The 72,089-nt window shown below is 40.3% G+C and overlaps 1 protein-coding gene across 1 annotated transcript; it reads right to left on the bottom strand.

The window, feature by feature from the left end:
• Nucleotides 1-41,869: 41,869 nt before the first annotated feature.
• Nucleotides 41,870-44,456, bottom strand: LOC118807014 (galactose-specific lectin nattectin-like). The gene is made up of 7 exons (XM_036568781.1): nt 44,347-44,456; nt 44,139-44,203; nt 43,391-43,429; nt 43,142-43,230; nt 42,909-43,043; nt 42,679-42,790; nt 41,870-41,980 (listed from the first exon to the last, which is right to left on the bottom strand). The coding sequence occupies exons 2-7, from the start codon at nt 44,185-44,187 to the stop codon at nt 41,916-41,918; spliced, it is 489 nt and encodes a 162-aa protein (XP_036424674.1). The 5' UTR covers nt 44,188-44,203; nt 44,347-44,456; the 3' UTR covers nt 41,870-41,915.
• Nucleotides 44,457-72,089: the final 27,633 nt, after the last annotated feature.

The raw sequence follows: 72,089 nt of genomic DNA, 5'->3' as shown, positions 1-72,089 counted from the left end.
GGACTGCAATGCTGTGCTAAGTTAATTTTACACCATAAAATGATTGCAAAAACACTTTCTTGCAGTAATTCATGTAAAAGTATTATTTAAATAAAATGTACATGCTCAGGCTAACAGAAACAACTACATATACACATATTTTTAAAGGAGCAATATGTAATACTGACAGAAAGCATTTAAAATGGATGCTGCAGATTTGTCTGCCCCATCCCCTCCTCCCCAGACTTAAAGCTCACTTGGGTTGCCAAATTGAGAACACTGAACCTACACAAACAAGTGCAACATTAAACTTTGGCAATGGAAAGCGATGATGAGTCCTACACTGTAAGTATGAACCAGCACACAAGGATTTTTTCTTATATCTCTGTTGGCTTGTTGCATGGCTGGCTATGTATAGTAGCTAAAGCTAAGCCTATTATCCCAAAAACAAAAGCCCACTGCTTTAAAAATATTCGCTGCTTTGAAGAATCTGAAGCCTTATTTGTCAGATTTTTTCCCTATTCCACCTTAAATGATGCTGCAGTTACATTCTGGTGACTAAGCCCATTCGCCAGCCTCTTGTTTGAGTTTTCCGGTTCCAGCTTAAATGTTGCTGCAGTTACATTCTGGTGGCTGAGGTAGCTGGGGAATAGGAAACTAACTTCAGCCTTCTGAGTATAATGGGTTTTCTCGAATGTTAAAATAACTTAAAATGTCCACCTCTTCTAGTAACCGCGATAAATTGGTTAAGGTTAGCTAACCTTAGTTGAAGCTCAGTGCTTACCTGTTCAGAAGAAAATTAGCCAACTCACTATTTGTCTTAAAGTTCTTCTGGTCTCTAAGCTGTTTCCATGTTTCAAATGCATCACCAGTATTTACTTGCATTTTACTACATCTCTGGTCATGGAGCTTTTAAGAGGGATGCCAAAGCTTTTCAGGTCAGGATCCAATCTGTTTGCTTGCTTCCACGGCTGCAGCATGCTGTGTTTGCCTGCTGATTTGTTACATATCTGGCAACCCACGGTGCCATAATGGTAGTGGGAAATGGGCAGGATCACAGGCCAAAACGCACAACTTTCTGCTTCAGAATTGAAATTTCAAAAGGAGAACATGTTGGCTGTAGCATTGTTGTTGAAGAAGCCAGTATTTTAACTTAGCATGTTTCCCTAATTTGGATGACACATCATGGTCATTTTATGATTTAGTACAGTAAATATATTACATATTGTTCATTTAAAATACATTTTAGACAGAAAGTTCGGAAAAATGCTTATTATCATTATTTACTTTAATAAACAAATAAATAATAAAAATAAATATCAATACTTGCGACAAGATGCACAGGTATGGCCTTAATGGATAGCTTTCATTTGAACTTAAGATAGAGAAAGACAAAATGATGGCTGTATAAAAGGCAATTAACATGCACAACAAACAAAAGGGAACCTATACTCTCCCCAATCCACCCAATCCTCCCCCTGCCCCACCGCACCCCCACGAGGCCCCTCAAAGTCTATCTGCATGTAACTGTTGTGGAAGCTTTGAGTTTATAGCACTAATAAGGACAAACATGTGCCATGATATCTGAACCTTGTCTAATCTTTACAGTCCAACTGGACATCATTTCTGTATTTAGCAGTCATTAAAGTGAAATGACAAATTGATGCCAGCTGGTACAGCTCACAGTGGCCAATACTGACCACTGTAATATGACACAGATCGGGATGTTACAGCTAGATTATAATTGGTTAACACCCACAAACAACGAGATGTATAAAGCTAGCAAGCTCTATATAACAAGAAACAGCTCACAAAGCAGAGCTATTTTTAGGCCAGAACCTCTGTTTACATTCTTTTCCTGGCCTTTTAATTCTCATTCATTCTGTTGACTTGATAAGCCCCCTAGGACCCCAGCCCTTGCAACAGACAGATGCGGCAGCTTCCCAGGGATGTAGCGGAAGAAGGATAAGGTGGCATTATGCACTGATTTCAAAGCTAAAGCATTTCCACCACTGGTAATGCATTTACAAAACTCTCCTAAGGGGCCCAGGGGACGCCAAAGCTCAGCAATTACACACTAAATCAGCTGATGTAGCATTGTTTATAGTCTTTGTGGCTGCTTTCTTGAACACATAGTAGTCCTAGTTTTGGTCCCAAGGGATTTTCAGAGGTAAATAGTCAGTAACAGGGCAGTCTGTGGCAGGAACAGCCTTAAGCCACCGGTAAATGTTAAACACGATTTCACTGCATTGTTTGTCATTTTCTGAAAGGAACAGATTTGTGAAACAGTGAAATCTATAAAACAAATACTTTTCTTTCTAAAACTTCATTGCATTGGCTTCTTCTTTTGCCCAAGAGGAAACACTAGACCTCTAGTTCTCAGTGCTGACAGCCTTCATTAGATCATCAATAAAAAAATAAAATTAAATTAATAGCCTATAATCATGTATACATAAAAAAAATGTCCTCAGACAAGATACCATATGTTTTTAGCCTGGATAATCTACATTATGTTGTTTTCATCCCAGCCTTGTTGACCCTGGTGAATGCCAATGCCGACAACATGAGTGACTCTAGTCTGGCAAACTTAAGGCAAGCGATTTAACCCTTTAACGCAAGGCATTACAGGAGAAATGAAACTATTTTGGTCCTGTTAATTACATTTCAGATTTTGGATAAATATCTTCTCCTGAACTGTAATAACAAAAATATAACTAATGCAATATCAGAATTTAAGAGAAATACAGGGTGTTTGAGTGTGTTTTACTTTGCTTTGTCAGCATGCATCCACTCACGTCTAACTGTATGTTCTAAAATGTACCAGTTTTAATGAAGGCTTAGCTCTGTTGACACTAAACACAACCATATTGCATCACATCTCCCAAATATGTATACTTATATACTACTGTATATAAGTCAGGGGTCAGCAACATGTGGTTCTTCTACTGCCCTGTTGCTGCTCCACAAGCGAATTTGATTTTTAGGTAAAAATAAAATAATCCTCTTTTGCAGTAAAATAAAGCTCTGCTGGTTGTTCTAACATAGTTTTAACAATAAATGGTCTGAAATGCTATAGTGAATGTAGCCTATAACGGCTATATATATATATATATATATATATATATATATATATATATATATATATATATATATATATATATATATATATATATATATTCACCAAAATTTACCCCTTTTGGCGCACAGACTGCTAGTCACACGGCAAAACTTGTGCCTAGCTAGTGGCTAACAAAAAGGCAAAGAGTGAGATTTAAGATGAACATCGATAATTTGGAGACAAATGGAATTGTTTGCATTTATAATCGCTCCAGCTGGTTTCCGTTTAAGATAAGTTTAATCTGCAATGAGAAACTATCAAACACTAAAAAATCTTGAAGCTAGAGTCAGCTCCTCATTCGAATTCGTCTGTTCCAGCTAAAATGGCACAGCTGCCTCAGGCACAATTTAAGGTGGAACGGGAAAATTCGAACAAGACACTGGTGAAGGAGAAGCTGACTTCAGCCTCGTAAAAAGTCAAAATGTTGAAAGAAATTGTACAAGAAACTGTTCTACTACTGTGAAAAGGTTTCTTGCCAGAGATGCGAGAAATGCGATAATAGCTGAGCTAAAGCTTAAAGCAGAGCAAAGTAAATCTGCGTTTTCACTCATGTCCTAAGTAATAACATCATCACTCCCTCAAATGATTCCTGCTTTTTCGCTGGGTAGTGCAGTTCTGAGACCAATTCTTAAAACTGTTTCTCAAAATCACCTTTTCTGTTGATTGAGAACCAAATATCTCAGTTACTAGAATTCATGAAATCTGACATTAATTTCTAACTATATTCTGAAGGATATTACAGAAGGATGTCTTTACATGTTGCTAATAGCAGGTTTTATGCTGAAATTATCTTGTTTAAATTTTCTTGTTTAATGGGATTTCAAAATATGCAACTATATGCATATTTAGCTAGATAAAATTTAATTTGCACATCTAAATAGTTTTTTTTTGAACTTCAAATACAAATGTAAGAAGATCAGTAATCAACTGGCACAATTAATTTAGGGTACCTACTGTTTGAAAAAAAACCCTTTTCATTTGCAGTGTCTTGCCTAACATCCTAATAGCAAGCGATGGGAGCGAGCAACACCGACAAAACCAAAACAGTCCTGTTGTAATCAGTGACACTGTCTGCACCAGCTACAAGTATCAGAGCGCTCTGCCATTCCTCTTCAGAATGGATGAGGAGAAATTCATCAACAAAGAACTGTGGTTATTTCAGGTTATTTCATTGCTATTCTTAGGACCCATAGCCATTCCCTGCGGCCAGCTGTAAGATCCGTCAGTGGAGCTGGATTATAATTGACTTTGGTTGTTTATGACTTTTCCGACCTAATGCCTCCAGCCTGCATGCTCTCTCTCCTGGCTCCTCCTGTCCGTTTTCACACATTTGACCCATAATTAGATATCGTCCTCTTAGAATTAAAAGGTTCTATCTGCATTCTGAGCAATTTTGAGACATTGAGCTTCAAAGATTTTGCAATCCAAATAGCAGAACTGACATGTAGAACACGTCTCTTTAATATATGAAGATGACAGACACCATAAACGTATTCTAAATGTACAATATCAAAATTTGTCGTTTTTTTTTTTGGAACAGGTCAAATGCAGATAGAACCTTCTAATCCTAAGAACTCACTTTCTGCTTGGAATTATAAGGTTCTATCTGGCAAAACATGAAAAGAAGCAACGATTTTCAAGGAACACAAACAGTTTATAATCAATTTGTTTTAAAACAAAATAACTGTAACTGAGTAATTTAATGCTTTCTCTGACTTTTTATGCCATTTATTTTTATTATTTATTTGTTTAGACGTTTCTTGTTTTATGACTTTTTTTTTCTTTTTTTTAAAAAATTATTAATTGATAGATTAAGTATAAAGGTCAGTGCTGAATATTTTGTCCAGTGCATCGGTCAATTTTAGGTAGGGATCATTAGTTTAAGTTTCCTTTAGGTTTCACAGCAACAGCTACTGTAATAAACTGTGCCAGCAAGTAAGTATAGCAGGTCAGTTTAAAGGCAGTGTGAGGTTTTGTTTTATATCAGAAATGTGACTCTAATGCACCAAAATGTCTTATTTTGGGTGAAAAAAGAAAAGAAAAGATGGATGAATGAATGAATGAAAATGTTTGTTAATGTTGTATTTAAGACCTCATCAATTCAAATGTTCGCCATTTAATGACATTTAGGGCCTAATAATTCTAAAATTTAAGACAACAAGACTTTTTAAAGAACTGTAAGAAAGATTTTCTGCAATGTTTTGATGTTTCATAAAGTTTTATGTATTTTTCCTGCAGTCACTGAGCAGTGTGGCGACATGACAAAGAAGCACAACCTGATTGGTCCTTGTGTGTATTCGAACCTTATAGAACTAAGTTAGAGTTTGACTTTGCGGATAGAACCTTTTTGTTTTTTAGATAAAGAGTCCAAAAATGCTTATAACTTTAAAAAACACCTCAAATAATGTTAAGCAGCTGTCACAGAATAAGAAAATGTGAATAACTCAATTTTGACAAAAATGTCAGACAGAACCTTATATAATATAATAATTCCTAGGAGACAATATTGTAATTTCAATGTCCATCCGTTAAGCACTTCAACATTAGGCCTACAACATCTGACGCACTGACTATCATCTGGCCTCCTGTCTGAAGGATCTCCTGCCACAGAATTGTAATTAGTTTTGTTGAAACTGGAGGTCAGCACAGTAAAAGCACACTGCAGATAATCCATCTTATCTCCTCAGAGGGACCTCATGAGGATTTGGGGTTTAACTTTTTCTGGTCGAGGACCTTCAGGGCAACGATTAGAGGGCTCCGCAAACAAAAGCAACTTCTTTAATCCTCGACATGATAGCTGAGTCGCTCCTGTAGAGATGACAGGGGACGGTGGGAGTTTGAGTGAAAGTACCACAGAAGTGTGTTCAAGGAGACATAATACAAGGTGGACTTAACAACTCAATCAATAGCCAGCTCTGCTGTGCTTTGCTTCAACATATGTGAGTTGGGGGAATTAAATTTTGCTTGAGCGCTGATTGAATTTTACAGCCCGAGCTTTCGGAAAAGAGGTGAATTGTAATTACCTCAATACTGGAGCAAGCCGAGTGTAAAGGAGCGACGGGGAAGAGAATGAGAATGAATAGCAGGGCGGTCCGGTACTTCGTCACTTTCCAGTGCGTCCTGTGGAGAGGGAAGGACGATAAAATACGGAATTGAGGCTGTGATCCGTGCTGACCTGCATGCCAGGGGAACGCTCACCTCACAATTTAGCTGCCTCCCGAGCTGAAACAGTGTAGAAAAGGAGGACAGGACAGGGTGACGGCTTAGATTGAAGCATGTGGACATTTTGGTGCAAAATAAGAGGGGGGGTGGGCATGTCCCCTCCACTTTTTGAAATAGTGCAACACAAATTTTGGGTGTCTCAGGCATGATTGTCACAAAAATGTACATATGCTTTATTACTGATTACCTTTTTTGTGACTTTTCCATAACGTCTCCCTGTCCATCCGTCATCTATATTTGGAAGGCTGGTTTGTCAGCAAAGGTCTGCCACCTGAGCTACACCATTCAGTTACTACTTTTTGGGGAGCATTTCAAAAAAACTTTATATACATATATATTTTTGTCTGCATGGTCTACTTGCATGCTTACATTTGCACCAATTGAATATTTATATTTTGTTGTAGAAACTTCCAGCATTTAAGCGTAAGCCATTAGATCAAATTGTCTTTAACCTTCTATTGCACAATGTTGCCGCAGGGTAACAAACCCATTTTCCTCATTTTACAATTACATCATGCATATTAAATGACAATCAAATGTATAAATATTAAGAGAGGAGTTTGAATAACCCAATAAACACATGATCACTTGTACTTGGTCACACTATCTCCTAGTAAACATTTTTTAAACCTCTTTTTGGCATAGTGCAGCTTGTGAATGATATATCCACAACCCCATTTCCAAAAAAGTTGAGACGCTGTGAAAAATGTAAACAAAAACAAAATTCAATGATGTGCAAATCATTTAAACCCTATATTTAAATGAAAAGAGTACAAAAACAATAAATCAAATGTTGAAACTGAGAAATGTTATTGTCTTTTTGAAAAATATATGCCCATTTTGAATTTGATGCCAACAACACATTCCAAAAAAGTTGGGACGGGGGCATGTTTACCACCTCTTCTTTTAACAACACTCTGTAAGCATTTTGGAACTGAAGAGACACTGCTGTAGTTTTGAAAGTGAAATGTTTCCCATTCTTGTTTGAAATAGGATTTTAGCTGCTCAACAGTTCGGGGTCTCCGTTGTCATGTTTTTCATTTTATAATGTGGGAAATGTTTTCAGTGGTGACAGGTCTGGACAGCAGGCAGACCAGTTTAGCGCCCAGACTCTTTTAATACAGAGTAATGCTGTTGTAATACATGCAGAATGGTTTGGCACTGTCTTGCTGTAATAAGCAAGGCTTTTCCTGAAAAAGATGCAGTCTGGGTGGCAGCAAATGTTGCCCAAACATGTATATGTCATTCACCATTAATGGTGCCTTCACAGATGTGCCAGTCAGCCATACCATTTGCACTAATGCACCCCTATAACATCATGAATACTGGCATTTGAACTCTGCACTGATAACAAGCAGAGTGGTCTTTAGCCCAGAGGACAGTGTCCATAATTTCCAAAAAGAAATTCAAATGTTGATTCATCGGACCACAAACCACTTTTCCACCTCACCTCAGTTCATTTTAAATGAGCTCAGGCCCAGAGAAGGTGGCAGCATTTCTGGATCCCATTTATATATGCTTTCTTCTTTGCATTTAAGAGTTTTAATTAGCATGTGTGGATGCAGCGCCAAACTGTTTTTACAGACAGTGTTTTTCAGAAGTTTTTCTAAAACCATGCAGTGATTTCCACTACAGAATCACGTCCGTTTTTAATGCAGTGCCGTCTGAAGGCCCAAAGATCATGGCCAGCTGTTACGTGCCTGCGATGCATGTTTTATTTTTGTTCTTTTCTTTTTCTCTCTTTGTCTCTCTCCCCTTTCACCCAACCAGATTACTGTACAGGTATGCGTGCAATGGACCAATGTGGACGTCGCGAATGCTTGGCTGTGCTCTTCTCTCCACCAATCAAGATGGCTGCTGTCTGCTGAGGGGCAGGTCTTGGCAGATAAAAGGACTCACCTGAAAGGAGTCATGTGTGGGAGCATTTAGTGTGCATTAGACTTGTGGTGTTGGCAGTAATGTCAAGCTGTAAAAATGTAGCCAGTAATGATAGTTTCCTGTGCTTCCTCTCTAGCTCTCTCTCAATATTCTCTCCCCCAGTGCGATGTGTGGACAGGCAATTTGGGCGCGCCTTTACATACACAGTAGTTGTTGGATTGTTTAGACACATCAGGTGAGGGGCGATTTCCACCCGCTGTATTTTGGTGAGGATTAGACTTGGCTAGGCAGATTACATTTTGGTTTGTTTGTTTAATCTCTTTGGCACCATCCTCCGTCCACCTTTGCGGTTGGTTGGGTCCCATTAGTCAATGTTCTTGCATAACCAATGGTTAGTCAACTCCTTTTCTTTTAACCTATACTCATTGTCAGCTCAGCTTATTGTATCATGCCTCTTTCCTGTAAATATTATTTTTGTATCATACACTTTTGCAAGTGGGAAGCAAAGTAAAGCATTGACTGAAAACGCAACTACTGTGTTGTGTCCTTCCCTTCCATCTCCCATCACATGCCATGTTATTTCCTCTCCACCCCTAGCTACATCTGAGGGGAACGTAGCACCAGCAAACACTGATTTTTGGCCATGTCCCTTGCATACAGAGATTTCTTCAGATTCTCTGAACCTTTTAATGAATCTTTTAATATTATGTACTGTAGATGATGAAAAGCAAAAGTGCTATTTTATGTTGAGAAACGTTATTCTTGAATTGTTGCAATATTTGATCGTGCAGTCTTTCACAGAGTGGTGAACCCCTCCTCATCTTTACTTCTGAAAGACTCAGCATCTCTGGAATCCTCCTTTTAATACTCAATCATGTTACTGACCTGTTGCCAATCAACCATCAGCATTACACAACTTTACCAGCCTTTTGTTGCCCCATCTCAACTTTTTTGGAATGTGTTGTTGGCATCAAATTCAAAACATGAATATATATTTTTCAAAAAACAATAAAATGTATCAGTTCCAACATTTGATCTGTTGTCTTTGAAGCATTTTCAATGAAACATAGGGTTTAAATGATTTGCCCATCATTGCATTGTTTGTATTTAGATTTTTCACAGCGTCCCAACTTTTTTGAAAATGGGGTTGTGTTTCTGTACTGGAGAGTTACTTTCAGAAAAAAAAACGAAATTATCATCTTTTATATATTCAAAAATATGATTCACATCTGATGCAACGTGAAGTTCATATTTGTCACATTAAGTATCACATGAATGATTTTCATGTTAAGAAATTGCTAAAATGTGGTCATTATCTACAAGCAACATTGTGTGAATGAATACAGCCACATGAGAGAACACTGCACATATCGTTTAGTTTTTTAATTTAATTTTTTTTACTTAGAATTATTTGTGTTTTATTTTGGAATTTTGAATGACATAGTATTTAAAGTGTATGCAATATTAACAACTGAAAGCCCATTGTAGTCGATTCTGTTATCATACAGTATGTTTGATTTTTTGTTCAGAAAATTAAAGCCAATTTTGCTTACTTGACTCAATTGTGTCGAATGTTACTTGTGTTTACACAAAATATTGCATCATGTTTTCATTGAAAGTAACATGAAATACCACTGTAGTATTTTTGGTATTGAAAGATAAACAAATTATTCAATTTCATTCCAAATATTTACATAATCTGGTTCATTTTATGCAAACAAAGTGAACCAAACTTTTTTTTTCTTATTGCCATCATTACAACAGAGTGTTTAGGTTATAAAGAAACATATGCAATCAGGCGTGTCTACATTTGTGACTGGATCTGCTATTGAAGCATTTTCGTGGCCTGTCTACTAGAGAATAAATGTTCACTTCTCTGGGGATCTACAGTGAGCATGTGCCGTTGAATAAGGAACTTACCCTCAGACCCAGGGGTTCTGCATGGTCTCCCCTGTCCCAGCATGGTGCCCTTGAAAAAGAGAACGGACTGCTCAATGAGCCTAAAGTGATTAAATAAAGCTTGAAAAAGACGTAATGACTACCATAATGCCTATTAATAAACATTACACCATTAGAATTTATAAAAAATACATTTGCATTTGCCTTATAGCCACTCAACTAATATAGCATCAAACACACTCAATGACATCTGATCAGACAACTGTACAAAAGTACAAACCCAACCTCACACGTTTCATCATAATTGCACTCTGAATCACATTAGCATACTTAAGGCTGCACTGACACCAGTGTTGTGGAGCATCTAAGCAATTGAGTTACGGAACAGTAAAGATGTCAGCCTTATGATGGACAGGCACTGCAGACACCAAATTGAAAATTCATCATAATGGGTACTATGTACATGAATTTAGATACTGCAATGGGATTCTAGACTACCTGACAGATAAACCTAAGAATATCTGGGAGGTTCACCTCCCACATAATAATTACCAATTGTGGAGTCCCTCAGGGTTCTGTTCTGAGCCCTCTTCTGTTCTTTGTTTTCACCATCGTCCACATTACCATTGGCATGGGGCTGCAAAAATTGTGAAAAACAGTAATGTTTAATAGTTAACCATTTTGACCCCTAAAAAGCTTCTATATTAACATGTTATGGAATAATGGTGTCCATTAGGCCTGGGAAACATGCTCAAATACAAATTCAGAAAAAGAGGTCATTGCTGTGGTGTTTCATTTTAGCCTTGAAATGGTAAGCTTCTGCTTTTGGTGTTTTTAACTAACTACAGTTACAGCACTGGTCTGCAGCAGGAAGGTGCTTTTACAAATTGGTAAACTGTTAGCAATTATATTGCTCCTGATTGTATTTCTGCATAATAAATAGCCATTTATGTGTTTCAAACTGCTGCATATCCAAGATAAAAAGAAAGTTTTCCCCCCATCTTAAACATCAAACAATGAAAAAGTTCCACATAAAAAAATTTCAACTGAAGGTTCCACTGCCATCAGTACTGCAACAGCGAGTGCATTAGAAGCCAGTCAACACTCGCCTCCGCTAGGAGTGGAGCACTAATGGGAATACCACATGGTATTTTGCACAGTCCTGATATCCAATCAAGACAAATCAGGTCAAGGGAGAGAAGATGACCTGCTTGATGATCAGTGTGCATTCAACAATCTCTCACTGACTATTAATAAAACCAACAGGCTGATGATCCTCACAATTTCCCCTAGCAGGTCTGCAGCTGTGAGGGTCACCATCTGGGGATCTATAAATGGTGAACCTCATTAGTGAAGGAGCTGTGAACTGGCTTTGGCCCTGCAGTCTGGCTTAGCAACTGCACCATAGCAGAATGCAAAGTAACCTGTAACTAATTATGTCACACCCACAGTCAAGCTACATGCTAAATATTCAACACGTAAATGCACACCAAGCAGGAGATATAATGAAAAAAAAAAAAAATCAAGCTATGCACTTTAAAAACCTCATGTATTTAAAACATGGGACATTACTAAGTTTCAACAATCTTAGGCTATTTCAGGGTTCATAAATTGTGTATCACCCTCCATACACTCTGATTCTGGGCAGGTTAATTATCTAGATGCTTGCTTTTTAGCAATGCTGCCTTCTTTTCGGGAGACCTGCGTTCAGTTTTATAGAAATCTGCAGAAAAACCACACCTCCAAAGTTCAGTCTTAGAAGTTGGTTGTATTTTCTGCTTCTCACAATTCAAGTAATCTCAAACATATTCAATGATGTTGAGGTCTGGACTCTGTGGTGGTCAGTCCATTTTTTTTCTGAGAACACCAGTAGCTTCTTTGACTGATTTGTCAGTTTTTGTGTTTATATCCATTTCCTTTTATTGGCTAATAATAATGAAAAAATTGCCCCCACCCAGCAGTCCCACTGTGTCCACATATCTACATAGTTTTGGGAAGCTTTGGTGTTTTTCACTTTTCACATTTTTTTCCCCTTCCTTATGTAACTGGACTGTCTTACATCTAATATAATAAGAAATGCCCTCTGAAAAAAAGTTTTTGCACTGAATGGCTATTTCAACTGGAAATTAAAGGTGGTGTTATAGGCCTTTACTACACTCAAATTATGTTAGGTTTAAATTAAATTCATTTTGTAGTTGCAGTTAAGCAATTCGTAATCTGGGACCGCTGCAGTCCCCGCCCCCCCCCAGAACCCTCACTTACTGTGTCCCTGACCTAGTCTACCAATTACAAGCATTTTCAACTCTCAGAATGGAAGCTGTGAAGTATAATCATGAGCCCATGCAGTCTTGCCATTACATTATGTTGCTGGCATCTGGCAAATAATTGTGGGGTATCTGGCCAGTACAGGACAGTTTCTATCCCCAAATCATCAGGCTCTTATTCCCTCACACTCTTACTTTAAACTGCCTTCATTTATTGAACGTGGATGTCAAAGAGCCATTTGCAATACCTATTGTCTATTGACCTTCAGTGTTTAATGTCTGTATGACATGTTGAATTGTTAATGCACAGTATCCTCCCCAGTACTGCACTTTGTTTGTCTCTGTATTACCCCCAATATTGTCCATTTATTGCCTGCCAGCTCTTTACAGTGTCTGTTACAGCTTGATTATCGTCCAGATCTCATGAAACACCATAAGCAGGGGATCCTCTATTAAATTTATGTCATGCACAGGTACATGAAGTGGATGATGACTTGAGGAATGATTACAAGTGACATGTTTACTCACTGCCATCCTGCAACTTCATTTCTGTTTATGTTTATGGTACGCTATCAGATCCCATGTTGCTAGGATAATATTCTAGTCAATCAAAATAGAGCATTTAGTTAGTTCATGTCCCTGGCATATTAAATCACAATACAGCATATCATTTAAAAGACAATTTATTTTGTTTTCCTGTAAAGCTACATCAAAATTTAACAGTTGTGTAGGTTTCAGTTCAACTTTGAGAAGGATGAACCAACTGACGCTTCATATTCATACTCACAATTTGCGTTACACAAAGTTCTAATTTAATCAGTGGCGAGCTGTGACTATAGGAGTTAGGCCTTCAATTCGGGCCATAAATGTCAAAACTCTGTAAAAACATGAGGGGAAAAAGCTAACTTCTTCTAGTGTCCCTATAGGACTCTAGTTTGTTAGCGATAAGCTAATGGAGATTCGCATAAATATTTTCTGACAAAGCCATAGATAGGTTTTTATTCAAATTTTCCATTCCACCTTAAAAACGGTGCAGCACTTACATTTGGATGCACCAGAATGTAACCTGCTGCAGCATTTAAGGTGGAATGGAAAATTCACATCATAATGTCACAGCTGCACCTTATAAGGTAGGATGGAGAATTTGAAAAAGGCAGTTCTAGATTCAACTCAGACATCTGAAGCTTTTAAAAGCCATTACATGTTTTACTTTAAGCTTGTGACAGACAAATTAGCACAGTAACTCTTTCAGTAGTGAGTTCTGGTGTAAAGCTGCTGCCACTGCTTTCCGTCTCTACCATCCCACTGTTTAGGCTGCTCATATTTAATAGGCCTAGAATGATGTCTTGCAAAACTGGTCCCACCCACTGGTAATCAGAAATGTGACTAGTTGATTCTTGTCACATCATAATTAGGTTGATAGATAATTTAATGCATGAGGACTTCTCAGCTCTTGAAGTTCTAACCAATAGGACAGTATACAGAGTTATATCTACCTAGATATAGAGAAGAACTCCTGATTGGTCAGTTTTCCACTCAGCATTTCTAGAACTCTTTTGTTTCCATCCCTTACTTAACAATGAAGTAAAAGTATTAGCGTAATACTTGCAGAGTAGAAGGCCCTGAGGGTTCCCCTTCTGAGTATAAGCCTTCCTTTTCTTCATTAACATTTACACATACAGATCTCTGATCTCACCCTGCCATTCCACCTCAGAAGGTATAGAAGAAACTCATCCATGAACTGGAGAAAAGGAGAGATCTCTGTGACTCTTCCCTTAAAAATTAGAAGGATGTTGACAGAAAAGAAACCAATTGCAGAGAAACTGTGAGAGTTCGAGATATGCATCACTGATGGATAAGGATGCTTAGTTTGTTAGCTAGGACAATGTTTACATTTTGATTCGATGTGCACACTTGATGTTTCCAGTGCAGACACCCTGAAGGCTTTACATTCGAACACTTGCTTGCTGTTAGGACACAGTGTAACACAGATCAGTGTAGTTGTTAGGCAAGGAGTTAAGAGAGAAGCGCAATGATTAGGCTAGAATTGCACTTTATCTGCCTAAACCTCTGGGGTAGATGAACATGCCTGCGCATCAAATTTGATGTTTCTATACATGTTTCTCTTTACGAGAATACAGCACAGAAATATGGTCCAAACATTTCCTGAATCTGTAGAGTCGCCTTTTCCATTCCATCTTATCACAAGATCATACGTGACTTACATCTGGAGTTTTGAGGCTACAAAGAGGGACTGAGATACAGATCATCTGCTTCTTACTGTGAAATTGATGGATTCGTGAGTCTATCTATGTTTCGTGTGAAACTGAGCAATGGATACTCAGGAAATCACTCAAGAAGGACTTACCCCTCATGCTGGAAACCCTTCATTCTTCATTTAGTCCAAATTGGAGACTCACATGCAATGGCATGCAAAGAGTTCACAGACACTGAAGCAGTTTTGGGAAGTAGTGGCAAAGACAACAGAGCATGTATATGTGAAACTTGTGGGTATCACTTTATATGCAAGTGCCTTTAGAGGCAAATTCATGAAGATATGCAAAATTGAGAAAATTCCTAACAAACTACATTGCTATCAGTGTCAAACTACAGCTTTAAACTTTTTAATCCAGTGGAAGCCACAGCCTGCAGTACATAACAACCTGACAGCATCTTACATTCTCACAGTTAGCCTGCTTAGTATAGTTTAGATGGACCAATGAGGACATCAATGATATTTGGCTGCGCTCTTTTGTCCACAAATCAGTGTCGCTGCTATCTGCTGAGGGGCAGGTCTTGGCAAATAAAAGGACCCACCTGAGAGTAGTCATGTGTGGAAACATTTTGGGGGACTTTTGGGGCAGCAGTAGTATTGTTTAGACATGCTACTTGATGAACTTGAAAATGTAACCAGCACATAGCAGTCTCACTTTGTTTCTCCCTCTCTTGTTCTCACTCCCTCTTGCTTCTCTCCCTCCAGCGCAGTGTGTAGACAGGCAACTTCGGGTATGCCTATACATGCACGGTAGTTGTTTTATTGTTTAGATACATAAGGTAAGGGATGAGTGCCACCGACTGTATTTTTGGTGAGGATTAGACCTGGTTAGGCAGGTTAGCTTGTAGTTTATTGATTATTTCTTTGGTACCGTCCTCAGTCCACCTTTGTGGTTGATTGCATCATAGTTGTTCGCTATTTCTTTGTTAATATTATTCTTGTATAATACACTTTTTGCAAGTGGGAAATAAAGTAAAAGGTAAAAAAAAAGCATGGAGTGAAATTGCAACTTCTGTTGCTTGTGTCCTTCCCTTCCTTCTTCAGTCACATGCCACGTCACCTCCTTTCTACCCCAGCAATCGTTATTTCATTTTTTATATACAACACAGAACAAAGTAGCTCAGACATGACGTTACAAAATGATTAGATATGAATAAGAAAGAAGAATAAAAAGCCAAAAGAAAAATAATTGGCATTATGACCATCCCCAGCCCTCTCCACCCTCCACAGCAGAGAAAGGTAACTATACTATAAATATGTAAACAAACGGCAGTGGAAAAGTTGGTGGAAAATTGGTTTTGCAGTAAAAATGGAACAGAGACAGGCTAGACCCAGTTTAGGAAACTCTTGTATTAAGGAAGATGACAGCCTAGGTCTAATGTGCCCTAAGTAGGGGTCCCAGACTTTATAGAAGGTGTCCACTGAGGAGTGAAGCATACATGAAATGTGTTCGCTGGGGGTACACTCCATTATAAGGTTATGCCATGACAACATCCTTAATCCAAAAGTTTAAAATGTTCTTCCCAGCAGCAAAGTCAACAGATTGAATTATCTTTGTGTTTGATACATGAAAAATGTTCCAATGTATCCAGGCACCCTTTCTAATTAGTGAGTTCAGGTACTTTAACCTTCTAACCAATCCTAGGCTTATTCATTAATATGTTTATTAAGTTTTACACCAGCCATTCAACCGCCCAAAGACAGCTTGTATAACTCCATAGAAAGGCATTGCCATTTATTGCTAATATAATGTAACACTCTGGAGCAGCAGCACATGAGTCTGAGGTTACTATACCCAATGCCAAGTGCCCCCAGCATTGGGTTTTGTGACGAAGCACCCTTAAATACCTTTGGGATGAGTTGGAGTTTGTGATCAGAACTGATCATCCAACATCGGTACCTGACCTCACTAATGCTCTTGAGCCTGAATGCAGTCAAAACTTCACAGCAATGCATTACACTGCATGCTGGAACATTCACAGAAACATAGAGGCTGTTGTTGCAGCAAATAGGAACAACCTCCCTTGATTTTAGAAGAAATGATGTAGGTGTCTAAAAACTTTTGGACATATTGTGTCATATTGTGTGGACATATTTACAATTTGACCATCTGGTGGACCAAGAAGGGGGCATATAGGATTCAGCTCTACCAAAATAATACATAGTTCATTCATAATACCAGACAAAAAGATTTGTAACTTCATGCATGACTAGAAACAGTGAATATATTTGCCAAGCTCAGGATCACAATTTGGTTCTATTACAGAGAGATGGTTCAATAGTGTGGGTCCACACTTTGTGCCAGTGTAGGTAAACAATCGATCGAGGTGCCCAGTTTTCCTCACTTTGTTACTGGACAGCAGGGAGGCAGAACCACGTACAGAGAGGAAAACCTGTGAGAAAGGGTCCTAAATGAATTGAGGCGATGGGTTGTGAATGGAATGAATCTGCTCGTTGGGGTGAGGTGGCTCAGAGCTACTGAGCGGTCTGAGGAGTTACCACTGCCCCACCGGGAAGAACAGGCGAAAACGGGAAAAACACCTCAACAAATGGGAATAAGAAATGGCAGGAAAGGGCAAACAAAGAGGACGCTGAAAATAGCGTTCTCAAACAAAGGCCAAACAGAAAAGTGAAATAAAAGATAATCAGAAAACCAAAGACACTTCCTCTGTATTTATGAGAAGAAGATCAGTTTTATGTTTTATCTGTTTGCTCTTTGTGGAACAAACACGTTTTGCTTGGCTTGGTGCCATTTCTTGTTTAAGCCTTCTTTCTGGCTTTTAAGTAGTTTTGGGGCAATTTATTCTTTTTTTGGCCCTCTTTTTCTTCTTTCTGTTGTCTTGGGGCAATTTCTCTTTTTTTCCAGCCTTCTTTTCTTTTCGTCTAAATACCCACCTGCACTAAGTACCATAGCAGTCACCCCTCTACAAAGCTGTGACAAAGGGCTGCTGTTGGCCATGGCCTTAAGTACAGGAGTCCACAGGTGTGCCAGGTTGGGCCTAATCAGCCTGAGGGCTTCTGGGAATTGGAGTTCCCTGAACTTGTGGCGCCTCACCGTCGTCGCCCTCTGCTGGCAGCCGGCGGCACAGGCTGGACCCTAACACACTTTCATACATAATTGAAGGTCTTGAACATTAGATACATAGATCTGGCTCAGTCTGCTAGAGTAAAGGAACAGAAGAGATTCTGACTATATACGGACTGCATTTCCCATGAGTCTGTGTGCAGAAACATAAAGATGCAACAGACAATATGGATTTAAACCAACTATCCTCTCTGTTTAAGCTGTAGTAATAAAACATAATACATGATTTATTTTTTTTATCAGAATTATTGAGGGATTTCATTAAAAAAACAAGAAGCCTTTCCTCAAAAAAAGAAAGAAATTACATTATTATATTTTTATATATATTATATTTACATTTTTCTACAATAAACAGGTTTATGACAGTATAACATCTTTGCTATTGAGTGCTGACTGGTTGGCATCAGTGCTACTGGGTGCTGATTGGTTAGCATTACTACTACTGAATGTTGATTAGTTGGTGAGCTGATCAGTTCATTGGCTGAGTTTTAAAGCAGCAAAAATATGACATATAAATAATGTATAAAACGTAACAGCTGTGTTCAGAAAATTTGTGTATTTTTCTATTAAAAATTATTATGCTTTATGATCTCAGATTCACATGGACGTTAATAGAATATGCTCATGACTGTCTTTATGTAATGTAAAGTATTAGTTATTCTGTCTGTAGGGATTCTTGAAAGGGAATAAAAATAGGAAAGGCGTGGGTGGAGATCATAATATCTCTTTTTAAAGACATTTTCTAAGGAAAGACAACACACACACAAGCAAACTCTCAAGTATGCGAGCACACGCAGAGTTCTAAGTAGCACAAAAGACTCAAAGCATTGATTACACTCAAAGTTCTCATTTTACTTTTATTTTGTTATGCTGGCTGACTCAAAACCACAGCAGCTCTGCTCTCAACTCTTTTCTCTGTCTTCTTCAGTATGCACAGATGCATATTTCTACCACATAGCAAATCACACAACCGTTCAGGTCAATAACACACAGAATGCCTCTGCAAATGAGCACCCATAAATGGGGGTGGTACTGAAGTAATGTTTAATGTACTGTGGTCTGTGCAGCTGCTGGCAAAACTACACTGATGGGTCCAGATACTGAAGGTGTGAGACAATTGTGCACTCCTTTATTATCCTCATAGCCTGCCAGCAGTGGCACCCTGCCCAAAAACGCACTACTGAAGTCGGTGGTGAAAGAAAGAAAGATGTGTTTATCACTCTCACAGTGAAATTCTGTCTTTACAAACACATGGAAAGTCACAAAGAAACAATGCAAACAGTACATTCTTAAAAATAGAGGTCCCTGTTGCTTTTGGCTTGAATGTACAGTTCTACCAAAAAACATTCACTGGTATAGAACCTGTACTCTGTGGAGATTCTACAGCTTCTACAGCTACAGCTTGAAGAAGGTTCTTTACACTTACACTTCTCATTAACCAAAATGGTTTTACAACTAACAAACAATAGAACAGAAGGGAACTAACAGAATGAAACACTGCTTTTTGGTGCCTTATTGTTTTATTAAGGAATCTACTTTTAAAATATAGAATAAAGCATAACTTCACTGTTCAAAGAAAAACAAGTATCTCCAAAGTTCACAGAAGAAGACAAAAACATTCTGAACTTTTAATGTAAAGGGATTTAATTCCAAGCCATTTTAGGGCATTCTATCAGTCCAAATAAGTACAAGTTCATTTTTCAGCATTTTTCAACACATTTAACAGAAAATAGAAGCCTCCATTCAATTGCCCCACTCATTACTGTCATGCACACTACTGCCAATCCTAAAACCAACCTGTTACAGCTGAGCCCTCCCGACAAAAAATAGTCCCAAAGGTGTCACTGATCTTACGACCATCAGTTAGGCACTGACCCTCAATCAAGCATCGTGGAGGATCAGTGTGAATTGAAGACATCAGGAATGCTGACAAGTACAAACAAATTATAATACATCATGCAATACCCTTATTATACTGCAAGATAATGACCTTAAACACATGCTGTGAAGATCAGGATGTACTTACCAAACAGAAAAGCTTCTCAGAACAGTAGACTGACCACCCCAAAGTCCAGACCTTGACATCATTAAATGTGTTTGGGTTTACTTGGATGGTGAGAAGCAGAAAATGCAAAACTAAATTCTAAGACTGAACTTTGGAGGTGTGGAAAAATATCCCTATAGGTTTCTATGCTGTAATTAAGGTAATGGGTGGACACACTACATACTAGCAATATTATATTATATTATATTGTATTATGCTTTTTTCTGAAGCTGAAAAATAATGACCTTATACTAGAGCCATGGTAGGACTTGTTTTCAGGTTGTTTTATTAGTTACATGATGCAGATTCTTTATGTATGTGACACTAAGATAACAGATAGGCAGTGATGGAATGAAAACTGATTAATGCTTTTGTCTTAAATGTGACATAACCATGACCATCAAATAAATGCTGGCTAAGCAAATTAAAGCCCTGACAACATTTCTCACTGCCCAAAGCTCCGATCCTCATCCTCCTTACGTACCTTTTTCATTTTTGTGTTCTTGGTGCCACCTTGTTTTTGGAGTTCTCGCAGCTCTTTTTACAATTCACAGTTGAATATTGAGAAAAAAGTCATGAACACTGTAGAGCACTGCTTGTTGTGTAAGATTCATAGTTTCAGTTTCCATTCCACCTTAAATAGTGGTGCAGTTAGATGCTAGTGCCTCTCCAGGTGTCTGAATGTATCTATCATTTAAGGTGGAATGGTAAACTAGAATAAGAGGCTAACCTCAGCTTCATCTAATCTCTATCTACTGTACGAGACTCAGTCGGCAAATCAGCAAACTCGGGCTGCACAACTTGAGACGGAGGCCGCTGAGTTAAACGTTAAATTACAATAGATATATACTTGGGAGTCACTTTAACAGTTTGTCTGAGCATTCTTTTGCTTATACATTCATATATTAACTCAAAATAACCAGCTGAAAATGTTACAGGCCATTGGGAATTCTCCTGAATCTCCCAATTGCCCACTCCAGCACAGCTTTGTACACTCTTAAAAAAAAAGAATATTCAAGGGTTCTTTAGCAAAGACAGTGTTTCCATATAGAACCATGATCATTTTGCGTGCTTAAATGGTTCTTTGTATGGTGAAATGGTTCTTCAGATGGATATAGAATGTATTGTATATGGTTCTATACAGCACCTTTTTGGTGCATGTATAGAACCAATGGTTCTATGTAGATCCATTGTCTTTACTAAAGAATCCTTGAAGAACTATCTTTTTTAGAGTGTAGGTAGATGTGTAGGAGGGTTGGTGACCACTGAGTTAGAGGTCACATCATTATGCATTATTTACAGCCCATTTGGGAAGATTTGCCATTAAACTTAGCTAAGCTGAAGGGTTTTTGGTTAAAGCTTCAGCAAGCTAGATGTGTAAAAACAGCCTTAGCAATATCCCCCAGTGTTTATTGAGAACGAGATCGTCCACTGCTGAGAGTATTTTTCAAGATAATGCGGCTGAATAAAATTTTATGATACATAATAAGGTGAGTTTATTGTCAAACATGTTTTCCTTTCATGAACTCAGACTCAAAGAGTAAAATGTAATGATCTGAATGTGGACCGCAGAGCTCAGTTTTCAACATTACACATCAGTGGTTATATAAATCAGATGCCTTTTCCACACATCTTACGTTCAGCTTGAGACGCATTTCTTATCTGACAGCCTGTCTCTGTAATGACAGCTATGTGTATAAAAACGCTTTTCATGTGCTGCACTCGCTATCTAAAAAACAAGTTCTGTGGATTTTCAGTGCTGGCATATACTGTCAGGAAGACAGTGGAAAGAGCGGAGCTTATTATTGTGTAAATCACATCAGCTTTGTTTACATTGCCAGCAGAGCCAAAATAGACGTTCCTCGGCAGCTTCTTTCAAAAGCAGAGCAGATGGTTTATACACTGGGGTATTACACTCTTTCTGTTTCTTAAACTATAGGTTTAAGGGCACTGATTATGTGAAGGTTGCACTGAGCGTGATGTGTCAAGTGAGTTTGTGCGCCCAAGTTTATCTGAAAGTTACTTCACAACTCTGCAGGAGCTATGGGTAACTTGATTTGGTGTATAAACAGTGATGTGCCAAAGTCAGAGACCACCCTACATTTATTTCCAGTCTAAAAGGCCATTGAGTGCAAATTATTCATTTTTCTTCAAAGAAATTTTAAGGCATATTTTTCCAGACCTCTAAAGTTAAGTCTTACAAGTTGGTTGCATGTTTTGCTTCTCATGATTCAAATAATCCCAAACACACAAATAACAAGTTCAGTGATTGATTTCAATGTCTGGGCTCTGGACTGACCAATCCATTATTCTGAAAAACACCAGCAGCTTCTTTGTTTGATTTGCAAATGTTGTTCTTTTTATCTATTACTTTTTTCAGACAAGCTTCTTGATAGCTACACATTCTTTCAGACTAATTATGTTCAGTCTTCATAGGTTATAATTTTTCAGGAGATATTTCTGAGGAGATTCGATGTAAGACAATCACTTGAGGTCCAAATTTGGAGTTACAGAGAAAATGGGACAACCATGAAGGATCTCGCAGGATCTGGCTGACCACAAAAACTGGATAGAGCAGATAAACTTAAGGTGTTCATCTTTGCGAAAGATGAAAATCAAGCTCCACTTATGCTTCAGATCTGAAAAAATCCACAGGTGTTTCTGTCCATTCTTCCACTGTGAGAATACAACCTAACTCAGTGCTATGGGTCTGAAAGGATGTGTAGCTGCCAAGAAGCCTTTACTTAGAAAAGGAAACAGACACAAAAGAAGAAAATGTGCAAATGACCACAAGAAGCAGCTAGATAATGACCCCAAACACACTGCTGTGAAGATCAAGATGAATTTATTAAACAAAAAACTCCTCAGAACGATAGACTGGCCACCCCAGAGTCCAGACCTCAAACATCACTGATTGTGTTTGGGATTATTTGGATTGTGAGAAGCAGAAAATGCAACCAACTTCTAAGACTGAACTTTGGAAGTGTGGAAAAATATCCCTGCAGATTTCTTTGAAAAACTGAAAGCAAGTGCCTCCTGAAAAGAATACAAGCTGTAATAAAGGCAAAGAGTGAATACAATAAATACTGAATACAATTAAATTATTTTTAGTTGTTGAGTCTTCTGGGTAATTATCTGTTAAATATTTTTTTCTTCCTTTTTTGAAAAAAATCACTACTTAATGGCTGTCTTGACCGCAAATTAAATATATAAAAGATGGTCTCTGACTTTTGCACAGTACTGCATGTGTATGGAGGAGTACTGGTGTGAAGAACTATTTGTGAAAGAGGACTGAAAAAAGAAAACAATGCCAGTGGTTTACAACCGATTCTATGTGTCTCCCTAAGAAGGAAAAAATCAATGTAAATCTACATTACACCAAAGACTTGGGTAACTCACTGCCAGACAAATGAACTGGAGCAGTAATCTGTAGGCCAGCAGGTGGCTGTAGAGGTGATTTTGCATACCAATGTCTCACTGCCCTTCACACCCTCAGGCTCAAGGATTTTGCTGAAACCACAGGTCCAAGCCAAGAAGTATTTATGAACCTTTAGTTTGAAGCATCTGCAAAAATCTTTATGTTGTATAGAGGTCTACCTAGCATCATAATCAGCTTGTTCGCTGAACGCACCCTACACTGGGGATCTGTGGGGGGAGCGCCGCGAAAGACATGAATCTAGCCAGTATCTTCGAAACCTGCTTGCTTCCCGTGTGTGTTTAAGATTTGTTGCTTCCAAACAAAAGAGATAAAAAATTGTGTCAATCAAAACATGTTAAATCGAAACATGGCTACAGTCCAGCACAGTCCATCAGTGGCTTCAGACACCTGCAGCACTAGTTTATGGTTCTTGTTATTGATCTGACTCCACGGCACAGCTCCCAACACCTCTAAAGTTAGTGTCTCATGGATCCAAACGTGAAGAGAATGTTTTGTTAAAGTATTGATAGGCTGTGGGTTAAAAAAGTTCTGAGAAATGATGCTGTTGAGTCTGTCTAATAATGTTGTCTCAGTTTAGGAATGGATATCACCCTTAATGAAGCTACATCAGTGGTCTCCAACCCTGATCCTGGAGAGCTACACTGGTAAAAATAAAGGTTCTGTGCAGGTACATTTTTCGTTCATCACAGTAAAAACAATGTAAATGTTCCCTCAAAGGTACAACAGTGGTTTTAAGGTCCACTTGTGAACCTTGTATGGATTTGTACCTTTTCCTAACCTAATGTTTTAAAACAGAACAATAAAATAAGCCTGGAGACGAGACGGGGTGTGTGGAGTCAATACAAACTTAGAAAAAATTATTTCAATGTATTATGGTACAGTTATGTTCCCTGACTAAAGGTACTGAGATGTACCCTTGAGGGTACCACCCCAGTGACAAGAGGGGTAATGGCCCAGTGACAGTTTCGTCCCTTTTTTTCTAACCTCCGCAGTACTTTCCTGCAGAGGTTAGCTCCATACTGCATTAAACATGCCCTTCCTTACCTAACATTAATACGCCTGATCCAGCCAATCAGGAACTTCTGAAGAAGAGCTACATCTACACCAACTCATACAGTAGGCTACATGCTATGTATTACTATTTTGCATTGAGTGCAGAAGAGATAAAGTGACATTTCAAAAGTAGGAGTTGGTCAGCACAGTTTTCACTCTCTCCCAGATATATCCCAGGCATCCCATACATTAGAATGACCCAACTAATAGCAAATGAAAGCTGAACATCTTGGCTAAAAATACCAGACACTTTCAATGTCAGAAAATATTTTGGGCTTAGTGCATTCACAACCAAATTCATGTTGTGCCAACTAGACCCAACATGAGATTGGTCAGCACATGTTTGAGATGATTTGTACAACATTAAAAGGCTGGATAGCAAATTTTGTTTAAAATAATGTTCATTTGTTGTTGAATCAAGGTAGATTTCTGACACTGAATTTGCATTGGTCTAGTGTGAAACACTGATACAACAGCACTCGGTGATGGTTGAATAATTGTTAAATTTGATGTTAAAACAATGTTTGGTCCACAGTAGTGCAGTGTTAATTCAATTGAAAGTATACTAAATTCAATTCAGTGGTTAGAAAATATCTTGCTTACATTTTTGGCATTTGAAGATAAGCTTACCCATAGTGGTAGGCAAATGCACCACTTGGAGACTTACCTAAGGACTTTTATTTCTGTACAGAGGCACTGCCTGGATGGGGTTCAAACATTCTGCTGCATGCACTTGCATTTCCAACCACGCTATTCAGTAATACACCTCAATTACTGAATTCAAGTGTTTAATTCAGTCCCATTGCCACAGGTGTATAAAATCAAGCACCTAGCCATGCAGTCTGTCTTTACAAACACTTGTAAAAGAATGGGTCATTCTAAAGAGCTCACTGAATTTGAGTGTGGTACTGTAATAGGATGCCACCATTGCAACACCATTGTCTGTTTGTGAATTTTTTTTTTTCCTACATATTCCACAATCAACTGTGAGTGGTATTATTGAAAAGTGGAAGCATTCAGAAACCACAGCAACTCAGCCACGAAGAGGCAGACCACATACAGTTACAGAGCGGTTCGCCGAGTGCTGAGGCACATAGTGCATAAAAGTCACCAACACTCTGCTGACTAAATAACTGCAGAGTTTAAACCTCCTCTGGCATCAACATCAGCACAAAAACAGTGCACTGGGAGCTTCATGACATGGGTGTCCATGGCTGAGCAGCTGCATGCAGGTCTTACATCACCAACCACAGAGCAGCAGAAACGTATTCTGTAGATTGATGAACCACACTTCTCTCTTTGGCAGTATAATAGATGAGTCTCAATTTTGATGAATGCACGAGAACGTTACCTCTCTGACTGCACTGTGCCAACTGTAAAGTTTGGTGGAGGAGGGATAAGGTATTGTTTTTCAGGTGTTGGCCTAGAATCCTTAGTTCCAATGAAGCTAAACCTGTATGCTTCCAACTTTGTGGGAATAGTTTGGGGAAGGCACTTTTCTGTTCCAGCATGACTGTGCCCCAGTGCGCAAAGCATGGTTGGGTGAGTTTGGTGTGGAAGAGCTTGACTGGCCTGCACAGAGCCCTGAATTTGGGAAGAACTAGAATGGAGGTTGCAAGCCAAGCCCTCTCATCCAACATCAGTGCCTGACCTCACAAACGCTCTTTTGGATGAATGGGCAAAAAATCCCACAGGTCCACTCCAAAATCATGTAGAAAGCTTCCCAGAAGAGTGGAAGCTGTTATAGCTGCAAAGGGGGACCAACTCCATATTAATGCCTATGGATTTAGAATGGGATGTCATAAAAGCTCCTGTAAGTATAATATTTTGGTGTCCAAATACTTTTGATCATAAAGAGTATGATGACTCCAGCTTCAGGAGCCCAGAAGCCATTTAGTTAATTTGTTTGAAGGGTTTTAAATTGCTGCTGTTGGAAGAAAATCATGCCCCAAAATGATTACAAGAGAAGGAAAAAAAATACTTTACTTTTAATGTAAGTCAGTGTAACCAGACCTTTTCCCAGATCATTTTGGTCCATTCATCATGACATTTACATACAATATAAAGGGCAACAGGCATTTTCAAAATATTTCCAAAACTGAAAAATGACAAAAACAGAGATACTAGGTTTTGTTCCAACAACAGCATTATTTTTTTTATGTTGACCAAAAATACAGTTAGTTTCTCAACTGCTATTTTAGTTTAACATCTCCTCAGTTAATCACTTACTACTCATAGAACCTGGAGCACTAGTCCATACACCCACCTTATCATTACACCCATTTGTTGGTGAAGCCTGGAAGGAGGTTTACACTGGGTTCAGTTGTTAAATGCCGTGTTTGTATCTCAGCTGTCTGATTTTAAATTATATATGCTGTCTCCACTGAGCAAACATGCCTGTGGTCAGTGGACGTGTGCTTTATAGTGAAGGGTGCTGCAGTGTTGGCTGGATTTATGTGAATCCATTATTCTGGTTGATGGCTGTTGTTTTGTATCACCACAGGAGTGGAAGCATTGGAATAGATAGGGTGATAACTGCACTGCTGTCAGGAATAGGCTGCAGCCTGATGTAGTGACATTGTGGGACATTTCCGCATTTGAAAATTGTATCTACCAAGCTGGCTTGCCTACTTTTTCACAGGCCTAAACAAAAATGTGTTTCTGCCTATGCCACTGCCTGCAGCTTAGCAGTCCTCACAGGCACATACGAACAAGGACTGCAGAACCTCAAGTGTGCCAAAAAGGACATGTATTTTAAACTGGAAACCAGGAGGATATTGTTTGTGAAAATTTCCACTTTTTCTTAATACAAATGGTGTTGATAATGAAGTTCTTTCATATGAAATTTAATAATAATAAAAGCTCATCAGACAAAAAATAACACGTTTCCACCCATGAACAGTCCAATTTTTGGGACTCTTCATCCACTGTAACAAGTCAACTTTGTGAGCAGAGGCCTCTTGGATGCCACTCCTTGTATGTGCATGGTATGCAGTTCTTTGCAGAGTGTTCTTTCAGAAATTGGTTGTGAAGAACCTGCTTTAACTTCTAGAAGCAATTCTTGCCTGGAAGTGAAGTGAATTTTTATTCACAAGCCAGGAAACAATCTGCCGGTCCCTATCCATCAGTTTCCTCTCTCAGCCAAAATTCTGAAAAGAATTTCCTGTAGACTGGGATTTTTGCCACTGCTGGTAGACCCGTATGACCGTACACTTTGGTACACCTCCTTTTCAGCTACATCTGTCAATCTGTGGTCTTCGACATGGTCAAATGCAATCATTGCTTTTGGCCAATCATAAACATCTGCTTTGCAACCCATTTTCCACACATCGACCAAGACTTTCACTGCACTGTACCACCTCTTCTCAATCTATGAATCCCATCGCACACCCTGCAGGTATTTATAGCCTAGTCATCCTCGAGCTTACATAGCCTCTTCAATGTAGTAGAGCATTAAGAAATACGAAAGAGTCCTGCTACCCCATCCATGGCCAGTTGTGGCTAAAAATAGTTTCAGCATGAGTATTGGTTAAGAAATATGCTGCTCCCTCCTCATTCGTTAAATGGCTAACATCATTAATCACACCTTTCTCACTGCAGTGCCCCAAATGGAAAACAACTTTAATTCTGGGCAAACTGAGAGAAAATCATTCTGAAAATGGCTACATAATTGATGATACATGATGCTCAGTTTTTCAGTCTCACTCTGGAGCAAAGCTCATTTGTGGGCAGATTGTTAGATTTTCTACATGCTTCTCCTGAGTTTCCACATAAGCAATGCCATGTTTGGATAGATACATACTCTCAGTGAGGTCTTTAAACCATGACAAAAACATAGCAATGTGAAAGAAACAGTGACCATGGTAACCCATTGTGGGACAAAGCTGAAAAAGACCTTTAATACTTACCTGGTGAAGCAGACCTAATCTAAACTATTTCATTATGGACGCAGTAAAGAAGTTTCTCATGGCAACCTGTAATCCCTAAGTGCAGAGCAGGTGGATTATCAATGTTCTTAAAAGAGCCAGACAAAGCCACTAATAATTGGCTCCACATTTGTCACACACAGCAGAGGTGAAGTACAAATGGACTTCTTTCTTGAGGTTCACATGAACTGATTTTCCAATATGTGTAGATTTGAACTAAAAGTGTACTAGATTACTGACACTTCTGACAATTTTAAAATTTATTTATATAACACTTTTTACATTTCAAAGAAGCTTTGCGGAAAATTACTGTCCAACCTTAAATGGGCAAGCCAACGGTGACAGTGCCAAGAAAAACCTCCCCAAAACTCAAGATGAACCAGGACTAAAAAGGGGAACCCATCCTTCTCTGGTTGATGCCGAACAGCAAAACAATCACGGTAACACTTTACTTGAAGAGTGTCTACATATATATATATATATATATATATATATATATATAAATATATACACATATATATTTATAACATCTTACATGAACACTTCATAACATGCTCATGAATGTTTAAATCAACATTCATAAAGTTTTATGTGATATTAATGTGGACTACTATGTAATTTCACAGAGAGACATTTTTCAAAATGTCTTTTTGAAAACATATTTTGAAAAACTATATTATTTTCAGTGAAACGCCTCATTTCTGGACAGCCAAAAAAATAAAAAAAGCTCTTGCTTCACCCCTATTGGTCATTAAGAGTATTGCTGCTTAGGCACATTTTGTCCATACTTTCAAGTTGTTTTTAATTATTTCTTCTTAAGCATATTTCTTAGCACTTTATTATTCTTTCTCTTTATTCTGTGTCTTCTATTGTCCCAAAGCGTTAATTTAACAACTTATTTATTGTTGAGGAAAATGTTGTTTATTCTAAGTTTCACCATCTTGGGGTTAAATGCTAACACTGTTAGTGATGTTCTATGGTTGTGGAGAAGGCATAAGTATAACTGTGTATTGGTTATTGTGTTTAATTGACACTCTTTGAGGCTAAGTGTTGCACTGTTATCGCAAAGATTAATACATTCTGTTTTGCTTTTACCTCAAAAGTTATGTGGATCATTAAATCGTAATGCAAAGTAGTTTATTTACATTTATGTGGCGATCCAGCATCAACAAGGAATGGATGAGTGTCATCACCTGGTAAAATCCCCCCATGCAGAATGTGTATGTCTAGTGGTGGTTTTCTTTTCCTTCACTATGGACCAAATCATCACCCTTGGCTTTTCAGAATGATATTGTTCGCACCCCAAACAAGGTAAAAAGATTCAAGCAGCTGAAAACAAAAAACTCACACAAATTGTACCTAAGGAATGATGTTTTATTGGTGCTAAACCCCCCAGAGACATTTGATTGAGGCAAACCTGCCGAAAAGATTTTCCGTGGAGAGAACAATGTAATAAGAAACTGATTTTGCCTCCCTTCAGACATGCAAATGAGATGCAAATGTTATGTTTATGTGATGGAAAAGTGTGTGAGCATGTAAACAAACGTGTTCTGCATGTATTGTTCTGAGCAAATTTAGTGACACTGTCTAAGCAGCTGACAGTCTCGAGAGCTGAGCAGGAACTTTCTGTCTCTTTTCTTTTTGAGTGAGTAAGAGAAGGAGTTTTGACTTTGACTTACAGATTCAGAATTGCTCAGTGTTGGTAAACAGGAAGCAGGTCTATTTATGTCTTGGTTCCTCTCAATGGTTATTTCTCATGTTCTTTGGTGCTTTTTCCTTTTCTGTCTTGGTTCCTGTCAGTGGTCCTTCCCCATACTCTTAGAGAGTTCTTCCCTTTGAGTCTTGGTCCTCTCAGCACACTCTGAAAAAGATGTTTCTTCAAAGGTTCTTTAGTTAAAAATTAGTTTAATAAAGAACCATGAACACTCAAAGAACCCTTTGCATGATTAAAGGGTTCTTTGCATGATGAACAGGGTTTGTAAGAATGTGCTGTAGATAGTTCTTTATAGAACCTTTAAGGGTTCCATATAGCACCCAAAATGGTTCTTCTGTTGTTAAGCTTTCAACACTAGAAGAACCCTTTTTGGTGCTATATAGAACCATCTACAGCACATTCTCCATCAATCTGAAGAACAATTTGATGATGCAAAGAAGTCTTTAATCATACAAAGGGGTCTTCGAGTGTTCATGGTTCTTTATAGAACGATTTGCTTTACTAAAGAACCCTTGAAGAACCATCTTTTTTAAGAGTGTAGTTTTTTACATGTTCTTAGGGAGTTTTTCATTTTTCCTGTCAGTATTTCTTTTGAATCTTTGTTCCTCTTACTGGTTCTTCCTTATGTTCTTGATGAGTTTTTTCCTTTTCAGTTTTGGTTCCTGTCAGTATTTTTTGTGAGTCTTGGTTCCTCGCAGTGGTTGTTCCTCATTTTATTAGAGCCTTTTTAATGCTTGAGTGATGGTTCCTCTCAGTGATTTTATTTACATGCACTTAGTAATCCGATAGCTGCAGAAAATCAGATTTTGTCAGTAATCTGATCAACACCTTTACATGCACTTGAGTAATCACATAATGGAAAACTCTGGATCTACATGAGTCAGGCAGGAATCAGATTTCTGCTTTGCAACCAGCCAATAAACTCACAAAAGAAGATGTGATGTAAACGTAACGTAAAACACTCAAACTTAATGCTACAGCTTTTTTTTCAAAAACATCGAGCCATTTTACCTGGAAGTATGAACACACATCATCTAGAAGATGAAGAATATTAAAATCCTTAATTTCATCAAGCATGTATTTGGTTTCAGTGTCGCTCCAGATGTGTTTTGTTGCCGTCTTGCAGGTGCTGTGCTGAAGGCTGCTTATTTCTGGTATCGCCGTCTGTTTTCTCACATGCGCAGACCGAGAAATCTGAAAGAAATCAGAGTAAGAGTTTACATGCACTGAGAAATCTAAATACTGAGCTAAAATACAGGTCTCTTTATCAAATTTCTAAATCAGATTTCTAGACATTACTCTGATCTAAGAAATCTGAGTATACCCTATTACATGACTATTTGAATAATCAGATATCTGATTATGATTGGACTATTAAGTGCATGTAATCACACTCGGTTTTCCTTTTTGATTCCTGGTTCTTGTTTCAAACTCTTATGAAGTTTCTCCTTTTAGTCATAGTACCTCCCAATGGTTCCCTCTTTATTTTTCCTTTTGAGTCTTGGTTCCTCTCAGAGGTTCTCATTCTCTTAGGGAGTTTTTCCTGCCCCTGTTGCCCTTGGCTTGCTCATTAGATGCTTAGACCCAGATTTTTGTAAAAGTGGCTTTAATGACAACATCTGTTGTAAAAAGCACTCTCCAAATAAATTTGAATTGAATTTAATTAAGCATGTAGCTGTGGGCCCATAGCGAAACACATGCTCATCATTAGTGTACCTTTCAAAACCGGAGCTGCTATCCTGGGGCAGCTAATGAGAACCCGTGCCCCAGAAATAAGCTGTGATTTAGTCATTAGCATGTGTTTGCTAAGGCAGCAGAGAGGTACTGCCTTTAATAGGGAGTTTGACAGTGGTTCCATCAATGTATTGCCAGAGCCACTACATGTGGCCCATCATTTATCAAAGCCCACACTTTTCACTGTGTTCTGAAGTAAACTTAAGATTAGTGAATAAAAAAAATGCATTTGTCAATCTGGCACACATATGCTCACTGTTGATGGTAAATCTAGCTCAAGCTGTGCACATATAGATGTGCTCTGGAATTGTAAATGACCTAAATCATCCAAAAATATGCCAGAATAATGAACCAATTAGATATGCAGAAAACACTAACAAGTCAGAGACTCAAATACTGGAAAAAAAAGCATACAGTCCTAAAACATGAACACATTATATCTTTAGCTAAACACATCAGTGTGTTCATTTGGAGACAACACATTTTCTGTTACTTTTAAAACTTGTTACTTTTTGAAATATTTCTTTGCCCAGTTATTGGATTAAACAATTTGAGTTAGTTTTACCCTTCCTGGATCGGGGCCTTGTCGTGGCGGAAGGGCTTGTGTGGTCTAGGGATCTTCAGAGCCAAGTCGTCGGGAGCAACATGCTCCTGGTAGGGTCTCCCAGGGCGAACAGGTCTGGAGTGAAGACCCAGACTAACTTGATCCAAAAACCTGAAAAACGGACACAGAAAATCGTGTACCCTGCCCAGGAGAGGGTCACCGGGACCTACCCCTAGAGCCAGGCCTGGGGGTAGCGTCCCTCAGCAAGCGCCTGGTGGCCGGGCAGCCCACGTAACCCGGCCGGGCTCAGCCCGAAGAGGCAACGTGGGGGGACCATGTGGGCCAACCACCTGCAAGGTCCAGCATGGGGGAGTGGTGCAGTGCCGTACAGGCAGTGGGAGATTGCAGGGGGGCCCTTGGTGGCCTAGGCCCCTGTGGCAGAAACTGGCTCTTGGTACGTGGAATGTAACCTCACTGGGGGGGGAAGGAGCCGGAGCTTGTGCAGGAGGTTGAGAGGTACCAACTAGATATAGTTGGGCTCACCTCCAACCACAGTATCGGCTCTGGAACCAAACTCCTGGATAGGGGTTGGTCCCTCTCCTACTCCGGGGTTGCACAAGGTGAGAGGCACCGGGCAGGTGTGGGGATACTCACGAGTCCCCGGCTGGCGGCAGTGCAGTTGGAGTTTGTCCCGGTGGACGAGAGGGTCGCCTCAATGCATATTAAAATCGCAGAGAGGAAAACTCTGACTGTTGTGTGTGCTTATGCACCAAACAACAAGTCAGAGTATTCGGCCTTCTTGGAGCAAGTGGGCGGGGTTCTGGAAAGACTCCATAGTCTTACTGGGAGAATTCAATGCTCATGTTGGCAATGACTGGAAGACCTGGAGAGGTGTGATTGGGAAGAACGGCCTGCCCGATCTAAACCCGAATGGTGAATTGTTATTGGACTTCTGTGCCAGACATGGATTGTCCATAACGAATGCCAAGTCGAACACAAGGATGTTCATAAGTGTACATGGTACCAGAGCTCCTTGGGTCAAAGGTCAATGATTGACTTTGTTGTCGTTTCATCTGACTTGGGACCATATGTTCTGGACACTCAGGTGAAGAGAGGTGCTGAGCTGTCAACTGATCACCATCTGGTGGTGAGTTGGATCAGATGGCAGGGAAGACTGAGGGTTAGACCTGGTAGGCCCAAGCGAATAGTGAGGGTGTGCTGGGAACGACTGTCGGAGGCCCCTGTTCGGAATGATTTTAACTCCCACCTCCGGGAGAGCTTTTCTCATGTCCCGGAGGAGGTAGGGGACATAGAGTCTGAATGGACCCTGTTCAAAACCTCCATTGCGGAAGCTGCCAGGCGTAGCTGTGGCCAAAACCCAAGAACCCCCTGGTGGACACCGGTGGTGAGGGAGGCCGTCAAGCTGAAGAAAGAGGCCTTTAGGGACTGGATGGCCCGAAGGACTCCCGATTCAGCAGATAGGTACCGACAGGCAAAAAAGGTGGCAGCTGCAACGGTGGCAGAAGCAAAATCCAGGGCGTTTGGTGAGGCCATGGAAAAAGACTTTCGGTCGGCCTCGAGGAGGTTCTGGACAACTGTCCGGCGACTCAGGAGCGGTCGGGGTGGCTGCGCCCAGGCTGTATTCAGCAGGGGTGGAGAAACTCTGACTTCAAATGAGAATATTGTCGGTCGGTGGAAAGAGCACTTTGAGGAACTTCTTAATCCGGGAGACATGCCTCCCTCATGGGAGTCAGGGCCAGAGGCCTCTGGCGTATCAAGCTCCATTTCCCTGGTGGAGGTCACTGAGGTAGTTGACAAGCTCTTCAGTGGCAAGGCACCGGGGGTGGATGAGATTCATCCGGAGATGCTTAAGGCTCTGGATATTGTGGGGCTGTCGTGGCTGACACGCCTCTGCAATAGTGCATGGACCTCGGGAACAGTACCCTTGGACTGGCAGACCGGGGTGGTGGTCCCTATTTTCAAGAAAGGGGGCCGGATGGTGTGTGCCAACTATTGGGGTATCACACTGCTCAGCCTCCCTGGGAAAATCTATGCCAAGGTGCTGGAAAGGAGACTTCGACCAATAGTTAACCCTCAGATTGAGGAGGAACACTGCAGATTCCGTCTTGGCCGTGGAACAACGGACCAGCTTTTCACCCTCTCACGGACTGTTGAGGGGGCATGGGAGTTTGCCAACCCAGTCTACATGTGTTTTGTGGATTTGGAGAAGGCTTACGACAGTGTTCCCCGAGATATCTTGTGGGAGGTCCTCTGGGAGTATGGAGTGCTGAGGTTACTACTCTGGGCCATTCAATCTCTGTACGCCCGGAGTGAGAGCTGTGTTCGTATACTCAGCATTAAGTCTTTCAGTGTTAGCATTGGACTCCGCCAGGGTTGTGTCTCCACTCCTGTTTGTGATATTCATGGACCGGGTGTCAAGGCGTAGCCGGGGTCAGGAGGGCATTATGTGTGGAGGCTGGAGGGTGGCGTCTCTGCTATTTGCAGATGATGTTGTTCTTTTGGCTGGATCACATGGATGCCTCCAGCGCGCACTGGAGCGGTTTGCAGCTGAGTGTGAAGCGGTTGGTATGCGGATCAGCACCTCCAAGTCTGAGTCCATGGTCTTAGCCCGGAAAAGGATGGTATGCCCACTCAAGGTAAGGGGAAAGGACTTGCCCCAGGTGGAGGAGTTTAAGTATCTCGGGGTCTTGTTCACGAGTGATGGGAAGAAGGATCGTGAGATCGACCGCAGGCTGGGACAAGCGGCAGCAGTAATGCAGTCGCTGTACCGGACTGTAGTGGTGAAGAGGGAGCTGAGCCGTAAGACGAAGCTCTCTGTTTACCGATCGGTCTACATCCCGACCCTCACCTATGGTCATGAGCTGTGGGTAATGACCAAAAGAATGAGATCGCGAATACAAGCAGCGGAAATGAGCTTTCTTCGCAGGGTGGCGGGCTACACTCTATTTGATAGGGTGAGGAGCTCGGCCATCTGGGAGGAGCTCGGAGTAGAGCCGCTACTCCTCTGCATTAAGAGGAGCCAGCTGAGGTGGTTCGGGCATCTGATCTGGATGCCCCCTGGACGCCTCCCAGTGGGGGTGTACCAGGCACGGCCTACCGGAATAAGACCCCGGGGTCATCTTAGGACCCACTGAAGGGGTTATATGAGTCTTTTAATATGAGAAAAATACAGTATGTGACATGTTTTAGCATCATTGATGTTCAGGTAAAGGCAAGGGTGGGCAGTTCTGCTGTGGCAAAAGAAGAAAGGTTTAACGAGAGGTGATATGTGATTCAAGTGAAAGTGTGATGTGTAATTCTAAGAGGGACGCCAATGTATCTAACACCCTGCAAAGAATTGACAGTCACAAAATGGAAAGTGGACAATCTAGATATTTAGAAGGTAACATGAGCCTTGCTGCAACTAACAGCTCTAACAAACTAACAAACAAACCTTCTTAGATCTTTGCTTTTACGGAAAAATTTTGAAGCAAAGGAGAGAGTGGGGCATTTTGTCACACTTTTCACTCTTTCTTACACTTCTACTGCATATAACAATGGAATGAATGCCAATCCAAATGAAAGAATTTACCAAGCCGCTTCTGGGTCACAGGGGGAGTTGGAGCCTATCCCAGCGGTCATTGGGCAGAAGGCAGGATACACCCTGGACAGGCCGCCAGTCCAGCGCAGGGCTGACACACAGATATATACATTCACACCTAGGGGTAACATATTTATATTCATTGCATCTTTATATCTCATTTCGATTTGAAGTTATAGACTTTAAGTACGCACTTGTGACAACTTGCCCAATTGGTGGGTACATTGTCAAATTGGTTTCTTTAACAAATAAGAACATAATAAAAGTGATATTAAGGTAACAGGCTGGTTAGCATTAGCATGAACTTATTGCACTTGGCACTACATTTTTCTTGTATGGAATCTAGCTTACATCATTATGCGCACACATATGCCCCACTGTAAACAGTAATTAGGCAACATAAATGCTTATAGCTGAGTAATGTTTAATAGTCGACACATCTGACCATCCAGTAGCCTACTATAATGTCATCTTGTGGCTTGCTAGGTTTTTGTCTTTTTTTATGTGGTAAATTTCATTTTTCTTTTTTTAACTGTTATGATTACATGTAGGTCTATAAGGTTGCAAATCAGATATTAAAAATTAAAAATCAAGTTGGGATCATCTGCATCACAAGAAAATGAACCATGCTAAGAAAGGTAGCAAGTAGTTGCTTTCCATTAGGCTCATATTGGACAATATCGATTGGAAGGTGTAAACGGCTTGCTCAGCTAGGACATCCCTGTAATTCCTGTGAGTGCAGTTTGAAAGGTTAGCTGGGAGACTGAGTAGACATTACCCCCTTTTGCCCCCCTGTGCCATCAGACCTGCTTATCCTGAGCATTTGTTTGAAATCGTTCAGTTGGTTATGGTGGAAATTAATTGTAAGAGATCACACTGATCTATTCATCTCTCTCTCTCTCTCTCTCTCTCTCTCTCTCTCTCTCTCTCTCTCTTTATCCATTTATCTTTCCTCTTTGCTGTCCATACTTTGTGCTTTGACTGACAGGCTGAAAAGTAAAGGCTTATAAATGTTATCAGCTGGGAACAGATTCAGGGAAAGACTACATAACCCTATATGCTGCACTAACTCTGGCTAAAGTCCCATCCAGTATAACATTGGTCTGTTGTAGACATGAAACCAGAGTGAGAATATGGGGTTATTTGATTGTCTTTATCAAGTGCTGTCACAGTTAGATAGTAGATAGTATCAAATGCATTATATAGACTTTTACTATGGCTTGTGATTGCAACTACATCTTTGAAATAAACAGTCCCTAAATGGATCCAGGCTTAGATGTACGACTCTAAGAAAAACCTTTATTTTTTTGGCTATTTAATCTTTACATTGTGCTTAAGGTTCTTTCACAATAGATAATAAGTTATTTGTGCTTGCACAGTTATTTACACTGGGTTAATTATTAATTTTGGAACTGGTCCAAATTGCATACCCGAAATGCCAAACATATAGCTGGTTTACAATCGGGAGGAGGCTTTACAATCAGCCAGTATGCCTAGACAGACTGTAAGTTTCAGTGAGGGGATACAAGTGTTTAGATATTTTTCTTCAAATTTACACACATGATGTGTTTTGCCTTTGTACTTAAAAATTTAAATTAAAAAGTATTGTAGCGTTGTGCAGAAGAGTCCAGACCCAATACGCTACCTCGCCCAGGCACTCTTTTACCACACAGGGACCCCCCTGGGGTGAATGCAGCTTGGGGCAGCACCCCTTCCTCACCCGTGCTCTGGGCGACTGTAGTTGCCCCATGGCGGTGTGAATCAGTGAGTCATATGCCCGTTTTTGGCGGCCACTGGCCTCATCCTGGTGGTTCCTGGTTGGCTGGTGCAAAGCATGAAAACAGTGGCAGAGCCCCTGACACAACTCTGGTAATGCCGTTCTCCCACAACCTTGGAGGACTCCCAAAGACCAGCTCCTTGGGCCTCCTGAGCTTGCGGCCTAACATAAGGAGAGCTTGAGTGAATCCAATTGACTCCTTACCCATTTCACCTTCTGACTTACCTGGAAGCAGCTTCCTGACAGATAGCACAGCTAGTCCTTTCCCAAGCCACCAATGGAGAGCTGCATTAGGGTTACCATGTTGCTTTGCCGGTGGAGCAACATGGCAACCCTAATGCGGCTCTCCAGGAGGTGCCAGAAGCAGCTGAATCGTGGTGTCAGCCACCAGTCACTCACAATGTTGGGAGACCATCTGCAACTGCACTAAGTAAGGCTCCTGGGCTCCTTCCCTGGTATACCGTGGTAGTACAATACGCGCTAGCTCTGCTCTGCCATGCCCCAGCTGGAAGCCGCTGACCTACCTTTACACGAAACAACCCATTCCCAGACTCTCTATAACATATAGAACACACGCCCAGACAACTCACTGAACAAACATCAACAGCAGTCCATCAGCGGCTGGATGGGAACTGAATCTTGAAACTTGTTATCCACTATGCTCCATTTAAGTAATAGATATGCCCATTGCCAGTGACTACATATGTCATTTCATCTGTGAGCTAAAAAAAGAACAGCTACATTATCAGTCTTAATCACTGGTGTTAATTCCAAAAAAGGAGCTGATAAAAATATATAAATGTACCCATTTATCAGTGCATAATATGATGCATTTCTTCTTAATTTACAGCAATACTTTAACAGGTGTTAATAGGCCATTTTAACACTGTTTTTCAGTCTGCTCTCTTTCACAACCAATGTTACAGAATTCTAAAAAATACTTCAGTAGAGAATATTGAATCATTTCCCAATAGCTTCAGCCTTTTACATCCCCAGTGTGGGAAATACAAGAGCAGCTCATTGGTTAAGATGTAACATCCCTCACCAAACAAAGACAGTCATAAATATCAGTTTCAGTTGTAAAATAATTCATTTGGCCAAACACTAAATTGATTCAAGTCTTTTCATTGAATTGTTAAGGTATTTATCAGCAAGCCAGCACATATCCTGCAAATATATGTACACCAGTCAGGCATAACATTATGACCACCTCCTTGATTCTTTGCTCATTGTCCATTTTATCAGCTCCACTTACTATATAGGTGCACTTTGTAGTTCTACAGTTACAGACTGTAGTCCATCTGTTTCTCTGCATACTTTGTTAGCCCCCTTTTACCCTGTTCTCCAGTGGATCCTCACAGAGCAGGTACTATTTGGGTGGTGGATCATTCTCAGCACTGCAGTAACACTGATGTGGTGGTGGTGTGTTAGTGTGTGCTGTGCTGGTACGAGTGGATCAGACACAGCAGTGCTGCTACCAGTAACATTTTACCATCTTGGCTGAAAATGTCTTAAAATGTGCTAGCTAATGTGTTAGTATAGATTAAAATATAACAGAAACAAAAACACAGACTCACTTTGCTCTGCAAATTTTCTTGTTCCACCTTATATGGCGTCTGTCTGCGTTGCTATGTGACCATCAGTCTGCATGCCAACCTTTAGGGTTAAAGGGTGAATTAGCAGTCATACATTAACTCCAGCGTTTAAGACCATTTCTTGTTTAAACTGTGTTAGAATGATCAGCAGAGCTTTATGTTACTGCAAAGAATATTGATGATGACAATACTGGCGGTGCTGTTGGCACCCTAATTTCCACACTAATTTACTAGTCTTTAAACCAGAAATCATGCTCTAGAGACAACTGCAGCACTGCTGTAAGAGGTGAGCAAGCAGGTGTACAACAGACGTAGCGATAGTTCAGTTTTTCATTTTGGCCACAGTGACCCCTTTTTTGATCTACTGCTTTTGTACTTATTACTACTTATTTTTTTTTGAAAAAGTACCTTTACCTTATTCATTATTTCACCAAAGTAACAATATTTACTTTAGGCTACTCTACTCATCTCATCTCTAACTCCATATCAGACAATCACCTCTACACTTTTGTCCCATTGTTTCCGTTCCTTTTCAGAGGAAAACTTTGTTTTGTGAGTGCTTAGTGATGTGGAGGTGAGAAAACAGAGGACAAAAGAGAGACTTTGGATTCCTGTAAATAATATTTCACCCTATGCCTGTATTAGATGGGCCTCCACACTGACAGTAATATGCTCTCAACAAGCTGTGTTCTTTTGAAGGCAACCACAAGCATTCTCCCTTTATAAAACAATATTTCATTTGTGCTGTAGGGTTCTTCCCACACAAAAAGCTAAATTAATACCGTCAACCCAAAATGCAAAAAAGTAACGCTCACTCTCAGACTGTGGACAAAAACAAACGGTAAAAATCTGTGAAAATCATCTTGGAGTAGATTACAGGCTTAACATTGATGCTGTTAATCTCTGAATAGACAGAGGAGTCGCTGTTGCCTTCAGCTTCATGTGTGCTCTAGACTTGGATATGTGTAAAGTTGTTATAGGGATCTCGGCTGCAAAGCTTTTTCAGCACTGTACAAATAAAATTGACTTTTTTTTTTTTCCACCAACCTCTATGAAGATGGTCCTTATATTACTTCCTTGTTGTTTGTGAACAAACTGCTTAAAAGAAACTGAGTGTGTATGCTCTGATAGCTGCCCCCCTACAGCACCATTCACCTACAAGGACTGTAATCAGACTCTACACTGATGCTTAACACTCAACATGAGTGTAACAATCTGGATAGTACATTTCTTCTTTGCCCAGAGAAAACAGTGTCCATTATTTCCAAAAACAATCTGAAAAGTTGACTCATTAGACCACAGTACATGCTTTCACTGTGCATCAGTACATTTAGATAAGCTCAAGCCCAGAGAAGTCGGCAGAGTTTCTGGGTGTTGGTGACGAATGACTTTTGCTGTGCATAGTACAGTCTTAATTTGCATTTGTGGATGCAGCAATGAACAATGTTTAATGATGACGGTTTGTCGAAGTATTCCCAAGCCTGTGTGGTGATATCTTTTACAGAACTATGCCATCTTTTAATGCAGTACCATCTAACAGAAATGCTGTGCTAGCAAACAGACAGGCTGTTTACAGGGTGAATGTTTCAGTGTAAAATTCTGCTACACAAAAAATGTTTATGATTATATATCAAAAATAATGAATAACACAAGATGGTATAAAATTGTGTCTCGTTAGGATAATTGCATACTATTTGTTAAATTGCATTCACTGTTTTAATTTTAATTCCTATTACGGTAGACAACTATGTAGCTGTTCAAATATAGCTAAAATATCATATTTAATTCTTTTTATCAGCCAAATGCTAAAATAAACTAAATGCAGCCCCCTTGTACTATCTGGCTCACATTAGGTAAGCTGTAAAATCATAACACAGTTTGGCTGAAATGATCTAAGTAAACCAGCCAATTGTGGATCCCATGTTTGGAACGAAACTCGGCTGATTTCAGTTTCAGTTTCAGTATGCACCCCTAGTTTTTAATAACAAAATTGGTCTCACCCATTGTAAATCATACATGATTGGTTGATTCCACTTTCACTTGCCAATTAAAATGGTGAATAAATTGGATTCTGCCATTCGCTTTCTTTTGCCAGTGCATGTCTTCTGGTGTCTCCCTAGTTTTTACCCCCCAATTCCCCCCACCCCCCCATCACTTTCTCTCTCCTTCACACCATGTCCATAAAAGGCCACTGTCTTTCTTCAGTTGTGGCCCACTGCTGCTTTTCTCTGTAGCCTTCCTGAGGGACAGACAGTAATCGGAGCCCTTTGCGGCTTTGAAACGCTGATTTGCCCCAGTTCAGACCAAGAGTGCTGCATATCTATGTGTAAACACACTGACCAGCTGCTTGCACTAGATAAGCTCTATAACACAGAGAGAGAGAGAGAGAGAGAGAGAGAGAGAGAGAGGGCTGTGTGTTTCTTGTGAAACAGTGCCATCTGCTGGCAAACTGGACATCACACAGTAGACCAGTGTTTTCCTGCTCCCAACACACCTGGTCCAACGAATAAGCTCATTAATTAGCCCATTATTATGAGCTGAAATAGGTTTATTAAAGCAGGAAAAGTAGGGCAGGGCAGTGATCTTCCAGGACCAAGGCTGAGAAACACCACAGTAGACCATGCAAGTAACTGACTCTGTTTCAAAAGATGGCAATAAAAAATGACAACACATTTGCTTCACTTGCTTTATTGACTCTTATTCAGATTATACATCTGTTTTCTTTAACAGTAGATGATTCTTGCAGATGGATATGAGTGGCCAAATCTTCACTTCAAGGCACAAACAAATGGCCTGAGTACAGTGCACAAGGCATCATTCCATTTAAAAGAACCTGTGGTAAGAAAGACAAACACAATGCACTTTTGAACAAACAAATAAATGAAATTGTCTTACATCTAGTCAATATATCTAACATTTCTCATTTTAAGAGTGTGGTAACCTTATTATGAGATTATTTAATGTCTTTCTGGACGTTTTGTACTTGTCTTAATTGATTTTAGTATGTCAAAGTCTCACTATAATAATAATACACAGATAATAATACACAATATTACAATGGCCAATATGCTGAGATAATTTGGCTTATTAAAAGTTAAGTCATCTTATAATAAGTCTACAGTCCCTGGTAAGTACATATATTGTTAGTCTTCAGAGGAAAAATCAAGTATAAAAAACATCCTCTACATAGATCACGCACACTTCAATGCACATTTACTGTTGAGTTACTGATTTTAAACAAAAGTGTGGCCTGTACAAAGTTATGCCACATTTTATATTTCATGTTTTATTTTTCTCCAACATGATAAACTCAGCAATTAATAAAAACTGTGGACAATTTTTAAGAATATTCTCTATAGAGAGTGTGCTAGCTTCAATTAGAAAATCAACAAAATTAAATGTTGTGGACCAAAAGCTCCAAAACGCTTGGGTGGTCTAAGACTTGAACAATACTGGTGAAACCTGAAACTGGAATTATTGATGGAAAAAGAAAGCTGGTATCACAAGCAGTAGTGATGTAGACGTGTCTACCTCCATAGTTCATCTCAAGACAGTCTTCTCCATTTTTGTAGTTATCAGGTTGACCTTTGTCCCAGTCCTGGAAGCTCATTTTGGATCCATCACTCCAAACCCATTTTCCTTCCTGTACGGAGAAACAGTTCTCTGTGTCAGAGTTTATAGACTCTTGTGATCATTTACTTACTTGGAAAATAGCAGATAAAACGGATGATAAATAACAAAAGGATTAAAAAAAAACTCACAGCTACACAGTCATGACCACCTAGCCAGTACTTAGTGGGAGAGCCAGTGGCTTCTTTGATGAGATTCTTTAAAAAGACGTTTTCTTTGTTGTTGTGTACTGATGCAAGATTTGCACCATGCTTCAAACATTCAAACTAGAATGGGGGGGGGTGAAAAAAATTAAAAATTAAAAATAAGCAGTGAGCACCAATCAGCTGTTCAAGCATGAAGCACTCTCAAATCCACTGTCTACCTCTGCGTCAATCCATTGGAGTGGTGATTTGAAGAACTTGAAACATCTAGATCCATGGGCTGACCACTCACCCGGACAAAGCTTATGCGCTGTGAATCAGAGAGATTTATCACTATGTTTCTAAAACATTCATAATGTCATTAGCCTACAATATTGCCATAATAATAATAATAATAATGATAATAATAATAATAATAATAATAATAATAATAAAAACTCTAAAAATATGATGCAAAAGAACAGTCTTACAAAAGCTGGATGGTTCTTTTTGTCCAAGCACCAGGCCCTCTAGCATTAACATTACGTCAGTTAGCTTTTCTTTTGGTCACAGGGCAGGTAGCAGTTTAATCTTAGTCTCTGACTGTGCTACAGTGATAGTGGCTGAAAAATCATTTTGCACTTAATCTGCTTAATCTGCACCTCCAGTACTTCAATTTCGTGATATGCAGTGTTGGGAAATTGCTGACTGTTAACTAGTTGTTGACTCTGTTTGAATATTGACTAGCTGATTGTTAAAGATTTTATTAGTCATAATAATATTTACAGATGGTGTCACGCTGTTATCAACTCTGAGTGCTGTTATGGTTATTCCTAATTGGGCTTATACACTTTAAAAATATACAAAGAATTATAAAAATCACGACTTCAAACTGTCAATGTTAAGTCAACTTTCTGTATAGAGATTTTTTAAAATATCTAAATTTCTCAAAAACAACAGTTTTTGTAGTCTAGTCTCAGGAAGGTCAATAAAACAATTTAAGCCGATAATGAAATTTAGGCAGTTTCAGCGTATAAACTGGAAACCGCGTTCACTGTTTTTTCTGCGAAAGCTTAAGTTATGCTGTGTTTTGTAGACCAAGCTTAGATGCTTTCGACTAAGTTAAGTTTAGAAACTCTAAGCACAAAAAATTTCAAGCTTTTCTGTTGTTCTGTTTGTTACAGTATGAATTCTCAGCTTAAAAGCAGGACAGTGTAACGAGGCGTATATTTCTCTTACCTGTAGCAAGAAAAAACCCAAGAAACAAAGAAACTGTCCACATCGCCATTGCAGAGTACAAAACACTGAAATACAAGAAAGAACAGAATCAGAATCAGAAACAGCATCATTTGCATTCTGTCCTACATTTCTGAAAAGGCATTTTGCATTTATAGCAGACATTAATACACAATTTATCATTTTTAAACTAAAATTGTTTTGACTGTACCTGGCAACTGCTGTGTTTTTTCTTTGTTAATTTCTCCGAAACCGGCTGGAAGAGTTTGAGGTCTGGGTGTTTTTATATTGTGAAGAAAATGAAGATTGAGCAATTTCCAGGTTTATGACCTTAACAGAAAAAGTATGCACATTTCACAGTACTAAACAAGATTGCTACATAGAGTTTTCACCAGAATGTTTCAATCACTTCATAAATATACAGTGCTGTGAAAAATTATTTGCCCCCTTCCCAAGTTCTTCTGTGTTTGCATATTTGTCACACTGGCATGTTTCAGATCATCAGCCTTTAGTGTTAGACAGTGATAACACAAGTAAAAATAAAATGCTGTTTTAAAATAATGATTTCATTTATTGAAAGAAAAATGATGTGAAAAAGAAATTAGCTAAATTAGCTAAATCAACCAGTTAACCAAATTCAATCAAATATTGAGTTGAATTTCATGAGCTATGTCCAGACATGATTACTGCCAGAACTGCTTAATCTAAACATTGCTTAAATAGAACCTGCCTGATGATATGAAGCAGGTTAGAAGGCCTCAAGAAGCAGCACGTTCTAAAGAGATTGAAATACAGATGTGAAACAAAGTCACTGAAATCACTACCGGTCTGGAAAGGGTTACTAAGCCATTGCTAAGGCTCTGAGACTCTAGCGACCCACAGTGAGAGCCATTATCCACAAATGGGGAAAACAGTGGTGTACCTTCCCAAGAGGGACCGGCCTACCAAAATTTCATCTAGAGCGCATCAACAACTCATCCAGGAGGTCACAAAAGAACTCAGATGAACATATAAAGAACTGCAGGCCTCACTTGCCTCAGTTAAGGTCAGTGCACATGATTCCACAATAAGAAAGACACTGGGCAAAAATGGCATCCATGAAAGTTGCAAGGCACAAACTGCTGCTGACCAAAAAGAACACAAGGGGTCATTTTGCATTTGCCAAGAAAACATAAAGATGACCCCTAAGACTGTTTGGATAATATTCTACAGACTGATGAGTCAAAGGTGGAAATTTTGGAAGACTTTTGAGAATTTTGGAGAATGTTCACCTATCAGTTTGTGATGTAAAGCTCAAGCGCAGTTGGGTTATGCAGCAGGACAATGATCCAAAGGATACATGCAGTCCACCTCTGAACAATTCAAAAGAAACAAAATGAAGGTTTTGGAGTGGCCGAGTCAAAGTCCTGACTTGAATCCCATTGAGATGCTGTGGCAAGACTTTAAAGGGACAATTCATGCTCAAAAACACTCTAATGTAGCTGAATTAAAATTCTCCAAAGAAGAGAGGGCCAAAATTTCTCCACAGCAAAGTAAAAGACTCATTGCAAGTTATCACAAACATCTGACTGCAGCTGTTACTGCCAAGGGTGGCACAACCAGGTATTAGGTTTAGGGGCAATTACTTTTTCACATGGGTGATAAACAACCCCTTTCCAAAATAGTTGGGATGCTGTGAAAAATGTAAATAAAAACAAAAAGCAAGGATGTGCAAATCATTTAAACCCTACATTTAATTGAAAATAGTACAAAGACAAACATTTCAAAAGTTGAAACTGAGATATTTTATTGTTTTTTTGAAAATATATGCCCATTTTGAATTTGATGCCAACAACACATTCCAAAAAAGTTGGGATGGGGGCAACAAGAGTCTGGTAAAATTGTGTAATGCTAAAAATAACACTTGGTGGTTAATTGGCAACAGGTCAGTCACATGATTGGGTATAAAAGAGCATCCCAAAGAGGCTGAGTCTTTTAGAAGTAAAGATGGGGAGCGGTTCACCACTCTCACCACTATTTGCATGAGCAAATAGTGCAACAATTCAAGAATAATGTTTCTCAACTTAAAATAGCAAAGAACTTTTGCTTTTCATCATCTACGATACATAATATCATTAAAAGATTCAGAGAATCTGGAGAAACTCTCTGTATGCAAGGGACAAGGCCAAAAAGCAATATTTGCTGGCCATGATCTTTGGGCCCTCAGGCAGCACTGCTTTAAAAACAGACATGATTCTGTAGTGGAAATCACTACATGGACTCAAACACGTCTGAAAACCACCGTCTGTGAAAAATTCGTCGTTGCATCCACAAATGCAAGTTAAAACTCTAAAACACAAAGAAGAAACCATATATAAACAGGATCTAGAAATGCTGCCACCTTCTCTGGGCCCGAGCTCATCTAAAATGGACTGAGGTGAAGTGTCCTGTGGTCTGATGAATCAACATTTGAAATTCTGTTTGGAAATCATGGACACTGTTAATAATGTGGTTGCATGATGAATCAGCAAGATATTTTTCTAAAATGTTTTCTTTGTCTGACCTTTGAACCTCCTGTAATTACAATCTGAAGCCCAGCTGCTTAACACTTTGTTGGTGAACACTGCTCATCCTAGAACCAGGACAAATCAAAAAGCAGCAAAATTAAAGAAACAGCAACATTTTTATTTAGGGTCACATCAAGTTTGAGCAAATAAGGTAAATATGACTGATAAAAATAACTACACAAACTAATGTGGTTAACATAGATAAAGCAGAATGACAGGAGTGAGCTGGTTTTGTCATCACTCGTTTATAATGCTTGCTGTTAGGACAAGGTATGAGAGTCTAGTTTAAATGGTAATTGCAGAATGAGATCGTGGGGTCACAATATTCCATCTAAGAGGGCAGTGTCCCCTCATGCCCCCCTGTGCATGTCAATGACAAGCAGGGCACTGCCCCAGTGACAGTTCCATACCTTTATTTCCGAGAGCGTAGAGCAGAGCGAGTTATTAAAAGGATGCTACAATGCTGTGTATCATAGTTATTGGAAGGATTTAGTTGGAAATGGGGTGCATGTAACAGGTTAGCTGAACATGCAGAATGGAAAAGCACACACATTTCTAAGAAAGAAATTGCAGAAGGAAATTGCAGAAGTTGTCAGCTTCAGGGTGGAATAAAGGATGTGTGAGTTCAAAATAAGGCAAGCAGCTAGAACTTTCTGAGCCAATTGACATATAAGGTATACTCGCCTTATATGTGAGCAGCAACAGGCACATCTCAAACTTCTTTCCTTATATGTATGTCACACACTTACAAACACGGAGCAGCAGAGATTTTTCAGATCATTTTCCATACATGTAACTTTTGTTCATGTCATTTCAGGTATCAAGTCAAGTCAAAGTTTTTATATATAGTGCTTTTTACAACAGGTGTTGTCACAAAGCAGCTTTACAGAGAAATCCAGGTCCGAGCCCCATGAGCATTGTTACAACCCGGTCTAGGTCAGGCCGTAACAATATGAAGAGAGAATGAATTAGATGTGATGTGGAAGAGGAAACAAAGCACCAGACATAACTATTAAGTTCAAGACTGTATTATGTGACTTGTTAGAAGAATACAAATAACGTCAGGAATGGCCCAGGCCAAAACAACAAACAGCCCCACACTAACTTTACAACACAACTACCTACCCTACATACAAACAAAAATAAATAAAAGACAGTATACTAACCTACCTCCCTGACTAACCATACACACAGACAAACCCGTTCCCAAACAAAATGGCAGCCACTCCCTACAGTCAGTTCACATTTACTATTTACAAATATATACAAGATATATACAGTTATTAGGGTCAGGCTAAATCGTAGTCAAAACAAAGCAGGGTCAATAGCAAGCAAAACCAGCAAGAGTTACAAAGTGTACACAAAATCAACAGCAGTACAATGAGGAAGTCTCCTGTTGAACCAAGCCATCCGGGCCTCTTTAAGCAGGTGGGAGGAGATGAAACCAGGGAATGGAATGGATCAGCAACTTTGGAGTATGAGGGACCAGCGCATCACACGTTTGACATGTGCTGGAGAAATACTAGGGGGTTATGATCAGTGAAAACCATAACAGGCGTTGAACTGCTATCAAGGTAAACCTCAAAGTGTTGAAGTGCAAGGAGGAGCACAAGGGCTTCCTTTTCGATAGTACTGTAGGCTAACTGATGCTTAACAAATTTTCTTGAGAGGTAACAAAGAGGATGGTCAATACCAAGGGCATCCTCTTGTATGAGGTCTGCACCGGCCCCGGTACCACTGGCATCTACTTCCAATTTAAACGGCTTATGAAAGTCAGGTGTGGCTAGAACAGGAGAGCTACTTAACAAAGCCTTCACAGACTCAAATGCAGATTGGCATGCAGGGGACCAAACAAAAGGACGGTTTTTACAGAGGAGACTGGTAAGTGGCAAAACAAGATCAGAAAAATTCTTGCAAAAGCAACGATAGTACCCAGCCATACCCAAAAAACATTTAAGCTCACGTGGTGTTTGAGGAGTAGGGAAAGAGCTAATGGCTTGTACTTTAGCATCTAAGGGTCACACCATGCCGTTGCCAACAATCTTGCCAAGGTAGGTGACCACACCTTTTCCAAATTCACACTTTTCTAGATTTAGCACAAGGGAGGCATCTGGTAATTTAGTAAATACTTCCAGCAGCTGCAGATGGTGTTTCCAGGTGTCTGAATAAACAACAATGTCGTCAAGGTAGGCATCACAATTTGGCACATCTCCTAGAACAATAGTCATGAGGCGTTGGAAAGTAGCTGGGGCATTTCGTAAACCGAAAGCCATTACGGTATACTGCAGGAATGTATCTGGTGTAGCAAATGCAGAGATGTCAGAGGCGCAAGAGGTTAGGGGAACCTGCCAATAGCCCTTCAGTAGGTCTAGTTTGGTCACAAACTTGGCAGAGCCAACACGATCAACGCAATCTTCCATTCGTGGGAGAGGAAAAGAATCTGGGATTGTAACGGCGTTTACTTTTCTGTAATCAGTGCAGAACCTGTACGTTGTGTCAGGTTTAGGGACCAGAAGGCAAGGGGAACACCATGGGCTGTTACTGGGAACTGCAAATCCGTTTTTCAGTAAGTACTCTGTTTCTTGCTGTAAGAGAGAACGTTTATGTGGGCTAACGCGGTAAGGGTGCTGCCTAATGGGTGGATGTCCGTTGACATCAATATCGTCCTGAAGGACAGAAGTTTGGGACGGAATATCTGAAAATAGAGAGGGAAATCCATCAAATAGGGATTTATGGTCAGACTGTGCAGCTAATGGTAAATCGGAGAGCTTCTCTGTGATAGACTGCAACGCTTGAGAATTAGAAAGGCGAGCACAAGGGAGACAGTTTCTGCCCAAGTGGAGGTTATCACTTTCAGGTGCATATTCACTAACCAAAGCTGCTGCTAGTGGAACAGACAAGTGGGACGGAGGCAAGGGAGGACTAGGGGTAGTTACATTTACATTTTCATCAGTAGAACGAGCCACATAGGGCTTCAACATATTTACATGGGTCCTGCGAAACTTACGGCAATGGTCAGGAGTTACAAGAACATAATTAGTGCTTGATAGCTTCAGTTATTTCATAAGGACCACAAAAGCACGTCTGTAAGGTAGAGCCAGTAACCGGGAGGAGAGCAAGGACACGATCACCAACATTAAAAGTGCGATTATGTCACACTTCCGGGTTCTCCTCCCTTGTCTAATGCTCTCCAGGACTCCAATTCCCATAATCCCAATCCTGATGATGTCACTCCGTCCACCAATCACAAACAGCTTCCTCGTTCTCAGTCACCTGAGTACTAATGCTTTACACCTGTGTTTTAGGCTTTATATAGTTCCTGGTTTGTTCTCCTCACTGCGAGGTATTGCCCTTTTTTGGACTACTGAGCGTTTCTTCGACTGTTTTTCTAATCTTGTGTATCAGACCCTTTGCCTGTTTCTGGATATTGCGTTTTTGTGTTTGCCCTTTTGCTCTGGTTGTTTGTGCATTTTTGTGTCCTCTGGTTTTCGACTTTGGCAAAGCTTTTTGGATTTCGATTTTTGGATTTGCCCTTATACTGTCTCTCATTAAACCATTTCCTTTTTAAGATCCGCGAGCGTCTTTCTGTGTTTGTGCAGCATTACAGAATACCTCGCCTGAACAACCAAGATGGCGGATCTGAGAGAACTCCACAGTACCGTCAACAACCAAGGTCAGTTGTTAGCTCAACATAATCAGCTGTTTGAGTCACTGTCTGGGACTGTGGGTAAGCTTACTCACCAGCAATTAGAACAACACAATCAGCTACTGCAAATTTCTGCTGATATTAAATCCCTGTCCTCCCAGTTAAGTCAGTTGGGGACTAAACCCTTGATCTCCTCGACTCCCATAATGAACAGTACAGCTCCGGCATTAGCTCCCAACTCGGATGATCATTTTCCAGTGAGCAAACCCGATAAATACGATGGGAGCCCTAATTTGTGTAAGGGTTTCTTACTACAGTGCTCATTATATTTTTCAAACTCTCCAGCTAGTTCTGACAACCGACGAATTGCTTTTTTGATTTCCAGACTCACTGGTAAGGCTTTAGACTGGGCCACTGCTATCTGGCCTTCTATGGAGCATAGCTCCTATGCAGATTTTTTACAGAGCTTCAGGGCTGTTTTTGATCATCCTCACGATGGTCGTTCCCAGGGGGAATTATTATCTCGCATTCGCCAGGGTTCACGTTCTGTAGCGGATTATTCTTTAGAATTTAGGACCTTAGCAGCCGGGAGTGGCTGGAATGAGCCTGCACTTATTGTGACTTTTCGTAAAGGCCTAAATTCGGAGATTCTAACGGAACTCGCTTGTAAGGATGATGGACTATCATTGGACGCTCTCATTGCGCTCGCTATCCATCTGGATCAGTTAAAACAGAGTTCAAAACACCAGGTACATCGCCTTGCTGCACTCCATACCACACAACGGACCTGTCCATCACCCAAACCAGTGAAACCTGATGCTTCGGTCGCTGAGCCTATGCAAGTGGACACCTCCCGTCTGTCCAAGGAGGAGCGCTTGCGCAGGTTATATGGGGGTCTTTGCTTGTACTGCGGAGAAGCGGGTCATGTGCTACGTGATTGTCGCCTCCGTCCGAACAGACCTCAGGCGCCACTCCCAGGAAAGCATGTGGAATCTATTCCACACGCTAATGTGGTGAGTGGTCATAAACCCACCATGATTAGCAAATCCTTTCTGATCCCTGTTACCTTGTTCTGCCAAAATTCTTCTATTGTCGTTTCAGCCTTAATCGACTCGGGGGCCCAAGGCAGCTTCATCCAAGCTGGACTACTGAACCAGTTGGGGATTGAGATGGAACCTCTGCCCACACCACTACGTCTGTCAGCCGTGGATGGGGGGCCCATTGGTCTAGGAAACGTGACTCATAAAACACGTCCTGTCAAAATGAGTGTTAGTGCTCTCCATTTTGAGGACATTTGTTTTTTTGTACTTGAAAACACTGACTATGCTGTGATTTTAGGTCTCTCCTGGCTGAAAACGCATGATCCCAATATCTCCTGGTTCCACAAGGAGATCCTGTCATGGTCCTCGTATTGTTTTGAGAACTGTTTGCAAGTCCCTACTATTTGTGCTAATTCCACGTCTGTGGAGAGTCCTGTTGTAAATACACAGAGTAACATTCCCCCCGAATATGCTGATCTGGCTGAGGTTTTTGACAAAGTGAATGCCACTAAATTGCCACCTCACAGAGACTATGACTGTTCCATTGAACTTCTTGATAATCAAATGCCTCCCAAGTCTCGTGTTTATCCCCTCACTCAGGCAGAGGAAGTCGCCATGGCGGAATATGTGCGGGAGGCCCTGGATCAAGGATTTATTCGTCCCTCCACGTCACCAGCAGCTGCAGGATTTTTCTTTGTACCGAAGAAGGATGGAGGACTTCGTCCTTGTATTGACTATAGAGGGTTAAACAATATCACCAAAGCCTATCCCTACCCCCTTCCTTTAGTGCCAGTTGCTCTGGAACAGTTGCGGGGGGCTAAGGTATTCACTAAACTTGACTTGCGTAGTGCCTATAATTTGATTAGGATTAAAGAGGGTGATGAATGGAAAACTGCTTTTCTCACCACTAGGGGGCACTACGAGTATCTTGTTATGCCATATGGCCTCCGAAACGCACCCTCCGTGTTCCAATCATTCATTAATGATGTGCTCAGAGACGTACTGGGAAAATTTGTAATCGCTTATATCGATGATATTTTGATTTACTCACCTGACCTCCCTACCCATGTTCAACAGGTTCGCCAAGTCCTGACACGTTTGTTGGAGAATCAGTTATATGTGAAAGGTGAAAAGTGTGAATTTCATCTGTCTGAGACTTCCTTCCTAGGCTATGTCATCAGTGCTGATGGTGTTTTCATGGATGGAAAGAAGGTAGCTGCAGTGGTTAACTGGCCTGTGCCCACCACTGTGAAGGAACTGCAACGATTCCTCGGGTTTGCTAATTTTTACCGCAGGTTCATTCGGAACTACAGCACAGTTGCAGCTCCTCTCACTGCTTTGTTAAAGGGGGGTGCTAAGAAACTGTTGTGGAATAACCAGGCCGAGGTTGCTTTTCAGCGTCTTAAGGATACGTTCACCTCAGCCCCTCTATTGAAACACGCTGATCCCTCTAAACCTTTCGTTGTTGAGGTTGATGCTTCTAATGTGGGAGTTGGGGCTGTCTTGTCTCAACATTATGGTGAACCTGCTAAACTGTACCCTGTTGCTTTTTTCTCCCATAAGATGTCCCCAGCTGAACAGAATTATGGTATAGGTGACCGTGAGTTGTTGGCCATGAAATTGGCCTTTGAAGAATGGCGGCATTGGCTGGAGGGTGCTCAGCATCCGTTTCTGGTCCTAACTGACCATAAAAACCTTGAGTATATACGTTCTGTAAAGCGACTAAACTCACGACAGGCGCGTTGGTCTCTGTTTTTCTCGAGGTTTCGGTTTACCATCACTTATCGTCCAGGCTTGCGTAACACGAAAGCTGATGCTTTATCTCGTATCTATGACAGTGAGGGTACAAAATCTGGTGCACCAGAAGCAGTTCTAGAACCCGAATTAATACTCGCTCCTATTCATTGGGAAATAGATTCAGAAATTGACGAACATAACAATTGCTATGTGCCGCCCTCCTCGTGCCCCAGTGATAAAAAATTCGTACCTGCTTTGTTTCGTGCCGTACTCTGGAGACAAAAACGCTATGCTGATCGGCGACGTGGTGACACCCCTTCTTACTCCATAGGAGACCGAGTATGGCTTTCGACCAGAGATTTTCGGTTTTCGGAGGGAAGTAAAAAACTGCTGCCCAAGTATATTGGACCATTCAAGATCATAGATAAAGTTAATGATGTTACTTACAAGTTAGACTTACCTGTTCAGTATCGAGTATGTAACACCTTCCATGTGTCTTTGCTTAAGCCCGTAGTCTCTGGTCCGCTGAATGAGGTCACGCCTGACACCAGTCCCCCGCCTCCTGTGGTTATGGAGGGAGCACCTGTCTACGCTGTTCGGCGGCTCCTGGACTCACGTCGGCGTGGAGGGGCCCTGCAGTACCTGGTGGACTGGGAGGGGTTCGGACCGGAGGAGAGGAGTTGGGTACCAGCGGAGGACGTGTTGGATCCGGCCTTGGTGGAGGAGTTCCATCGGAGTCATCCATCACGCCCCGCACCGCGTCCCCGAGGTCGCCCTCGTCTCCAGTCTTCCAATCCTTCCGGTGGTCGTCGGCAAGGCCGTCCCAAGTCCCGGCCCCAGGGTAATGCCCAAGGTAGCAGGCGTTCCAGTGGATCTGTCCGGAGTCGTGGCAGCTCGGGTGGCTCTCCCACTGGGGTTTCCATCCAGGGGGGGGCTGGTCGTCGTGGTCGTCCTCGTTCGCGAGCTGTCTCGGACTCTTTGGGGGGGAGTACTGTCACACTTCCGGGTTCTCCTTCCTTGTCTAATGCTCTCCAGGACTCCAATTCCCATAATCCCAATCCTGATGATGTCACTCCGTCCACCAATCACAAACAGCTTCCTCGTTCTCAGTCACCTGAGTACTAATGCTTTACACGTGTGTTTTAGGCTTTATATAGTTCCTGGTTTGTTCTCCTCACTGCGAGGTATTGCCCTTTTTTGGACTACTGAGCGTTTCTTCGACTGTTTTTCTAATCTTGTGTATCAGACCCTTTGCCTGTTTCTGGATATTGCGTTTTTGTGTTTGCCCTTTTGCTCTGGTTGTTTGTGCATTTTTGTGTCCTCTGGTTTTCGACTTTAGCAAGGCTTTTTGGATTTCGATTTTTGGATTTGCCCTTATACTGTCTCTCATTAAACCATTTCCTTTTTAAGATCCGCGAGCGTCTTTCTGTGTTTGTGCAGCATTACAGATTAATGGCTTTGCGATCATAGCGGATTTTCATTGCCTCCTGAGAGGAACACAGATTCTGTTTTGCTAATTTTCGAGCTATTTGCAGATGCTCACGAAGCTTAGAAACAAAGCAAAGCACTTTATCGCCAGAAGTCGAAGGAGGAGACAACCACTGTTCATGAAACACCCTCAGAGGGACCGAGTGACCAATCAAATCAATGAATTGGGACTAAAGCCAGTCGATTCTTGCACAGTGTCACGAATAGCAAACAATAGTAGAGGCACTCCCTCATCCCAGACTTTGCCAGTCTCAAAGCAGTAGGTTCTCAACATGTTTTTAAATGTTTGATGAAAACGCTCAAGGGCGCCTTGTGACTGAGGATGGTACGCACTGGACACTTTGTGTTTAATGTTGAGTTCACCAACTACCTGAGAAAAAAGCTTAGACATGAAGTTCAATCCTTGATCGGATTGTATGTATTTAGGCAGTCCAAATGTAGTGCAAAACTTAATCAAAGCCTTGATGATTGATCTTGATTTAAGGGAACGCAAAGGAATAGCCTCAGGAAACCTTGTAGCAGCACACATTAGGGTAAGAAGGTAGCAATTACCAGATCAAGTTTTAGGCAAGGGGCCCACACAGTCAATTAACATTCTTTCAAATGGTTCTCCTACTGCAGGTATGGGGCACAGAGGTGCAGGGGGAATCGACTGGTTTGGCTTTCCAACAATCTGACAGGTATGACAGGAACGAAAATAACGAACGACATCAGACTTGATGGAAGGCCAAAAGAAGTGATCGAAAATACGCTGTACTGTTTTTCTGATACCTAGATGACCAGAAAGGGGATGGTCATGGGCCAAGGACAAGACTAGTGCTCTATAAGGAGTGGAAACCACTATCTGGTGCACCTCATCACAAGGACCAATTGAACTTACAGGAGACCATGACCTCATCAACATCCCACTTTCAATAAAGTAACCAGTTTGCTTTTCAGACATGTTGTTTTTCTCTCTGACTAAACTAAAACAATGTTCGAGTGATGGATCAGCTTGCTGAGCAGTAATTAAAGCAGACCTAGTAGCCAGATCAGGTAGTTCTTTGTCTGGTACAGGAAATGGCTTGGAAGCTGTTCGTGTATAGTACGATACTGGAACAGAAACATCAGCGTGAAGCTCAAAGTCCTCTTTGCACAAAAAGGTATCTGATAAATCAACAGTATTAGCAAATTTCCGCGCTTGGGCACGAGTCATAACACAAGCAGGAAACAGAGAAGCTGTTTCCTCTTCACAAGGGAGGGTTAGGAGGGTTAGCTAAGTCATTTCCCAAAATAAACAAAACACGAGCAACGGGTAATTTAGAGCGAACGGCAAACTTCAAATTCCCAGCAAAGTTGTCCGTTTTCAAAAACACAGTGTGCAAGGGAACCCTGAGTACGCCAAGTTCAATTCCCTGTACCAAGACGTCACTACCAAAGTAGGTCTCACTAGAAAGTGGCAGCACATTATCCAAAATAAATGACTGAGCTGCGCCAGTATCACGTAATATTTTAATAGGCTGCTTAACATCACTGGTCTCGGACAAGGAAACAACTCCACTGAACACAAAAGGTTTAAATACAGGTTCGATGTCAGAACAGATCTGTGGTTGAACATGCAGATCACTAGGAAGTAGCGTACTCAATGCATTCACCTTTTTAGTTGGGGAACTTGAACGAGAACGTTTACGTGCGAGGGCAGGACATACAGCAATGAGGTGGCCTTTCTCGTGACAGTAAAAACATTCCCATTTTTCAGCCGTAGAAATAGAAGTGTTGGGTTGGGAGGAACTAGCAGCGTTACTGGGGTGCGGCTAGAAACAACGCCACGGTGCGAAGGTGACACAAAAACAGTTTTGTGTGTAAGAACGAATTCATCAGCTAATGTAGCAGCTACAGATAGTCTGCACACTTTCTGCTCATTAAGATACACAACAACTTTCTCTGGGAGACTATTTTTAAAGTCTTCTAGTAGCATGAGCTCCTTGAGCTCTTCAAAGGCAGTGACTTTACTAGCCGCACACCACTTCTCAAACAAAACGGTCTTCTCCCTGGCAAACTCAACAAAGGTCTGGCTGGAGGTTTTAGTTAGGGATCTAAAATTTTGCCAGTAGGCTTCGGGCACCAGTTCATAAGACCTCAGAATTGTGGCTTTCACTACATCATAATCCAAGCTCTGCTCCAACGAGAGAGAAGAACACACTTCCTGAGCATTCTCAACTAATTTGCACTGCAGTGACCACAGATCCCAAGGCCAACAAAGAGCGGTAGTGATACACTCAAATATGGGAAAGTAAGTATCCACCTCATGCTCTCTAAAGGTTGGGACAAGATTAACTTGTCGACTAACATCAAATTGACCAGCGCTACTTACGGCTGTTGAGCATGCAGGAGAGCGGGGCTTGGGCACTGGTGGAGCAGCAGTTGCTTGAGGGCCAGTGGTCGTGGGTGACCGAGCCAAGAGAGAGGCAGCGCTCCGAGGAAGAGGTACCAGCTTGTCGCCCACCAAACTCAGCCTCCTCAATTCAAGGTCCCTCTCAGCGGTAACCTGAACCGCTTTCAGACGGAGGGCCTCTGCCTCACGCTCCTGGATTTTATTTTCCAGTTCCAGCTCCCTCAGTCGAACAGCCAGGTGAGGATCCAACCCAGGAGAAAGGGCACCACCAGGATCTATGCACGGCCGGCGCTCCGAGCCGTCTGCAACCTCTGCCGCTTCCGCAGCCGGAGTATGGCCTAAAGCAACACCCAGGGACCCTTCCCTCTAAGGCAGAATGCCCTACCTAACAAGGCGAGTTTCTAACTCAATCTTTATCTCCCGTTTAGGAGCAGAATGAGGAACAACAATAGAAAAAAAATCAGCCACCACGAGTAGGTCAGCCTTATTGTTCATCAAATTGTTCCCAAGTAGGGTTAATAACAAACACTGAAAGATCAAACTTAGCCATCACGCCCCCCCAAAAGAGAAAACCACCAGCCAGAACAACAAAAACAAAAAAACAAGCCAAACACAAGAGGCAGCAAGGTCACACAAACAGAGAACGGAGGACGAGCCCCCAAATATGTTACGACCCGGTCTAGGTCAGGCCGTAACAATATGAAGAGAGAATGAATTAGATGTGATGTGGGAGAGGAAACAAAGCACCAGACATAACTATTAAGTTCAAGACTGTATTATGTGACTTGTTAGAAGAATACAAATAACGTCAGGAATGGCCCAGGCCAAAACAACAAACAACCCCACACTAACTTTACAACACAACTACCTACCCTACATACAAACAAAAATAAATAAAAGACAGTATACTAACCTACCTCCCTGACTAACCATACACACAGACAAACCCATTCCCAAACAAAATGGCAGCCACTCTCTACAGTCAGTTCACATTTATTATTTACAAATATATACAAGATATATACAGTTATTAGGGTCAGGCTAAATCGTAGTCAAAACAAAGCAGGGTCAATAGCAAGCAAAACCGGCAAGTGTTACAAAGTGTACACAAAATCAACAGCAGTACAATTAGGAAGTCTCCTGTTGAACCAAGCCATCTGGGCCTCTTTAAGCAGGTGGGAGGAGATGAAACCAGGGAATGGAATGGATCAGCAGGGTCCAGGAGCAGAAAGGGTGAAGTTACGGGATGGAATCTGGACCAGTCAAAAGACCAGGAAAAAACACAAGGCATAACAGCATCACCAATGACGACATTGGCAAGGAAAAACTCCCTAAGAGTAAGACGAAGAAATCTTGAGAGGAACCAAGCCTCCTCTGGTCCACACCGGATAGCAAACAGCATTAGTATAAAATATTAGAATACAAAACGGGGAAAAACAGGTGGAGCAATGGTTAATTAGATCATCATCAGGACGGTCAGTTCATGCAGGTGAGGTTTGCAAAGCATTGTACAGCAGGAAGCTCCATGGTGGTCAAAACGGTCCAGAAGGCTGAAATGGTCCAGAAGGCTGGCAAGCAGTGGGTACCCGATCAAGGCAGAAGAAGCAACAGCATCAGACGCACAGGATAGTCAGCTGTTCAACTCGGCAAAGAAAAGGAAAACACACAGAGAGTCAGTTCTGTAATGAGTGTCTGAACACAGTTTACAGTGTTAACAGTGCAGCAGAGACTCCGGCAGGTCTAGTTATTACAGCCTAACTGAAAGGGAGAAACCAGAATGGTAACAGAGACATGCGGCTCCCTGAGATGTCGGTGCCTCTCCGCTCCACCGCCAGCAAACCTGAGTGAAAGCGTGAGAGCAGTGGGGCGACAGCACCAACACTCCCAGTTTACCATAATACTCTATGTCCATGAACACCCAGATCTGCACCTTTTATCTAACAGGGAAAGCTAATTACCAAAGGCTTGACTAAACAAGTAAGTTTTTAGCCTAGTCCCGAACACTGACTGGAAGATTATTCCAAAGTTGGGAGGCTTTGTATGAGAAGGCCCTCCCCCTGTAGAACCAGGACAAATCAAAAAGCAGCAAAATAAAAGAAACAGCAACATTTTTATTTAGGGTCACATCAAGTTTGAGCAAATAAGGTAAATATGACTAATAAAAATAACTACACAAACTAATGTGGTTAACATAGATAAAGCAGAATACAGGAGTGAGCTGGTTTCGTCATCACTCGTTTATAATGCTTGCTGTTAGGACAAGGTATGAGAGTCTAGTTTAAATGGTAATTGCAGAATGACATAGTGAATCAGTGTGAAATAAGAGAAGTATTTGGTGCTAAACCAAACTTGACTGTGACCTTTTGAATCCACAAAAGCTGCATCAGAATGACTGCAGTTAATTAGAAGTTGTCAACAGTCAACACAACGGGTACCACCCCGATGACAAGAAGGGCACTGCCCCAGTGACAGTTCCATACCTTTATTTCTGAGAGTGTAGAGCAGAGCGAGTTATTAACAGGATGCCAAAATGCTGTGTATCATAGTTATTGGAAGGATTTAGTTGGAAATGGGGTGCATGTAACAGGTTAGCTGAACATGCAGAATGGAAAAGCACACACATTTCTAAGACAGAAATTGCAGAAGGAAATTGCAGAAGTTGTAGAAAGTCAGCTTCAGGGCGGAATAAAGGATGTGTGAGTTCAAAATAAGGCAAGCAGCTAGAACTTTCTGAGCCAATTGACATATAAGGTATACTCGCCTTAAATGTGAGCAGCAACAGGCACATCTCAAACTTCTTTCCTTATACGTATGTCACACACTTACAGACACGGAGCAGCAAAGATTTTTCAGATCATTTTCCATACATATAACTTTTGTTCATGTCATTTCAGGTATCAAGTCGAGTCAAAGTTTATTTATATAGTGCTTTTTACAACAGGTGTTGTCACAAAGCAGCTTTACAGAGAAATCCGGGTCCAAGCCCCATGAGCGTCGCCAATGACAACAGTGGCAAGGAAAAACTCCCTAAGAGTAAGAGGAACAAACCTTGAGAGGAACCAAGACTCAAAATGAGAACCCATCATTCTCTGGTCCACACCAGATAGCAAACAGTGTTAGTATAAAATATTACAGCACCAACACTACCAGTTTACCATAATAAACAAATAAGTTTTTAGCCTAGACTTAAAGACTGAGGCTGTGTCTGAGTCCCAAACACTGATTGGAAGTTTATTCCAAAGCTGGGGGGCTTTGTATGAGAAGGCTGTCCCCCCTGATGTAACTTTATTAATTCTAGGTACTAATAGTAAGCCAGCACCTTGTGATCTAAGTAGGCATGATTGTTCACAGTGAGAGAGAAGTTCACTCAGATACTGAGGGGTGAGTCCGTTTACGGCTGTATATGTCAGTAAAAGAATTTTGTAATCGATGTGAAATTTAACTGGCAACCAGTGTGTGTTTGATAAAACTGGCCTGATATGGTCAAACTTTCTGGTTCTTGTGAGTAGCTGCATCGTTCTGAACTAACTGAAGCTTGTTAAGGCTTTTGTTGGAACATCCACACAGCAGAGCATTACTTAGTAATCCAGCCTTGTGGTAAGAAATGCATGAACTAGCTTTTCTGCAGTTTAGCAATATTGCGGAGATGCAGGAAGGCTATTCTAGTAATATTCGTTATATATGCGTTAAAGGATGGATTGGGATCTACTGTGACACCAAGATTTTTTACAGATGAACTTGACGCAACTGAGAATCTATTAAGTTTAAGTGTTAAATTAGACAGTTTGTTTCTTGCAGCTTTTGGACTAAGAGTTCTGAGTTAAGTAGGACAAAGTTACTCAACATCCAGTCTTTTATGTCTTTTATACAGTGGTTTACTTGATATATATAACTGTGTGTCATAAAGTGGTCTATCGTGTCAAATGCTGCACTAAGATCAAGGAGGAGGTATATAAGTCTGTGTCTCAGAAGAGAGTGAACTGTTTTGACTGGCTTGTATTACAAACACCAGGTACTGTGATGTTTAATGAGAACTTCAAATTGCTGTACATTAAAGACAACCTGAACCTTTATAATCACATGAGATGCTCTTCATTACTGAAAAGATCCTGCTTATTTTAGGTTGGAGAAAAAGATATTTTCTCTCCTATCCATAATTTATTAGACAAGCCATTCCACATTTCTAAAGAGTGCAATGGACCCCAATAGACCTCAGCAACTTTGAGTTTTTGAGCGTTACTTTTTGAGTAATAGTTCAAACTGTCCAGACTGCAACTGGTCATGTGACTTCTAGTTCTGAGAAATTATCTTTTGACATCTTTAAACTAAAGCTAACATCTAAATGTTGATCATCATTTAGATGATTAAATGTCTCATTATCTCTATATTTTAGAATATTAACGTTTACCACAAAAGTCTGAAAAAGTCTTTCCAGGACCACCTTTTAAAGAGAAGTGTATCATACTTTTGTAGTGGCTTTGCCATGAGATCAGGACAATCAATCTGCACTCACACAAATATCTCAAGATTTGGCAACAGACATAGGAGACCTGTGTTCATATGAAAAGATGAATACATACATACATCACATAAACCGCTTATCCTTCTGGGTCGCGGTGAAAAGATGAATAAGAATTTTTGAAATAAAAAATACAGTGGACTCATGTGGTATAGGCTTATTAAAGAACTTTTCCCCTTTACAAAAAACAAAGACAGCAAAAGCTTGCTTAACCTTTATTGAATCTTAACATAACATAGTTGATCATTTTATTTTTCCACTTTTCCTTCTATAAATATTTTCCTCAGATAGATTTGAGAGAGCAAATATTCACTTAAAGACACAAACAAATGGCTTGCAAACATCACGCACATCATCGTTCTATTGATGAGTATCTTTGGTAACAAAGGGAAAAAACACCATTCAGGGATGATGAATCTTCATCCTCACGCATAATGCATCAGAGGTCCACCAGCAGTGTCCACCTCCAGCATCACGTTTTAATACCGCAGCTATTCATATTCACAACATCTCGACACACACTGTAAACAGTCTATGAAGGGTTTGATTCCAAAATGCATTATAGACCACATTTCTTTTTTTTTATGCTATTGTCAGTGATAACACTGGACCTGGACACCACAAGTCTTCATCTTCCTAACTGTGATCCATTTCCATGGCTACACCTGATTACACACACCTGTTCATCATTCTCCTGATTGCTTTCCATATAAAAACCTCAGAAACCACACTTTACTGCAAAGCGTTGCCAGTTGACCATCACTGCAAGTCTTTGCCTTTTCTTCTTCAGTGTTTGCCTGAGTTTTTGACCATTTGCTTGTTTTGAAACTGTACTTTGCTTGGGTTTTTCTGACTGACTTTTGGATATTGACCTCTCTGCCTGTTCTTGAGCGATGCTACGTCACAGCTCTGAGGCTGTTTGGTGTGGCTGCTTAAGTGCAGCTATGTGTAAAGAACATCCACATATGCTAAAGGTTCTAGGAACATGGCAGAGAAACTCTGAATTATGTGGAGGTTCTTTAAAAACTGTAAAATGTTCTTTATACTCATATATCTTTTTTTCAAACATGGTTCTGCAGGGAACAAAAAGCTATCACAAGCAATTACAAAAACAAAATGAACACCTCCATAGTTCATCTCAAGGCAGTGTTCCTTGAGTTGAACTAAGAAGGCGTGCCAGTGCTAGCACTAGGTAAACCCTTTGTCAGAGAGGTGAGGGGGGTTCTTGTAAAACAGTGCCCTCTGCTGGCAATCTGGACATCTCACAGTAGACCAGTGGTTCCCAACCCTGGTCCTGGAGGCCACTACTCTGCACTCTTTAGTGTTTTCTCTGGTCCCAAAACACCTGAGCTAACTAATAAGCTCATTAACAGCCCATTATTATGAGTTGAAGTGGGTTTGTTAAAGCAGGAAAAGCACTGAAATGTGCAGGGCAGTGATGTTCCAGGACCAGGGTTGAGAAACACTGCGGTAGACCACACAAGTAACTGACTCTGTGTCAAAAAATAGCAATAAAAAACTAGAAAAGTGCATTTCCTGAAGGAAACGTGGAATGGTTGCGCAGCTTAAATGTTTCTCATTTTCTGCTACGTTGCTAGGTGGTTGCTATGGCATCCAAGGTGGTTGCTAAGAAGTTGTTTCTTTGGGTTTGGTATTGTATCCCAGGTGGTTGCTAGGCAGTTGATATAGTGTCCCACTTGGTTGCTAAGATGTTGCTAAGGTGATTGCTATGGTATCACAGGTAGTTGCTAAGGTGCTAATAGGTGGTTGCCATGGTATGCGTAGTGCTTGCTACAGTGTTGCTAAGCGGTTGCTATAGTATTTTCAGGTGGTTGCTAGAGAACTGCTAGGTGGTTGTTATGGTATCCCAGGTGGTTGCTAAGGTGTTGCTAGGTGGTTGCTATAGTATCCCAGGTGGTTGCCAGGAAGTTGCCATAGTGTATGAGGTGTTAAGTCATTCATAGGGAGTTGCTAAGTGGTGGGAGTTGCTAAGTGGTAGCTACATGTTGTTGAATATGAAAGGGAATCTATGTGAGATACGAGGGATGAAAAAACAACCCATGGAAGACTGCGGGTCAGTATGGCTGAGTAATTGAGCTTAGGAACCTGCCCTGAGTGAGTACATGCATTTTGGTGGTTGGTGGGCAAAGGAAATAATAGGGCTTGGGTGAGGGCTAAAAGCAATGGGACTCTTAGGTAGGAACAAGGGATGAAAAAGCAGCACAAAGAGGAGTGCAGGTCAGTTTGACTGTGGATTAGAGTTTGAGGACCTGCCCAGAGTGAGGACATGTAGATTGGTGGCTGTCGGGCAAAGAAGTTATAGAGTTTGTGTGGTAGCAAAAATGAATGGGACACTATGTGAGGAACGAGGGATGAAATATTAGAGCTTGGGGACCTGCACTGAGTTAAAACATGCATTTTGGTGTCTGTTGGGCAAAGGAAAAAACAGGGCTGGGGTTTGGGCGAAAATGAATGGGAGGAATGAGGGATGAAAAAAACGACACATAGAGGAGTGCAGGTCAGTATGGCTGTGGATTAGAGCTTGAGATCCTACCCCTAGTGAGCACATGGATTTTGGTGTCTGTTGGGCTAAGGAAATCATAGGGCTTGACTGATGGGCGAAAATAAATGGGAATCTATGGGAGGAATGAGGGATGAAAAAATGACACATAGAGGAGGGCGGACCAGTATTGCTGTGGATTAGAGTTTAAGCACCCGCCCCTAAGTGAGTACATGTCGGGAGAAGAAAGATTTGGGCTTTGCTGGGGGTTATAAATAAATGGCACACTATGGGAGGAATGAGGGATGAGAACACAACCCATGGAGGACTTTGGGTCAGTATGGCTGAGAAATAGACCTTGGGGACCTCCTGTGAGTGAGAACATGCATATTGGTGACTGGTGGGAAAAGGAAATAATAGGGCTGTGGTGAGGGCTAAAATGAATGGGATTCTATGGGAGGAACGTGGGATGAAAAAACAACACATAGAGGAGTGCAGGGTCAGTATTTCTGTGGATTAGAGCTTGAGGGTTTGCCCTGAGTGAGAATATGTAGTTTGGTGTCTGTCGGTCAAAGAAGTAATAGAGTTTGTGTGGTGGCAAAAATGAATGGGAGTATATGGGAGAAATGAGGGATGGAAAAAACAGCAAACAGATGAGTGGGGGTCAGAACAACATTGAATTCTTGCTTGGGGGCCTGCCCTGAGATAAGGTATGTGAAACAGGGTCTTTCGCTCAAGCAGAAGTACAGTAAAACAATGCCCTCTGCTGGCAAACTGGTTCCCAACCCTGGTCCTGGAGGCCCACTACTCTGTACTTTTTAGTGTTTTCTCTGGTCCCGAAACACCTGAGCTAACTAATAAGCTCATTAACAGCCCATTATTGTGAGTTGAAGTGGGTTTGTTAAAGCAGGAAAAGCACTGAAATGTGCAGGGCAGTGATGTTCCAGGACCAGGGTTGAGAAACACTGCAGTAGACCATGCAAGCTGTGGATTAGAGCTCGATGATTTGCCCTGAGTGAGAATATGTAGCTTGGTGGCTGTTGGTCAAAGTAGTAATAGAGTTTGCGTGTTGGCTGAAAGGAATGGGAGTGTATGGGAGAAACGAGGGATGGGAAAAAAACGACAAACAGACGAGTGTGGGTTGCATTGATATGCAATTTTTCACCCCATTCATTCCTATGGGAAAAAATTCTACACATGCTCCGTGCATCCGATCAAAAAGCTGTATACAAGCACGCATCACACAATCAGACTGGTCAATCTGGAGTTGATATCTCAAAAACTGCAGAACAAATTACACGGCAAAGAAACGGCAGAAAAATAAGAATAATAAAAAGAAAAAGAGTAACATAAATCGGATAACAATATGGTTGCGCATTGCCATAACAAGACAACACATTTGCTTTACTTGCTTTATTGACTCTTATTATTCAGATTATAATTCCATTTTCACATTTTGTTCGTCTTATAGAAGATTCTCTCAGATGGATACGAGTCTTCACTTCAAGGCACAAACAAATGGCATGGAGTCAGTGCATGGTAGATCATTCTATTGCTGAAACTCTGTGGTAAGAAAATAAAAACATTGTTTAGACTCATCAATTTACAATCTTCATCTTCATGTATAATGCGTCAGTGTTTAACTCCAACTTGAGTTTTAAATTTTCTCTAATCTATAATAAACTATTATGATTCAATAATAAACTGTCTATTATTCCTATCAAAGGCATTTTACAAATAAACACATCAATACATTTGTTTTTCAAGCTTGAGTTCTAGATTTCTCCGTTTGTCACTGCCATGACCAACCAGGTCTCAACTGAACCTGAGCTATAAGAAAAGCTAATGATACTGGATTATAGGCACAAATTCTGTTTAGCAGTTACTGTGCTAACTTTTCACGCTAATAATGAAAACAGTTTTGTGAACAGTTCTGAGGTAATGTGGTACAAAGTAATGCATTACAGTAAAGTGATTATACTGAAAAATATATCTTGGTAAATTAAATTGTCCTAAATCTAGTCAATATATCTAATATTTCTCATTTTAAGAGTGTTGTAACTTTCTAAGAATATTTAACATCTTTCTAGACATTTTGTTTTTGTTTTAAGTGATTTTAATAAGCTAAAGTATCTCACTAGATACTGGCAGATCATTTTGCTTGCTTCAAACATGTTTCTTACAGTAATCAAAACCATCTGCCAATATACTGAGATAACTTGGCTTATTAATGCAAGCGGCAATCTGCGGGGTCCAAGCACCTGGAAGACCTCGAGGAGTAAAGTAGTGGCCCCTGGTCGTAAACTGCAGCAGATCTTCAGATTTTTAAGCATGTTCTCCTTTACCTATGATTAAGTCCACTAGCTGACACATCTGCTACAATCTACACAACTCTTTTTAACATCCATGACAGGGATTCGAACCCACGACCCTAGAGTTCAAAGGCAGAGGCTCGAACGCTGAGCCACAAGACGTCTGTGGCAAAACAGCAGTTTTTGAAACAATTTATTGAAAGGACGCAACAAGGAACCACGCACAATTTTAGGACAAATTAGCAGCATAAACAAATTTCTTGTCTCTAGACATAGAAGGCAGCAAATCTTTGGAATTTTAAGAAAGACCCTTTATTGAGATAATTAAGCATGTGTTCACAACAACTGCTACAGCACCATCCAACATCAGTACAGGGAATCAAACCCACAACCTTAATCTTCAAAGGCGGATGTTTTCATGGTGAGCTACAAGAGGCCTGCAGGAGACCTATTTTTTTGAGAGAATTTATCGGTCTAGAGCAATAAGGAACCAAGCACCACCCCATTGGGAATTAGTTTCCACCTTGTAATTACTGTGACTATTGAGTAGTATAATTTCAAACGAAATCATAATGCACTGTCAGTTTGTCATTTTGTACATTTGTGTCGAATTTGGTTATATTCAGACAATTATTGGTGTATTATTAATTTTATGGCAGAATAAGACAATTCACACCAAATTATTCAAATCTTCAGCCACACTGTGCTTAAGTCATGATATTTTCAATGATTGTTTTAAGAAAAATTTAATTTGATTTAAACTCAAGAATTAGTAAGAAATGTCTATTCTCCATCTTTTTTCAACCGTGATATTACTGAAAGTTTTTTAAGACTTGTATTTGCAAAATTGTCAGGCTTAGTGAAAAACATAACATTCAGAAATGCTCTTCGCTTAAAGACATACAATAAAGCTTTCTATGTATATGTCAACAATGACGTGCAGTTACTGATTTGGCTACCTCTGGTGGCCCAAGAAAAATCTGACCAAAATTTGCTGAAATCAAATGATAGGATTTCCTGTACAGTACAACCGACACATTATGCAAAGTGTTAATGTGTCATTAAGATGCATAATTTGAAACAATAATCATGTCTTTATTTTAATCTTAGACAGGAATAATTACATTTTAGATTGTTGGCAGTACATTGAGCATTGTAAGAGCCAACTTAAGCCAATTCAAACCAAATGTCATATTTTTCCTCAACTGATAATTTTCAATGTATATATCAATTTTAGTCACAATTGGAGCATAAGTGACAGATTTGTGGTCCCTTGTTTCCGAATAGGCTAGACCGCACTGATTGATCCATAACTTGCAATAACATTGTGCTTAAAAGCCAAGGTTTTTTAAATAATTATTGATCTTTAGACTTTGACGGTTGTTTAGCGACCAAGTTTGAGACGATGCAAAAACATTTCAGCAAGCAGTATGAAAACATCAGTTTTCAAACTACGATGATTTACAGAAAAACAATAGAGTTTTTTAAAAGACTTGTATTTGCAAAATTGTCAGGCACAGTGGAAAGCAAAAAGTACAGAAATTGTCTTGACCTAAAGACATAGAGTAAAGCTTTCCACTAATAGTATATTTTTTATTAATTAGTTGAACATTGACATTTGCAGTTACTGATTTGGCTCCCTCTGGTGGCCAGACAAATATAAAACACCTCTTGTGCTCTAATTAAAATTTGCTGAAATCAAATTATATGATTTCCTGTAGTTAAGCAACCTACACATATTTGCAAAGTGTTAAGTCTTATTAAGATGCATAATTTGAAACAATAGTCATGTCTTTATTTTAATCTTAGACAGGAATAATTACATTTTAGATTGTTGGCAGTACATTGAGCATTGTAAGAGCCAACCTAAGCCAATTCAAGCCAAATCTCATAGGTTTCCTCAGCTGATTATTTGCAATGTATATATCATTTTTGGTCACAATCAGAGCATACGTGACAGATTTGTGGTCCCTTGTTTCCGAATCGGCTGGACGAAACTGATTGATCCATAACTTGAAATAACATTGTAGCAAACACTGGCTGAAACTATACCTCCGGCAGAGTGTTTACCCAAAGGTTAAGGGCCTTTTGGCTCCATCAAGTCTGGGATTGTGGCATAAAGCTGTTGGCTTAATACCCCAACCACAGACTCAGTCAGATTTACGGCTGAATCAAGAGGCTGCACCCCTCTCCTTTGACCTGGAGAAAAACAGGACCCTTCACTGGAATGCAGCTGCACGGCTCTCCAAAATCCTGTGGACAAATTTTTCTTAAGTAACAGAAGGTACATTTCTAAGGTGTTTGTCCCCTCCAAACTACAACCATTCGTTAGAACTCTTTTTAACCAAACTAGACATACCAAAACGGAATTTGTACGACTTTGGACGGCAAAATTCCAACTTTCTAAATTCCCTAGGGATCTCAAGCATGGACCCACAGCACCCCCAAGGGGTGAAAACGAGGATTACCACGCCACCACCTAAGGACTGTTACTCACAAAGGATCCCAGGAAAACTCATTGATATGCATGCTCGACTATCAACTTTATCTAATTTCTTGAGTGATGATGCTTGTATTTGTATACTCAGTTACTTAAAGTGTATTCATCCTTTCTTTGTCAGACGTTAGGAATGTGTGGGATAAATGTCTGAAGTTACCGAAATAACCATTTAAAGTAGTGATTTTAGACCACTATGCACCTAGGTTTACTTGTCACTTATTTTATTTAGCCTTCTATATTTTTAGTCTTCTCATTTACTTGATATAGTCATTTGAAGTAATGATTTTACTGTGTTGGAAGTTCCTGCTACGAAAAGACACCCAAGGATTATCTATAAAATTGTTTCTGCCTTTGCCATAGTTGTTCTCAGATAATGTGGGTAGAAACTGCACGTAGATACCTAAATGTTAGGTTTGTAGGTTATGGATTTTAGTAACCTAATTGATCTGAAAACTGTTTTGTTCAATCGAATTAAACTTTTAAACCTAGAAGGAACAAAGGAGGGAGTTCCCTGGTAGGACAGAGAAACCCCCACCAATCAGGACCAAGAATTAGGAATAGCTAATTACCCGTTAGGTGAGAGAACCTATCAACACCTGGGTTCCACCCCTGAAGGGAAGTGCCTCCAGCTGAACAAAACCAGAGTGCACCGCAAAATTTGGAGAGTTCCTGCGTTCGCAACAAATTTCTAAGTTTGTGCCGGCCTAGGTCAGAAGTATTAGGACGCTAAATTTTCAGATCTGAAACCTTTGTTCGCCTACACACCTTAAGTTTGAACCACCCTCAGAGAAGGAAGGTGGATATTTCTTGTCAGGCCAGGGAGAATATGTCCATAACTTTCGATTCTGCTAAAGAGAGGTAGTTAGTTAAATTGGTACCACCAGCCTCAGAACCCTGATTGCAACCTGAACCTCGCCAGCGGAGTGGGAGCAGTTCTGACGCCACGGAGACCCAGCATCGCACCCAGAGCCATGCACTGATCTGTGAACAGATCGACCCTCGAAAGGCCGCCCTTGTTTCTTGTTTCATTTTCTATTGTTGATCATTGAATGTAGTCCAAAAGTAGTTTGATATTTAGCCAATAAATTCCCTTTTCTGAAGCATCCTTGGTGCAAGCGTTTCTCTCTCTTGCCCTGGTCTGTAGACTTCAAATAAATCCGGGTTACCTCACACCCTCACATAAGGTTCTAGCAATAATAACATTAAAATTTGCAAAACCCGTTACAACATTGTGCTTAAAAGCCAAGGTTTTTTAAATAATTATTGATCTTGAGACTTTGACGGTTGTTTAGAGACCAAGTTTGAGACATTGCAAAAACATTTCAGCAAGCAGTATGAAAACATCAGTTTTCAAACTACGATGATTTACAGAAAAACAATAGAGTTTTTTAAAAGACTTGTATAAGCAAAATTGCTTGGCTCAGTGGAATACATAAAATTCTGAAAGTTCCTTTGCCACAAGATAGTTGCAAAGACTATGACCATAAGTATGTTTGAAGTCATAATTTGCATTTAATGCTGATGCTCCCTCTGCTGGTCAGAAAAGACATTACCCTTATTAATTATGTGGCCATCCTGGCTTTAACTCAAATTTCCACATTTCCTGTGCAATTTTGGAACAGACATATAATTGCAATGTTTTAGATGTTAATAAGATGTGTAATTTAAAACCATTATCTTTTCTTTATTTCATTCATAGAAGAATATAATGACATTTTAATAATTACGCACTAGATTAAGTGTTGTAGGGGCTTATGATAATCAATTTAAATGAAACTTTGCATGTTTCATCAGAAAACAGTACTGTACAAGTTTACCAAGATGTATCACAATCACCCAAAAATTGAAGAATCTATAGCCCCCTAAGTCAGAAAAGGCCAGGCCGAACAGATTCATTGGTGTCTCATGGCTGTTCTTTGCAATAAAGTCAAGGTTTTTTTGATAATTATTTACCTACGGACTCCACAGATTGAAAACAGTTGTTTTAAATCCACAGACTAGTTTAAAAAGCTCAATTTTCAAACATTGATCAATCAAAGAAAAACTTTACAGAATTTTAAAAGACTTGTATTGGATAAAATGTCATGCTCAGTGTAAGCAATGCTATGTATTGATTTATTTTGATATATGATAAAATTTATAGGACTTATTCTCGTTTATACTCTATAGCGCCACCTCATGGCCAATTGAGGTCAAACTTTATAGGCTATTAGAGATTGCCTATGTGGACACATGATATAATTTTTGTTTAATATAATATAATATAATTTTGATTGGCCAATGCTAAGCCCTCCAAATGCCTGTTGAAAGCTTATTGGCCAATGGCGGCCATATTTGTCAAATGATTCAGTTTTTCTTAATAGATCTTGTAAATATTAGGTGATGGATACAGCATGCAAAGTTTCAGCTCAATTGGCCAAGCAGTTGCTGAGAAACAGATTTTTGGCTGTTATAGCGCCCCCTATTGAGGAATCGGTATCAACCTTGGTGGGCTTCTACAGAATCATGTGGGGATAAGTTTGATGTGAACTGGCCAAAGCATTCTCGATCTGTAGCCATTTATGTGAATTAAGCCAAACCCAGAGGGGCTTAATTGGCACGTGGCAGCCATATTGTTTACAAATATTAAATTTTTTTTTGATAATTCTTGACCTCCAGACTTCCCTGAACATTTTGAGACCAATATTGTGTTGATATCTTGAAAAACCTCAGACTAGTAGAAAAATGTAGATGTCACATATTTTGCCAATTATGATGATAAATTTGGGGGCGGAGCTAAAAACTTGCAGTGGTGCTTTGATGTAGAATAAAGCAAGGATTATGTAGAAGCAAGAATTTTGAGGGTAGCCCCCATGGTTCAGGAGATATGGGCAAAAACGTAAAATGTTGCTCTATAGCGCCACCATCAGGCCAACTGGGGTCATTTCAGTTGCCTGAGTAGTGGGGGGGGGGAATCTACACCTACCCTCTAAGTTTGGTCTTTGGATGACTTACGGTGTCTTCTCCACAAACCATTTTAGGGCAGAAAAAGAATAATAATAAGAAGGAGAAGAAAAATCCGAGCAAAAGCAATAGGGTTTCCATGCACCTAAAGGTGCTTGGACCCCTAACAAGAACAAAATGTTGACTAAGATGTTAAATAGTCTTATAATAAGTCTACAGTCCCTGTACATGTTAGTACATATTTTTTATAAGTACATATTTTGTTGAATTTCCAAGTAAAAACAAGTATTAAAAAACATCCTCTAAAGAAAACAACCACATTTTAATGTACAGTTACTGTTTAGTTACT

The sequence above is a fragment of the Colossoma macropomum genome, unplaced genomic scaffold, assembly GCF_904425465.1.
Source record: "Colossoma macropomum unplaced genomic scaffold, Colossoma_macropomum, whole genome shotgun sequence".
In the NCBI taxonomy this organism is placed as follows: Eukaryota; Metazoa; Chordata; class Actinopteri; order Characiformes; family Serrasalmidae; genus Colossoma; species Colossoma macropomum.
Note: the sequence above shows the minus strand (reverse complement) of the source record. Positions and strands in the feature narration are given on the sequence as shown.

What these genes read in the sequence shown, in the direction of transcription:
- LOC118807014 (XM_036568781.1), bottom strand. Translation starts at nt 44,187, where the DNA reads ATGGCGATGTGGACAGTTTCTTTGTTTCTTGGGTTTTTTCTTGCTACA. An exon ending in AAAAGAACCATCCAGCTTTT is followed by an intron (nt 43,231 to 43,390) that starts GTAAGACTGTTC and finishes TCTGATTCACAG; the next exon opens with CGCATAAGCTTTGTCCGGGT. An exon ending in TCCAATGGATTGACGCAGAG is followed by an intron (nt 43,044 to 43,141) that starts GTAGACAGTGGA and finishes CCCCCATTCTAG; the next exon opens with TTTGAATGTTTGAAGCATGG.